Below are 72,089 nucleotides of genomic sequence, written 5' to 3'. Positions count from 1 at the left end.
TGCTCATCTCCGAACGCTCATTGTACGAAAAGAAATAAATATTGCGCGATACATGCGCCGACTAGACAATGAGATTTAAGTAGACATATTGACGCACCTCTACACTTTTAATCTTATTATACCTTTGATTCTCTTTTTATCCTAACTCTCTCTGATGTGTATTTGTTAGGGTTGTGAGCATGTGAAGTTGATAAAGCTTTGTGAGAAAGAGAAGCAAGAAAGAAGGGAGAATCGATTACTGCCTGTATTCCAACATAAAAAGAATGCAGATCACATACAATGTTGCAGAGCTGAGTTTGCCAGTTGTATCAGGCTCAGTTTTGCTAGATGTAGCAGTGCTATGACACTTCTATGACACTTTACATGTACCTCAGGTAAGGCCTATTGTGTAGAGCATGGACAACCGAATATCATGTGCCTTGCCATCCATTGCGTCTTCTTGGTTAAAGGGTAAGTGGTCCATCTTAACAATCAATAGCATCTCTTCATCCCCTCAAGTTATGCCCCCTGAAGAAAATTCTCTGTGAGCACAGCACTGTGCAAAGCTTTGTGGATGAGGTTAATGTGCATGTGGCAAGAGTGAACAACCAATTGAATGTATGGAGTAAAGGAGAAGTCGGAGTCCAGCTCAACCCCAAAACAAGGGACCTGCTGTCTCAATGTTATGGTGATACCACTGATGGAAATGGAGAAGTCAGTGTTTGATCAGTTAGAAGACGGTGAAAAGACCGGAAGTTCCGTTTTAGAAAGATTAAAGGGGTATTGCCACGAAAATAACACATTCAATAATTCAATGTTATTAACAAAAATACAGCATTTTACAGATAGTCCAACCGGTCTCTATCAGTCCTGCTATACACAATTTTGGTTGCCCCTGGATCTTATGAGTTTAGGGTCGGTAGACATCTTGTTTTTTTCTGTCTGACGCTGTGATGAGCTTTGCATTCCAGGATGAGCTCACACTGACTTACGGCCGTCAAACAGCACATCATGAGGAGAGTAAAGCTTCAAGCTACAGACAGATAAGATCTTTATAACAAGGGAAGGTATATAGCAGAACTGTGTGTGTTATAGGTCAGTTAGCCCAGCTGAGAGTGTCATTGTGTGTTTTATCCATCTCATGGATCTCAACTCTAATCCGTATCACCTCTCTTTCAATGTGTCAGATACAAGTACAATGTCTAGAAGCTAAATGAAAGTGTAGATAAACCTATACTCTGATAATCTTACCACATTGTCAGCTCACAGAACTAGAGGAATCATGAAGTGTCTACACTGACCATTACTGTGTTATAGGAGCTAAAACAGCAATAAAACTAAGTAAAATTGTAAAGTAAGGGGTTAAAAATTAATTATCTTTATTGTGTAAATATCACTAGTGAATTGAAATTTGAGAATTTTCTTTCATGGACAAACCTCTTTAAACTTCAGATAGAAAGAAGACAGGATGATGAGATAGCAGAGAGCCAGTTACTGATGTTCAGCAGTAAGCTAATGATGATGTTACAAGCAAAATATATAATTTGGTATCAGCTGTGTACTACGTAAAGGATAAAGGCATAGGATGTAGAACTGTGCCCTAAGGAACTCCGACAGTAAGGCCACGAGTGTGTACCTAAAATGGCTGCATAAATGTGCATAATATAAATCAATGGTGGCCATGTTTGTTCACGAGCACCAATTAAGGTCATTTGCATGAGACTTAAAGGAAAAAGAATCACTGAAAGCAGATAGGAAGAAAACCAAGAGAACAGAGATGGAGAAGAGCTGGTGGTCTACAGTATCAAATACTGCAAAGATCCAAAATCATAAAAAAGAATAGACAAAAGTGATTAAAAAAACCATTGCTTCAGGCACTCTAATTTAAATCAAAATTTTTTGCTGTTTACTCTACAGCATAAATATTATAGTTTATTCTGAAGGTCATTATGATATGATATGATTATGATATTGATGATATATATATATATATATATATATATATATATATATTTATATATTTATGCTATTGCTATAAAATAAAACAAATTTGAAGTAAAGTATTAGCTCTTAATGGAATTAATAATAAATGAACAACATTTTTTTAGTTTGTTTGATATATTTTTTAATTGGACAATGGGGGGGGGGATTTTTGGTTTAATTTTTATATTAATTAACATTTAAATATCTTTAAAACTTTTTTGTCCAAGGATACAATGGCACCACAATGCATTGTGTTGCGTGAGTTGATGCCACTAATTTCACTTCCAGTAACCCCATACATACTGTGGTCAATATTGACGGTAGTTAAACTACCATGATTAATGTAAACACAGAGTGAGATCAACGTGGCTACACATCAAGTTCACCTGAACCTTGAACTATAGCAAATGGCCCAGATATATAAGGCCCAAAGCTAGATGTCTGATTTACACTAAAAAGAACGTCTTTGGAGATTGCACATGTATTTATTGCGACTCGACACAATTGTGTTGCACACTGTATAATGTAAGTGCGCCAAAAAGAGAAAGGGGCATCTGCGTCGGCGCCGAATGCGCCAGATAGTCCAACACCGTACGCCACTAATGGATTAACTGGTGCAAACTGCACAGGAGCGAGGCAAACTACACAAAGACAGTTTGGACTACTTTTGATATACTGTATCTGGGCCTATGTGTTTTTTGGCCTATGAATTGAAAAACATCCTGCCTATCTTATTGTAGTGAATGTTAGATTCCGTGAACACTGTTATTTTTTCAAGAATCACTGTCAGCCATATAAGTTTACAAATAAGAACAGACTCCCGTATTTTGCAGAGAAGTTCATTTTGACAGACACAGCATCGCGAGCCGTTCAACAGCATGTTGATTGCTTATACTCGATTTCATTTCTACCAAAAAGCAAATATATCTCTGCACCTAAGTAGAAGAACTGAATTTTTCATCAGCAGTTAACAAATGTTCATGCAAAAATAGGCAGGCACTCTGCCAAGTTGTTCCAGATTGTCTAATAGAGCTAATTTTTGTAGACTATTAATTTGTCTTCTTAACTCAATCTGCATTCCTAACGCATAAAACTGCATTTTACGCCGACTATAATTGAAACACTATATATGTGTAATCCAAAGTAACGACAGAAATACATGGGAATCCATCTCCACAGAAGCGCCATCTCCTCCGCTAACAACTACAGTGAATGCAAACCCATAGGTGGATGTTTATTGCACTTCCAGGCGACTATTTTTGAAGTGTTACTTTGAATTATCTGCTAGAAGTATAGCATTGTCTGTGCAGAAGAGGATTTTATTTTCCTGTGCTCACAAACAGTTCTAAGCCTATAAGCCAATTATAGTCAATCGCCTTGTGAAAAAAACACCTCCTCTATAATTTACCTACAAGCTTTAAACCTCTCACAATATTGTTTGTGTTAGTGCAATTATTAGCTAGGAAGGAGTCTTGTTATCCAGCTTATTTAAAAAAAATATGTTATTAAAAAATGCCATTAGAATTTTTCGGATTATTCATTTTGACTTTTTTTTATTTTTGTCTTCTTATTGCTTATATATTCCATATTTTGAATGACAAAAATGATAACGAATTCATATTGCTATTATTATTGCCATTATGGTTTTGATTATCAGTGATAGTAATATCATAATATTAGGTCTATAAAAATTGCAGCATACTTTATCAATGAACAACTGTGACCTATACGATACCAAAAGTGAAATATATGGGTGCTGTATTTTAAAGAAAAATAATACATACAGATTAAGAATTTCTAGAAAATTAAAAAAAAAGAATTTTGAAAAATATTTTGCTCTTTGAGTTCTAGCTAAATTAATGTTTTAATGTTTTCTATTTTAGGTACCGGAGCTTTCTAAAATTGCTTAATCCTTTTTTGTGACTTTATTTCCATGATTTTCTTAATACTTTCATTATCACTTAAAATATTATCATGAAAAAAAACACATCAATGTATTTCAATGAACTTATGATATATTCAAGTTGTTTTTTTTCTCCCAAAGTTCAATATAAATCTATCTCTATGCCAGGAGTTCTTCAAATCTTGTCTACAGCACTTAGTATTTCCTAATGTTGCAGTGGTTTATAATAACGCAACATAATAAAGTAAAAAAAAAAAAATTCACAAAAAATGTTTCTATCTATAACTTCTGCCAAAAGAGGCCACAAAGATGCAGGTTCACAGAGAAAATAAAGATGCACGAAGAAGAGATTCTGTTTGGTGATTATTATGACTGTGTCTTATTCTATGAAATAAATGCTCAGCAGACAATGCAACTGCATAAGAAAAATGAACATATTAAAAGAAATGATATTTATTTTAATTCCTTATATACAGTCAGGCAGCTTATTGAGCATTTTTACAATACAGTGATTGAGCATAAGCAAAGGACAAGACAGTAATTTACGTCTAATTTATTGCAAAATGTTCACCTAAAAATATTTACACAACAATTTACTCGTCACATTTTGATAAAAATCTATATAGTTAAATAATAATAATAATAATATTTTTTTTTTTCAATGTTTTCCCCTAAGTATTTTGAAAACCAAGATTCCTTTACGTGTGTGTGCCTCATAGTGAAAAAATGAAAAGCATGAGGTTTATGCATAATGCATTGCTTTAAGATATCTAGATGTCAAGGCTGAATGCAAGGACTGGTCAATGAGCCCTGTTACGTAACATGCTTTCTCTTACCTCCAGCTGAGGCTTCGGGCGATGTGGGAAGGCCTCCGGACTCTGGAAATGACAAATAAAACAGCGCCATATAGGAAAGTTTTAATGAAAAGGTTTGTCTGCAAGGTAAGGCTTTGAAAAGGATTTCTCTACTCATCTGAAACAAGCTTCCTTCTGTCAAGCCAGTCAAAGACATCATTGGCAGATACAACGGAACAAGAGAATCAGTGCATCTTGGCTGTCATAGAAAAAGCAGCGATTTTAAATAATAATTGAGAGTGAAGTGGCATAAATTAAACAAAGATATGATTAGATGCGGAAACAGCAGGGAGATAGAAAACATAATATCTATACAGTACACAGTCATGTTATGGTGCTGGATCTTCACTTACAGAAAACATGCAGAAAACGCCCAATCATGCAGAAAACATGTATATACAATCTATCTGTTATCTATCTATTTACTATCTATCTATCTATCTATCTATCTATCTTCTATCTATCTATTTACTATCTATCTATCTATCTATCTATTTACTATCTATCTATCTATCTATCTATCTATCTATCTGTTTGTCTATCCATCATCTATCTGTCATCTATCTTTTTCATATCTATCTATCTATCTATCTATCTATCTATCTATCTATCTATCTATCATCTTTCTATCTATCATCTCTCTATCTCATGTATTTCTATCTATCTATCTATCTATCTGTCTGTCTGTCTGTCTGTCTATCTATCTATCTATCTATCTATCTATCTATCTATCTATCTATCCATCTATCTACTGTAGTATCTGAATCAGCTGAACCGTTGTGGTGTGGTATGAATAAGTCCACTTGATTTTTCACTTTTGAACCTGAAGTGCTGCCTTTTTCTTGGATATATCTATCTATTGGGCTATCTGTCTGTCTGTCTATCTATCTATCTCTTACATCCATTTTACTTATTTAAGGCATCTGTTTATCTAGGTCCCATCTATTATCTATTTTTCTATCCATGTATTTTTTTAATCTCATTTTGTAGCAAGGTTCTGTCTTTGTCAAGTCAATAACGAGAATCTATCTTTCAATGTATTCATCTGTGTATCTATACATCTAACTACTTGTCTGTTGATCTATCCATCTGTCTTTCTGTCTGTCTGTCTATCTATCTATCTATCTATCTATCTATCTATCTATCTATCTACTGTAGTATCTGAATCAGCTGAACCGTTGTGGTGTGGTATGAATAAGTCCACTTGATTTTTCACTTTTGAACCTGAAGTGCTGCCTTTTTCTTGGATATATCTATCTATCTATCTATCTGTCTGTCTGTCTGTCTGTCTATCTATCTATCTATCTATCTATCTATCTATCTATCTATCTATCTATCTATCTGTTTATGTGCCATCTATCACAACACTCAGTGAATGCATATTATATATGCAGGAAATAACTTGCTCATTCACAGGAAAGTCTTCACACCTCTGCCTTACCATAACTGCATGTTTTACTCACATCTTTACCTATTCATATAAATTACAAAACAATAAATGCCCCCTGTGAATGCCAAACTCATATAAAGCAAGACTAGAGATGGAAAATGTTAATTGGGAAATAAATTACAGAATTATATTTTTTACAGGATGTACTGCATGCACAGAAACTACAGGTTCAGGCTGACAATATGACATTTTATTAGAGCACAATCATGTACTGTACTAAAGAACAGCTTCAGAAATTCAGTATATTAAACACCTTCAAAAAAAACTTGCAAAAAATGAATTCAATTATTCATTTTTCCCAATGGCAGTTAGGTTAAGAATATTGTAATAAAAGTTATAATTTTACAGTGCAATTTCTTTAATCCATAATTTAGAAAATCTGATAATCCAGCACCAGTTGTCAACACAAGATGTATAAGGAATTTGATAACACTAAAAACACAACACCGAGGAATAAGAATTAATTCTGAAATGTGTGACTTAAAATTAGAATTGTATCAGCATTTTTTCCCCTAGGTTCTATACAATTCTTCAGCCATAAAAATTAACGGATAATATAATGGTGTAATATTTGTCATCAAAATTATTTCCCAGATGCTCTTCATATTTTTCTTACTATATCAACAATGGATGACAGTAGCAGGTATACAGAAAGCAGGTATGTCGGATGTCTGCAGGGATAGGATTGGTGTTTTGAGTGTTTACAGTTTACTACCTTCGTTCCTAACAGCTACATATCTTGTTATTTTGTACCTAGCGAGGTTATAACAGCACTAGGATTAATGTCCTGATGCTTTGTCTATGGATCTAGAAACACCAGATGCCAAAAGCAGATCCCATTTTTTATATCTCACCAGTATAAGCCAGTTACACGAAAAAAATTCCTAAGTAAACGCAAAATGTTTTATTATGATCATCAGTTTACTTGAAAGAAAAATCAGGTGAATGAGAAGTAGAATTGGGCAACAATAAAAAATTCTATCAATATTTTTAAAACTGTGAATATTCTGGAATTCCTGTTACCAGGCAGATAATGGATTCTCAGATCACAGGACAGATCAGGTTCACGTATTCATTAAAGTCGGACATAAAAATAATAAATCTGTATTTCTATAGTGCCATCATATTCTGCAACACTTTACAGATTATGTAATAAAATGAGACATTACAGAGTTATGATTAAGTCACATGAAATAAAAGGAGTGAAGGCCCTGCTTACAAGAGCTTACAATCTATGAGGAAGAAGAAGGGGAGAGGGCACAGGAGGTATAACTGCTTGTATAATAATCCAGCCATATCTTCTTCTTGGAGTCCAGGAGATCTTTTCACTGTTGCCAAATTTTTGATTTCACCCACACTGAACACAATGGGGCACATTTACTTACCCGTCCAGTTGACACCGCCAATCTGAAAGGTCCGACGAGGATTCGGAGCTGCCGCAATTCACTAAGATCGTGCGTCCAATTTCCTGCATGTGTCGCTTCCCCCGCTGAGGTCTGCCGGAGTTCACCCTCTTCTAACGGGTGCATGTGAGTGCTGATCTTGAGACACAATTTGGTTTTTAAATCCCGCGGTTTGTCCGAATCAGTCGGGTTGTCCAACGTCCACGCCCCCCTGAGTTGTGTCGCTTGCAAAACAGTAAAAAGTCGGGAAACCCAACGAAAATGCGGTGTTCAGACCCTTAGTAAATGTGCCCCACTATTACAATAGACATTAGGACAATTTTTGTATTTATTACAGCACCCAGACTCAATGACATTAAGATTTCAGGCTAAACATAGTAGTACTATACTTGAAAGTACTGTCTATACCTTGGATGATAGACCCAAATGTTGGATCTTGTTGCCTCAATGTATAGTAATGGACAGATCTAAGTTTTATGTCTTGGACATCCCCATTAGTAACATTAGTTACCTGGTTACTAGTGACCTGGGAGAACTGTTGAAATATACAAGCAGCCTCCTCATTGCTTTGCTATACCATCTAAATGTTGTATGATCTAAGTAAGAATGCTATATTCTCCCGATTTAAACTATGATCTCAAGGTCTTATGTAACTGAACAACATTGTAGAAAAAAAAAGTGACTCTTTCAGAGTCTTTGTGGTGAATGGGTTAGATTCTGGTGACTAAGTCTATAAGAAAGCAACACATTTAGATAACTACAATGGCACTGTCCTAAAATCTACAAGTTGAGGTGCCTCCTCAGGTCAGGGGACAACACAAGAAGTGATATTGGAAGGAAGCCACTCATTGGATCAAGGCAATCCTGTGACCCCCACAGAACTTCAGGTTTGTCACAGACCCAAAACCTGTAAGACAGTAAGAATTTACATTTTTCTTACCCCAATCATGGCCCCAATGGGATTTTCCATAAATATGCCCTTCAACTTTAGAGCCATAGTGAAATCTAAACCCATGAACGAGTCATGTTTGCACATAGATTATTTCTTGGCCAGCACATAGGTTGGTTAGATTATGGTGGATGGGAGTCAATTAAGGTGGTCATTAGCCTTTTTGTGCCAATGAGGAAGCTGAATGTTAAATACATAATTCTCCTAAAATAAACTGGCAAAATAAATTGGCAATTTTGACCCATATGATCATTCTTGTGGATCTGCAGTTTTTGTGGAACTAAAATATGTTGGCAGTTGTTTTCTCACAACCATACTATAACTGCAGCAGTACATACTATTTCACATACAACTGTGAAAATAATAGGCCACAAGATACAAATGGGGTAAAGATGTGAAGGCTAAAGAAACTTTCTAAGCTGCTGCATCGAGTTTAATCTCATGAACCATCTGAATCGTTGCCTTCTTTAGTTATCTATTGTCTGTGGTATAAGACACCAGCAGTAGCAGCAGTCTGACATAGGTGGGTGTAAAATGAGTAGGCGACTAAATGTAATGCACATGTCTAAGTTCTAATGCTTCATCACCTTTACACATCTTTTGTTATGAGCCGTAACTTAACCCCCAAGATGCAGTCAATAACATTTTCTTAACAGACCAGCAGAAAGCCTCAAAACTTATAATAGCTATGTAGAATTTACTTTAAGTTCAATATTGACATAAGTTTGTGTTTTTTACCCCAAAGTTCTATGATGATTAATTGTTTTTCCTAAATCTATACATGGAAAGGTATCAGAAAAACAAAGTAAAATAGTTACATAATAAAAATAGTTAAAAAGATCATTGTGGTTATAACAAGTATCCGCTAGATACTAGATGAACCGTTGAGATAAAAGGGGGTCTAGGCACTGATGACCAGAATGGGGAGAGGGCCACACCCTGGCCCTCTGATGACATCGACCAAGGAGCTAGGAGCCGGCTTGTGACGTCCGAGGACTGGGGCATGGAGAAAGCGGGGTGTCTTATCCCTCCTACCCCCTTGGCCGAGTAGCAGGATGTAGGATTATGGGGAGTGCGGTGGTTGGGCGTGCATAAATTAAAGCCCAGCAATGCCTAGAGGTGCTCAGTCTGGGTCAGTCTTTGTGACTCTGGCACATATACATATTTATAAAAAATCATTTTCGTGACAAATATGCCCTTTCTTTATGGACCAAAAACAGTTTCAATTAGTGCATAAAGAAACGCGCCTCTAATGCTGGACATCTACCATCAGTCCTTTAAATGGCAGGTTCTCTTTAACTATAATGTCATTGAGGGACATTCATGCAAGGGGTGTGTGACCTTGAGTATTTGGAAAGACAGATAACAACCACTGTTGACATAAAGCCCTAGAACAGCTGCAATAGGCTTGAACACAGAAAGAATATGAACACATATGTACATCAGCTATTATATTCAATCAGTTACATTTCACAGAAATCTTTGATTTGAAGTTGCAGTATAAATGTATCTGTGTTTTATGTACACAAGGCAGTGCATGTAACCTCTATTATGTTGGTCTATTATGTCTGGTGAAGGGTTCACAGCAGATGGATAGAGATTCTGTAGTAATGGTCTCTACTTGACCATCACTGATGTCCTGCGGTGAGCACTATGTCCATGGCATTCTTCGATAGCACCACTTAAGAATTGATTCAGAGAAATCCTGGGCAATTCAAACCAAGGAATGAATGATGTGTTGCCATTAACATGTCAGATGTCAGAACATGAAAGCAAATGGTCGCTTATTCAGTGACAGCAAAATGCAGTCTTGGTGTTAGTAAAGCTGAAAGAATTTATTGATTTCATATTTAGTGTTTTCAATGTCATAATTTAACTATATACGTTATTTTACTATTATTCAACATACATGATGTATTTTTTGTATTATCAGACACATTTAGTACTATTATTTTATTTTTTATCTTAAATTTGTTTATTATGTATGTTAGATGTGTTATTATTTATTTATATAAAGTTTTGTGCTTTGCATAATTTTGACATAATTTTATGTGTTCATTTATATTGCTATCATCTATCTATCTATCTATCTATCTAAATATTTCAATTTTCTTTCTTAAATCTTACTTAAAAATGACTTATTTTTAATGTTTCCACTTCATAAAGTGCATTGACCTCCATTTTTTCACAAACAAATTGGCCTATAGTGATTATCCACTTTACAAAAAATGTTTCCCTTTGCTTTTGAGCTTGTATTAATCATTTTATGTCAAGTGCTAGCTCTCTTGGGCCATGTCTACAGCACATAGTGATGTCAACCTTTATTAACGTACGGTACATGAGAGTGTTCTATGTAACGTGGCCTTGAGCAGATAGTACAAAACCTTTGTAGTAAAATATGTTTTGCATAGTAAGCTTTTAATAAACATGTAACATTTGTCGATCAGTGGGGCTAGTAGATGCCTTTTCCAGCAAATTTTGGGTAAGTATACAGCAGAGGAAGCCTAAAAGTGCCTGGATCCCATAGATTTCTAGTATCAGATTCTTTCATTGAAATGTACTGTGTTGAATAAATAGACACCAATAGGAAATATGTGAAGGTGTTTTACATATTTAGATCACAAGTAAGATATAAAGGTGAAATGTGCCAATTTTCAGTTTTACTCTTGCTTTATGCTGCAATAAAGGTGAATTTTACTAGAAACGCAAGTATTTCTACATGTCTGTTTTGACTATGCACCGACCATGTTTCCCACACACACCCCGTCCAAGCAATGAGCAGGTTTCTGGACATTGTTATTAAGTAACATTTAGTAAGAGCCAAATTTTAGGATCTTGGTGGACCTGTCATACTTTGGGAAGTATTCTAATAAGGAGATTAATTCAGGTTAGGGTATAGTAATTTACATCGGATGGAAGGGTGCACTCATTAGTTTCCATGGCTTTGGGTGCTATTTGGCATTGGTATTTGCTCGTGTTCCAAACAAAGTAATGAGTGCAATAAATAGTGGCCCACAGTTATCAAAACTAGTGCAGAGTGTGCAAGACTAAGAACCGTCTTCATGAATCTGGCAATTTGCAATGCTCATGTGTGAAGTGTGAACCATTTTTTTTTGGTGCACTTTGTTCATGTTATAGAATTGTGGCACACATCAGTAATACGAGGACGGCTCAATAAGTACCCATGTTAGAAATGAAGACACCATTTTTTCAAAAAATGTTTTTTTATTTTTCAACATTTAGAAATTTTTCCCCTTTTAGAAAGATACACTTTTCCCAACTTTCCTGACATTTTTTAAACCTCTCCAAAATATTCCCCTGTCTAGGTTTCATTAACGGTGACAACTCGACGCAAAAACTCCTTTGGATCTCGCTTAAATTGCTCCAAACACTGCTTCGAAGTTAAAGGGGTATTCTCGTCTAAGCATTCACATTCAGTTTCATTCATCTGCCATATATAAACATTTCTTCAATTAGATGTTATTAAAAAAAATGTTCCTGTGTGAAGATAATAGAAACAAGACTGTGTCCCTGGATACGGCCACCTCTGCAGGAGTGATTGCACAAAGAAAGAAAAAGTTTTTGTATATGAAATGTCCTTGAGTTACTGTAGGTCCTGCAACTATCCTGTGGTACTGAACGCTGAAGCCAGGTGGTCAGGCAGGACTCAATAATGTATGTCTGGCCATTGCGGCCAGAGTGTGAGGTGGTCGTAACCGAGAAAGCCATCTAGTTTCTAAGGGACCATATGACTACATTTATGAGAAATTATCTTCACACAGGAACATTTTTTTTAATAACATCCAATTGAAGAAATGTTTATATATGGCAGATTAATGAAACTGAATGTGAATGCCCAGATGAGAATACCCCTTTAACAGCCGATACCGCTTGTTGTCCCCCATGAGCAACCGCAGCACCCATCGGGCCGACAATTTTTTCATCGCCAACTTATCAAGTAAAATATTAATTGCCATTCCGGTCGACACACCTAAGGCCTCCGCTATTTCATGCACTTTCGTTCGTCGTTCAGCAAGTATCACGTCTGCCGGGGGTCCTGGTCGTTCCTAATCAAAAACGGATGTTCGCCAACGTTTACATTTATTGAACCAATATCTAACAGTGGTCATAGATGGTGAAGTGTCCCCATAAACAGTATCCAATTTTGCTTTTATTTCCTCACATTTTTTCCCATCCAAAAACAAAAAGTGAATCCAAACTAATCTATCAATCAGTCTGCAATTTGTTTTTCTGTCGTTTGATAGATGGCAGCACACGATGATAACACCAACTTCCCTCAGGAACGCCTTCTGTTGTCATACGCGGGTACTTATTGAACCACCCTAGTAAATGTGGTGCAAACTTCTACTAAGCACTAACATGTCCCTATAGGTGCACATTTTTTCTGTCTTCTCAGACACGGTGCAGCCACAACACAAAACTGGCGCAGATACTTTATAAATACACATGCAACTAATTTGCACGTTCTTTTTAGTGCAAAGTCAGACAGAAAACTGGCACAAACACTTTGATAAATGTGGGCCATGTGTCGGGAGGGGTGACGGCAAATTAGGAGGTTTGACCGTTACTTGTGCCTTGAATCAAAGGTGACCATGCACCTTAAAAAGCTGTCAAATGAACACTTGTTTCTCAGTAACTTCTACCTACTCTCTCAAACAGAAATACACTTGGCTTGCCTGTGAATTGCTTTGGATTGTTCATAAGGAACACTGATCGAATATTATAACCTGAGTGTGAGCACTTATGATCACCAAACAGGAGTTTGAGATCCTTCAGAAAAGCTTCATAAAAGTCAACAGATTAACAGGAGTAAAAAAAAAATAGAGAAGAGAAAGAAATTACTTCCAAAATGGCACTACTTTTTTTTTCCATCTAAGCGAGGGCATTTCCAGTGCTAAAACAGAATGTTAATTGAAATCAAACTGTGCCAACAGGAACATTGGAAAGAGACCAGTCAGGATTAGACTAATTAAGATATCCATAAAGAAGAAATAATTAAACAGGTTGAATTGCCTTAAAGAGGAATTCACAAATAAACTGAAACAAAATAAATGATTGAGCTGCTGCGACGGAGCCTCAGTGGGCCTGATCCCCAGAACTTCTCTCTGAAGGACAGCAAAGAAGAAGAAGACTTTCAAAGACATCCAGAAGTGTTTGGATTATCCTCATTCAGCCGGAATTGGAACCAGAATGCAATATATCTGAACATGCCACAGTAAACAATCCATCATGTGACCTCCCAAATGAATTCCCCGCTATATGGTTTACCTTGAACCTATATGACTAATAACAACTATCACTGGATTTACAGCTTAAATATGTTATGGGCCTACCTATGATAGTGTTGTTGTTCTATTCCTTAAAGAGGTTTGGAAAAAGGGTGAGTTAATGTTTTCTGAAAAAAAATATTACTTTTCTCTATGGCTATTACTGGTATTGCAGCTAGGTTTTACTGATTTGAAGCCCTGTGTACCGAATATATAAAGATTACGGAACCATAACTGATTTAATGAGCCATTCGCAGTTTCACCGTAAACAAAGACCAGGAATTGTTACTACTTTCCCACAAATGTCACCTCTGCCCCAAGTGGGCATGGAGGGATGTGCCAGATTATGGGGTATTTGTGCCGGGTGCTTGCACAATAGCAGTAACCTATGCCCATTCCTGGTGCAGTTTATATCACAATTATATACCAAGCAGGACCTGGTGTAGAATTCCCTGGCCTCACAATCACGTGCCAGATATATCAAGAGGCTTGAGCCTCTTGATATATCTGGGGTGGTGCAACAATGTTTGATAAATCCCCTTTTGTCCTCTCAGAGTCAAGTGCATGGGGTGTCTGCGAATGACCACAGAGTCCCTATGGTCATGTACCTCCTAGCTTTAGGAAATCTGTCACTTTATTGTGCCTCTATACACCATGGAACTGTAGATGTATTCTTCCCTTAGAGCAATCTTACATGATATAGTATCTCATGCACTATATTGTTATCAATTCTTTTCTTATATTCCACAAAAAATTGGAACAACATTTTATTTTGCAATGTATAAAGCGTGTACCTCCATATACAACGTAATGCATATAACATGGCAACACTATGGTCAAACAGACCTCTATAGATCCTCTATTATAGCCATGTGCCCATTTGAAATAATATAAACCCCTGGGGAGATGAAAGGGACTCAATTGCCCTTTGTCACCTATTTATTGAAAACTACTGTATATGATAAAAAAAAATCAGTAATTATCTAGAAATGAGATTTTCAGTCCCACTTATTGAATTAAAGTCTTTGACGATTCTGAATTAACCTGTATTATATGTGCAAGTAAAATAAATGATTAAATCAATACATATTGCCCAATAACACTTTAATCAATTGGTGTAATAAAAGTAATTAGCATACGAAGTGCAGTGCATTCTCCGTAAATTAAAAATATATATTTTTGAAAAGTAATTAACCATCAGGTTAAATTGCAATGTGACGTTCCATACACAAGATACACTTCAAGGATGATTATTATGAAGCTGGAAGACGGTTAACCATTGCCGTGGTGTATATTGAATAAAGAAAAGTATTAAACACTGCATTGTTCACTCCCACACTCGCTTTAAACAAAACTAGACATTTCTATTCTAAGTAATTACAACCTTTCCTTTATAATTGTGCCGCCATGAAGAGATGAGCCATTATAATAAATAATTAGCACATGTCATTCACAATATCGGAGGGATTTCATGCAACATTGAGCAAGAACTACACAAGGCCATGTGACCAAAATTTCTTGGAAATTATGCTTCAAGAAAATTATGAGTTGGCATCAGGTGTGTCATTAATGGCGGAAATATAACGTTTTACCAATCGGGATGTAAACGTTGAGGGAAACAAAGAGCGGACATTTGTTTAGATCTTGTCAATGGTCCAGTCATTTTATAATGGAAGATTAGCTATTTTAAGAAAATGTATATTGAGGGCTCAATGTAATGCATTAAAATACTCTTTAAAGGAAATCTGCCATCAAAATCAAGCATGACACCAGGAACACCTACTCATAGACCCAAGCACTGTGTCTGTGGTAATCTACTTATGTTTGTTATCCATGGCCTCCTTCCTTCTAAAATCGACTTTTATAATTATGCTAATGAGCCTGAGGGCCTGACCCTAGTCCATCTGTGATCTGGCTTTACAGGCTGTTACACTGCATCACCCTCCTCCCTGCTTCTGTCAGCACTTGTACAGTGAGAACATCCTGCACACTGCCCAATCACATGCAGTCCTGTCACTTTATTGCTGGAGGTCCCTACTTACTTACTCATACTTGTCTATAGCAATGTCCTTATATTGTACTACTGCTCCTGTCCTCAGTAATATATTCACTTGTGTGGACAAGTTACTTGCCTCCTACAAGTTCAGCACACACCTCTCCCGCTGCTATCACCCTGATTCCTATAATCACAGTAGCTTATTCCACTTGCCTTATTTGCTACAAAATTCGTAATGACTACCCTGTTAATTGCATTTATTAATTAATGTAAACTTAGCACTGGCAAGTAGTCTGCCATTCCTTTAAGTGGAGTTCTCCTTTAAGCATTACTGTAGAGATTATTTATAACAGAAATAAAATATTGTAGCATATAATTTTATGTAGGAATATGCTACGTGCAATATATGGACAAGAGTAGAAGATGGGAACAACATGGTTACATAGTTGAGTCATGTTCAACTCAAGAGATAATAGTGGAATACGGGAAGCTTGTTGTAACCTGTACCTGAAACCACTAGCAGACTAAAGGACCTTAGGTACATTGACAGTGAGGTCCTATACAGAGGAAAAACTTGAGGGTGTGCAGTGAGTCATCTTCTCAAGTGGAGAAGTCTTAATAGGGGACTCATAAGGGGTCTGTTGTTCATGACTAGACCAGTACTATAGATAGATAATTATAATTGGATGACCTGGTACAGATTTTTTTATTGGTCCCAACGCTTCATCTTATGCCTCTGGTCCTAGGAGTACAATTAGATAAGACTATGCTTCTCAGATTTACAACATGTAAATAGTGATGAGTGATCTGTTAAAATTAGGGTTTGGTTTGGTACCAAAGCCCTTAACACCCATAATCGGTCCTGGCACTACCGTGGCTCCACATGGGTTGGCAGTAACATGCGGCTAGCACCACAGGCAGGTCATTGCCAGCACGTGACCACACCCTTTTTTCAGTGGCATTTAAAGAGCTCAATGCCTGTGATCAGTGCAAGTGATAGGATTCATTTGTATTTGGGATGGGATTCATTTCTATTTTACTCGACCATTTCCCAAAAATTATGCAGTTTGAAGCTAAGGCCGCTCCGCGACATTTGACCCTAACAGTGGAGGGGGGATACTTTCTTTTGATAACTTTCATGATAATGTCCATTGACAGAATTGTCCTTCTAATGAGCGACACTGACTCTCACAGTTTTGTAATTTTGCAATTTTAATGAGAAACTTGGTTAAGTCTTGTAATTATGAGATCATGTAATTAAGAAGAATCATCTCATTAAGAATTTGTAGCAAGAAAATTACATTTATTTATTTCCATGTAGAATTTTTTCGATTAACTTTCTATATTTCTATTTATTTAACGCCTTCCATATTAGAATTTAACCCTTACCTATTAAAGTCTATACACTGAAGTAGGCATGTGAATAAGCAGTTCATCTGAGGATTATCTATCATGCTTTGAAGATCTTGTATTGATCTTCAGTTATAGCCTGTATGATAGCCTAAAGCTGCATGTACAGTTCTTTTGATTGTTATTGGAAACAGTCTCTGAGCTTGTAGTCAGACATACCTCCACACAAATTGTTAAACTACATGCTAAAGTAAATTTATTTTTCAGATTTCTCCACTCTGGAGTATAATACCGGATTTAACTCAGGATCAGTACAGGATAAACAGTGTAATGCATGTACAAAGTGACTTCACCGACAGAACAGTGAGTGCAGCTCTGGAATTTTATATAAGAAGTAACTCAGAATCAGTACAGGATAAGTGATTTCATGTAGGCACAAAGTTGACTCCACTATCAGAGTGAGTGTAGATCTCGAGTATAATACAGGATGTAACTCAGAATCAATCGGGGATACATGATGTCAAGTAGGTACAAAATTGATTCCACCAGTAGAATAGTGAGTGCAGCTCTAGAGTATAATACAGGATGTAATTTAGGATCAATTCAGGATAAGTAATGTAATTTAATGAATATTTACACTGACTGCACTAGCAGAAACATAACTGGAGTATTGGAGTACACTATAGAATGCAAGTCAAGATATGTATGCCAAACCTCTTCTAAAGTGAAGAAAACTATACATAAAATATAAAATAAAATTGCATTTGATGACTCTGGTGCAGCAAACACTTTGTCTACCACCTTTCCTTTTTTTGATGACAGACTTCGGGAGTTAAGAACTTTCCCCGATCGCATGTAAAATGTACATGCTTTTTAAAGGCTTAAACATATAAACACTACATTGCATGGCCGTATTTCAGAACACAGAAAAGACTATAAAATATAACTTTGTAAATCTGTTCAATGTATTTATTTTCCTCAAATTTTTTCAAGATTACAAAATATTTTTCAGAGAACTGGACACAAATGAACAAGCGGTAGAATTCGCTTTTGTTGTATAATTTGAGTAATAGCCAAGAGCCCAGACTTTCCTGAAGTTCGTTTACAGATATTATTCCATAATTTTTAAGACAAATAATCACTTGCCAGATTAAATGGAGTCGTCGTGTTATTTCACATTTTTCTGTCAGGTTGTTTAAACTACACTGAAGGTCTTAATGCGTTGTGTGACTTGGAATATGTCAAAACACTCATTGGCTGTTCTAAGCAAATTGTTTTGAAAACTCAGTCACAACAAACTCATATGAATTTCAGAAGTTAAGTGATTAAAGATGGGAAAAAGGCCGGGATAAGACACGACAATGATGACGGCGAGGGAGGCTGCATCACAACGGGCTGAAGAACTCGCCAAGAAGAGTCAAAAACATCCTGTCTTACAATAGCCACAAAATCCCATCAAAGCTGATCAATCAACTGTGAAAGTGTTGAAATGATTGAAGAAATCCAACTTTTCCTGTCAAGAAATTTCCCCTGAATTGAGCAGTAAGAGCCTCATCTACACAACGCGCTTCAGATTTTCTTACCACCATATGGTATGTGTTTTTCTTTTACCATCTTTGCTTACATTAAGAATGAGAGAGAACAAGCCAATCTGCACGCTTTTCAGATGTCACTCAAAAAGCCAGTTAAAAGCAAAACATGTTGGGCAAAAAAAAAGAAAGAGATGGGTGATCATGTGCGGAGCCATGCTTGATTTGCAATTTCAAGATGTGCTATGGGTCAGAGCATTCCAAAATAGAAAAAAAGATACATTTAAGGCAGCTTTTCCAGGCTAGAAACAAAAATAGATACAAGATGAAAGATTCTAGTATTTAATTTTGTTTTGCATTTATTTAAATGTACAGTCCGTATATGATACACACATTATAGTGCCAATTTGCTTGTTCGTCATATCCATAGGCAGAAAGATGTGGACCTCTAGGGCTCTTTAGAAACTACCAGGTGGTCCCAGTTGACATCTAGTAGTAGTAAGCAATACAATTCTACAGGATGGGACATTGGTTTTATGGTCCCATGAAGTCATTCAACAAAAAATCTATTTAAAATGATGCTTCTCGGGAGGGCCAACAAGGGTGGCAATAGCTCCTTGGGACATAACACGATCAAGACAGCATGAAAGGATTCATATTGCTTGACTGTGCAGTTCCATGTGAATATGATCAAAGGCATAAATAAGAATCTAGTCTTCAATGCAAAATCTGTAAGATCCTCCCAGATGCCATGTGGCATTTATAATACTAATATCTTCTTATATGGTCTTGGGGCCCCAGGCCACCATTGACACTGGAGTCTGGATGTAACTGTTATCTCTGCACCTGTGGAGAGGCGGTAAACATATTTTATGTGAAGGCTTGTAATAAAGTTTTTGCCTTAGCCAAGAGGTTTTTAAAGGGAACATGTCAGCAGAAATTGACCTAGGAAACCACTATTGGTAACTATCAAACAACTTTGAAGTAAGATGTAATTAGTTGTATAAAGACACGGATGCAGAGAATTTTGCACAAAAGTCAAGTTCTCCCTGCTTCATGATGTCCCTCTGCCTGAATTTAGTTCTCTACATACAGGAACATCAGTAAACTCTAAAGTCTGGTGAGTGATGTCATTCACAGCCATGGGGGTGTTCTGAGCTTGACTTTCCTTCTCCGAACCTGTCGGATCGGCCGACGGCCCACCCCCGTTTTGTGTCCTGTGAAAACCGACGCCAATGCGCCAAAATCCGATCGCGTGCACCAAAAACCCTGTTAAATGCAGCACATCGGAAATCAACGGGAAACGAAAATGTGGTCCGAAGACCCTTAGTAAATGAGCCTCAGTGTGTTAACCATAAAGAATATGTTTTTGGTCCTTTGCGGTATGTCTCTTGCTTTAACCTACTGGCAAGTATTGTGTCTGGCTCTATTCTGTGCTGAATCCCATTATAATGGCAGGTCATAGCCGAGATGTAGCTTTTAGTACTATGACTAGTGGCTACTGCATCTCACATGCAAGAGTCCTAGTTTAATATCATTTTGGGATTCTGATTATAGTGGAACCCTAGACAAATCATTGATTTTTGTATTTTAGTTAAAATATATGAATGGTCAGTAGCTATTCAACACACTTTGCATAGTAATAAGTAACAGTAAAAGTCAACACAATAAAATGTTTATATATCTTATCGGGGGCTTCAATTAAACTCCGAACATCCTGGCTTTCTTCCTAATATGTTTTTCACTATGAAATATGAAGCTTTTGTTTTTCTGAAAAGTTTGGTTAAAGATTTGGCACAATTTAAAGGTGAGTACATACAATGAGGCTCTTTCCACATGCACTTGAACTTTGTGGACTTTTTATTACATTATGATTATTATGAGCTATTCACTTAGATGTTACTATGTGTCTATGCATTTCCCATATTTACCAACAAAGGCTTATTTTTTATCCAAGCTTAAAGAAGACCTGTCAGGTTGATTTGGGACGCTAAACCAACTGCAGGTCTTTATGGACCTGTGATTTATGGTCCCAGATTGACCTGTATGATATCTGTTTGTGGGCACAATAGAAAAAAAAACATTTATACTTACCTAGATGTGAGTGGGATGAGGCATTGGACTCACATCTGAAGACCTGGAACCAACGGCGCTTTCGCAGTGAAGCCTGAGTATACTACACTAGATCCACATAATACAATGCACAAGTGCCGAGAGTTCCTGACCAAGAGGAGTATTTTTTTTTGTAATGCACCCATGAAGTGACCTGTAGGGGGTTTAGTGTCCCAAATCACCCTGACAGATCCCATTTAAGTAGCTGAAATGATTTAAACCTAATTAACTGATCCAGAATGTGGTGTATTTGGATTTAGCTAATAGACAGGTAGTTGGAAAATTGTAATATAACACGTCAGCCATTGAGGTGTTATCCCAAGTGCAGATCAAGCCTACTAAAATGAGAGCCATTGGCAGAAAGTGGGTTTATGATTCACAGCTTGCTGATACAGTTAATAGCTTTGACAGTCCTCCTGCAATGGCATTGGAACAAAAATGTACTTTTGGGGCAAATGGCAAATCTATCCCCCTGACTCATAGAAGGGCATTTCCCAAATTACTCAGTAAGTTCAGGCCAGTGTGTGTCAATACTCAAACCATACATTAAAGAATAATGATAAAACACCCCATTTATAAAATTAATATTTTGTATTTACCCTTTATATGAATCCTTTTCTTTTTCTATAAAAATAAGTAAGGAAACATTAAAAAAAGCTCAAACGTCAAGTATTACCAGTATGCGATTTCCTATTACAGTTGACAAGCTAATTACATTTTATTTATAACCCATATAGGTGGCTCTCATTTGAGATCACGACTTTGCTTGGTAATGTAATAACCACAGGTTGCAAGAGGCTAAACTGAAGCCCATAAAGAAGAATTAGACACTCAGCTAGTAGGGAATCCTTATAAAAGCACTGAGTGGAACAGACAAGTTAAAATGTTGCGGAATAAATATGTAGGCTTGCCTCCGATACTCTGCTTCTTCCCTTAACTGAATGATACCAGATTTCAAGTGTTTTACAGTACATCCATATCTGGCATGACAAAAACTAAATATTATTAATCCCTTCCCGCCAATGCTTTTTTTTTTTTTTTTTTGCATATCAGTATTTTGTTTACCTTTTTTAACTTTTTTAATTTTACCTTCAATGTACAGAGCTGTGTAAGGTTTCATTTTTTTATAGAGTGAGCTGATGTTTTCATTAATACCATTTTGGTCACACTGTACATCCTTTTGATTACTTTTTATAAAAATTTTTATGTGTTGCAAAGTGGAGAAAAAGTTTATGTTTTTTTGCCTTAATGGGGATTTAATTTTCATATTTTAATACAGGCAGTCCCTGGGTTAGGTTTGTTCTTAAGTTAAATTTGTAGGTAAGTCGGAACATGTATATTGTATAATTGTAACTACAGGCAATTTTTTTTGTCCCTATGACAATTGGATCTTCAACATTTTTTGCTGTAATGGGAACAAGGATTATGAATAAATTTGTAATCCAGAACTTAGCAGATCATTACAGCCTGGGACTATAGTAAAGCATTCCGGGGAAGTTTACTAGAGGTCACATTGGGCAGAGAGGTCCGTCTGTAACTAGGGGTTATCTGTAAGTCATGTGTCCTTAAGTCGGGGACCTCCTGTAGAGTGGACATTTTTGGATGCAGGGATGTGAAGCTCAGTTCCATTAAGTGAATGGGGCTAAGCTGTAATGGAAAGCACAACCACAACACTATAGGGTGATTTTTAACCGCATTGTCTTGTTTAATTTATGTATCATTGTATTTCTGCTGCCTCTTGTTGTCTGCTGTCGGAACACTTGAGTGTTCTTATGTATCTCAGTCTGAAATATATCAGAACATGTGGGGTTTTTTTGGTGGTGGGATTATGCAAATTGTTTTATGTTTATGAGACTTTAAGGCGTGTTTTTAAACATGTATGCTTCCATACATGTTTAAAAATATGTAAGTATGGGTCAGTTGTACCTCTATTTGCACCTAAAAGTTTCTAATTTGCTCAAAAGTAGGAGGTGAAGAACGCACAAATCAAAAGAAACACCTGCCTTGCAAAGATACATTAGGAACACTGCAACACTGCAACAAATAAATGGCATAACCAATATTGTACATCAATATGATAAAAAATTGTATTAGGTATTATGTGTATCATGTTTTCTCAATGGTTTTCATTTTACCTAAAATCTCATATAAATGTATTATCCAAGAATCTGTTATAATAATTACAAATTAATAATTATTTAACATGGCATGTTTTACTTTGGCCTTATTCACATGACTGTGTGCTCGCCCAGACCAGATTCTGGTAGTGAGGGGTAGTGAATCCTTCTCACCACTCCCCTCTTGAAAGCCAAGTGACCGTGCCGCAGGACTGCCAGAATATAGTCATAAAATTTATTGCATTGATGGTGGAATAAAGACTTCGTTATCACTATTTCTGGAGTGCTGCTTCATCCTCTTTCATCGTGTGTACCAGTTGAGTCATGTCGGACCCTTTGTGAAGACCTGCACCCAATTTCTACGCGGTGCCGTTCCAAAACTCCATCTCTCTTCTCGTCATAAATTTTATAGTGCGGCCTCCTGTCTTGGTCATGGCCATAGACCTGAAAAATTGTGCAGCCAGGTCAAAGCCCCCAATATGATTATGTGAACGAGGCCTCAACATGACAATTATCTTTAATTGGCTCTTTTTCCTGGGACAACAACATTCTGGCTTTGTACACCCAAAATGGACATTTTTGCATGTCCTCCTCTGTTTATGGATGTGTTTTCCATGGATTTTCTATTTTTTAGCCACACAGGTGCGTTACTAGACATGTATTTTCCCACCTGAAGACTCATTGGATTATCATATTGATGTACAAAGGTGGATACCCCTCTGTTTCCAGCTCTGGAATCCCAATTGCTGTATGATAAAGCCCACTAGCCCCAGATGCTGAGTACATCATAATGGCACTAATGTGATCAACTAGAGTTCTACACCATGGACAGCTGAGACCTCAATTATAACTATTTTCTTCTATATAATTGCAATAATGCAATTCAAGGAAGGAAAATAATGCTTAATATTTTTCTATACAATTATATTTACAATGATTCCAAATGGGGATTTGCCAGTAATGACCCTACGTGAAAGGCAAAACAATTAGTTCTGCCACACATGAAACAAGATGGAAAGTGCTATATGAAGAACCTTTCCGCTAGCTTTTCAGCACCAGTTGGAGAAGTTGTGTTTGTTTTCAATTATTCCCCTTAACATCGCTGTTAAGAGAATACCGTGGTTCTTAAAAAAATCCCTAGAATTGCTAATGGTAAATTGTCAGTACATATAAAAAGAAGGTTCTATGGCCCATTGACTTCATTTAGATTGAAATGCTAAGCAGGGCTAAGTAGAAGCATCAGTAGGGAATTAGGGGGGAACACTCAGCAGTTTTATGTTCGTTTTCCCATTTACTGCTTACCCCTTACAGGGCTAGAGAACCAAAAACATAGAAAAAAAAACAAATAAACAGTTTTCCTTTGTGTTCCAAGTGAATATGAAGGTTATTCACTTGTGATAGAATTACAGGGCAGGGTAACTTTTTGTTGAATTGTGCATACTTATAAGTCTAGCTACCTATCAATTTTGACATGGATTCCTTTTTGTTTTCAGCAATTGTCACTAGTAATTAAAAATGAACTATGACTCTGCCTTGTAGACCCTTGCTGGTATGTAACAGAAACATTAGAAAGGTTCTTCAAAATGTGTTCATCTATTATTTTTTAAGCTTATATAACATGCTAACAAAAGCTTACCAGGGGCTAACAATGGACGTGATGCTGCACGTTCTGAGGCCTTATCTTGATGTTCAAACCACATGATGTGTTCCAATTTCTCTGCAGTGCACACAGATTTAAGCTCCTTGCATTCAAACGTATGCTACGACCGGGCTGGAAGCTGGGTGTAGCATACCGCCACCTGGAGAAAGGGAGGGGTGAGCAATCCTCACCCCTCCCCTCTCCATAGGGAGCAATAAGCCAGACCATACGAATGGCAAAAGATAGAGCATGCTCTGTCTTTTTTTCCATCAATGGTACAGTTGGTAATAAGGTCATTAGAATGGATGGCCTTATTGCCCAATAAAGTGAATAAAAGTGTGCTAAACATACTGAAACGGTTTGGTATAGGTAGCATACGGCCGTAGTAAAACGTTTATCATGAGGCTTAAGACATAACACAAACCCTATTGAATTTAGTTCACTTATTTAGAATGGGAAAAGAAGAAATATTCCTCCACTGCCTAAATAACACCACTCCTTCAATATTAATATGGAACTGTTATAGCTTAGTTGGCAAAGAGGATACATGTATTTCACTCATTCTCCTTATGAAGATTATCTTTGCAGGACACTTTTTCTGGCTATGGTGTCTTAAAGGCCATTCAAGGAGCCTAGTCGTAGGAAGTGGGATAAAAGCAATGTACTAATGTGATAAATAAGATAGGAAGGGGGGATAGGGCCAAAGTGTGAATGTGTAATTAAAACATAGCAGGGCAGATTTATCATTATCTTTAATCTTTCTCTTTTTACACAATTCTGTTATAATGTGCACCAAAAAATGGTCTGCACCACATTTACTAAGGATTTTAGACACTTTTTCAGGTACTTTTACAACTAGTACGACCAAAGTGGCATGGCTTAAAAAAAGAGGTGTGGCTTTGCAGGAAAAATGTCCATAAGCAAAAAATAATGCTAATACACCATCATTTTGGAAAATCTTTCTCTGGTAATCTAAATTCAACTAATAGAACTTGCAAAAGTATGACTAAACAGTCTCAAAATATTCCAAATTTATTATCCAACAGAAGACACTTTGATAAATACAGTATGGCACAGCATAAGACTCTCTAGTCTAACTCTGCACTCTTTTACTTTATGATGCTTTTGATAAACATTTCTTGGGTATTATTAAAAGCAAAAAAGGGGATATTTTAATGTTAGGTGCTGTGTGCACAAATTCAAGGTGCTATTAGCACCACTATCATATAAAATGCTATGATAATCACATTGGTGCTAATAGCACCTTGAATTTGTGCACATAGCACCTACCTTTTTTGCTTTTAACATATACCCAATAATTGTTATGTTTTCTTATACACACTCACACTTTGATCTTCTACCCCCTTTCCAATCTTAATTATTGTAGAGCTGGAGAACACCAGAGGAAATCTACGTACAATCTACATGGCCCAAAAACCTGTGTCATTTTTACTTGCCATAAGTCTTTGTCAAACACAGGGCACATCATTCTCTTACAGAATGGAAGTGCTCACTCCTGCCATGCTCCCTTCACTGCTCTTATCCCAGTGGCTGCTGTGACCTCTGAACCTGACAACTGTTTTGCAGACTGTAAATGAAGACTGCATTAATGTGGTTAGCTCCTACAATGAGGTACATGTCATAAATAAATACATATTTGGACCCTTATCTCATCATGGCTATCAGAAAGTCCTGTATCAGAAAAGCCCAGTTACCTCCTTCCTTTTTTATATGATTCAACTTTCTAGACAAGTCTGAATTTGCTTCTTCTTTCTGAATACCCCATAGCAGCCTCCTTGGTTGCCTCTATTGTACATAGTCTTTTAAGTACTCTTCAAAATGAGCCCAGAGTGTTAAAATGTAACTTCCCAGAAATATGGATGCAGTTGTTTATAATGATCCTAACCCTTATCCTGAACTGGACTGGTCATTATTACACCGGCGCCGTCTTCTGCCACATTCATTATTTCTTAACGAACATATGGAATGAAAGAAAACATAAGAATTCTTTCTATCTCCTCAGCTCGTGGTCTATGTGACGCACTATTCATAAACATATTAATCGCCGTATTCCTCATTTCTTTATCCTTTGACAGCGTACATGTCGTTTGATCCTGGATTTTGATAATGTTAGTAAAGCAACAATTTCGTTGCTTGTATTAAAGTATTTTTTTCTCCAGTCTGTCTTTCATGCATTACATTATACAAAATATTCATCATCCTCTTTTTTTTTTTGTTTGTACTTAGGAAAAAAAAGAAGATTAATAAGCAAAGCTGTATAATGAAATATCCGAAGAACAGATAACCCCTCAGAACAAAAAAGTCGAATGAAAATAGCAATTTCTGTAGTCAAACTGAACATCAAAGCTTGCAACTTTTTCAAAGTTTCAAACATTAAACAATTAAGATGAAAAAACAATTAGGACTCAGAACGCGTCGGCATTGTAGAGGCTGGACACTCAGTGTGTCATGTGGCTTTTAAAACAAGTCAAATAAATGATGATGCCATTAAAACTGAACTAATTAAAGAAAGCTTCTTTTAAGAACTCATTAACTGCAACCTCATTTGCATAATGATGCATATTAATTAAGTTTTAATGAATCTGAATTTGCACCAAGCCTATTCATGTTGGCTTTGAAACAAATTGAACAAATTAGTTAAAAGCTTTCTGGCTTCTAATTTTCGTACCAAACAGGATAAGAATACATTGTGTATCTCTACATAAAAATTGTTTTTTCTCCTCTTTTAATTTAATTTCAAAGGTGTGTAAACCCATCTATTAATTATTCTTAAACACAATATTTTTTACTTACAGTCGTTGTAAACCTTATTATCCTTTGGGTTAAGAAATTGTAATGCAAAGTGGTAGATTTTAACTAAATAATTAAGGACTATTTAAAAGCAATAGAATCAGTGTTTTTCTTGGGGCTAGTCATTTTTTTACTTTTTTCAATTTTTTTTTAATATGTCCACCATTTCTACATTTTATTATGGCTTCTTCTACTAGTATTATACACTGATATAATAATTTTAACATTGTAGCTTCTGTTGGACAATCAGCCAAAGTTCAGGTTCCCTGCAGCACCACCATAAATGAGATGAAACGCTACTTAGTGTCATTTAAGACCATTGGGATCTCCATGAAATGCCAGGATGAGATGGCTCCATTCTTGAGTGACCCTCATTGTAGGTCGTTACAGATATGGGGGGGGGGGGCATTTCATTCCTTTTTCTCATCTCAAACAACCTTTCACTCCTCACAATAAAGTTTCATCAACCACTATGGCTGAAATATAGTTTTTTTTTTTTTTTTGACTCCTCACGGTGATTCTGATGGGCTTCCCTCTATTATATTTTACCTTTGTAGATGTATGACTGTGAGACAATGGGGGAATTTTTCCAAAGCCGGCATATGTGCTTCATTTTAGCCCGACCCCTTTGCTCACATCAGAAAAATGTAGAGGCACTGGCCTGCTTGGTGTAGAATTGTAAGTCTCACTAGATAACAAGCATTAGACCAAGGAGGCAAAAGTATGGAGTAAACATGTACAAATATAGAAGAACTTCAATGCAATGAAACTTTTCAAAAATATTTCAAGTTTTTTTACACACAAACATAATATATTTTGTTGTATGCATATTTTAATCGTCAGTAAATACAATATGTCTACTATTGGCCTCCTAATAGTTTTGAAGGTCAATTCAAGACTTTGAAAGTGAGCAGCATGGCGGTGAACAGGTTAACAGAAGATGAGCTGTCCGGAGCAGAGCAGGATTTGTACATGTGCTCTAATTTAATTGTGATCTGTAAAGCAGAATCAGTTCCTCTCTCTTTGAGCCAAGTACCCTGCTGACTTTATCTACTGCCTGGCTACACTGTTTGCTTACGTTAAAGCTATCTGAAATAATTACCCAGTGCTAAAATTCTACCGTTTTTCTAGTCCTTTCAGTGGAAAAAGGTCAGACTAAAAACCCGTTATCCACCTCTAACTTTTGTTACAGAAATATGATACCCCAGAGATCATTTAAAGGTGAGAAAGATAAAATAGAAACATATTTAAAAAATGCTTTTAATAGGATCAATACATAGATTCAAGATTATAGGTGGTCCCTGACTTACAGACATCTCCTAGTTACAGACGGACCTCTCTGCCTACTATGACCCCTGTTGAATATCTCTAAACATTCGCCCCAGGCTGCAATGACCAACTATAAGGTGTCCACAATCCGACTTGCATAGAAATCCAGCTTAAGAACAAACCTATAGAACCTATCTTGTACGTAACTTGGGGACTGCCTTTATATGAAAAAGACATTGGGGGTCATTTACTAAGGGCCCGAATCGTGTTTTTCCGACGTGTTTCCCTAATATTACTGTTTTTCCCTGAATTGCCCCAGGTTTTTGGCACACACGATCGGATTGTGGCACATCGGCGCTGGCATGCACACAACGGAAATTGGGGGGCATGGCCATCAGAAAACCTGACAGATTCGGAAAAATCACTGTATTTTTTTTTAAAAAATGTGTCACCTGGTGGACAGCAGGCGCACTACCTTAGTGAATCGCCTGAAGACACGAATCAACGTTGGAGAACCCGCCGCTGGATCGCGAATGGACTGGGTAAGTAAATCTGCCCCATTGTCTTAACATGATGGATTCTGCTTATATTACATGATCAATAAGGGATGTCCTCTCTTTGTTCTAGTAAAGCTACTGCTTTGGAGAGCTCAAAGAGGTTGAAGCAATTTGTGGCGCACATAATACATTTTTCAGAGAGAGGGTATGGAACAAGGTAGGCCAGGACAGGGGTGCCTTAGCCCGCCAACTTGATGCAGGTTATACCATTTGGTTCAAACACGACAACCTTCTTAATAATAAAAGTGAGGGTGTAGAGTTTCTCTAAAAAAAAATATTCTAGAAGGGGGTCTATTTTAGGTATCTGAACATCATAGGGGAGCTTCTTACACTCTTATCTCTTAAATAGTGACTCTTGCTCTGGCGCACCTGACATGCCCATGATTTAGATGGCTTTAAATAACTGAAATATAATGCACATGCGATAAGAACTGAAGGTTAAAGAAACCAGACCTGTAAAGATTGCTATCCAGCGTCTATTGAAAAATGTTTTTTTTTTTTAACGACTACCTTATATATAACAAAGAATTGTGTAGAAGTTTTCACACTCATTTTACATAATTATATTTATATGTATATAAAAATGTTCTAATCCAAATATTGTTTCCAAACTTTTTATATCCAAATCTCCGTGATCTGGCTCTCCAACAGCGTTATACAGATGTTTTTGGAAATTTGAAACGTGCTGAAATATTTCACTCATCTGTTGTAACAGGCAGTGTAATACACTGAGCTACAGAGATGTGGGGGCAGTCACATTCAATTTTAACTGCAAATGAAACACCACTAAACTGCTTCCAAGAACCCCATGTTTATTCACCAGCATATTATATGTATCAGTGGAAACTAAATACTGGGAAACTATATACAGTAGACATTTCTAATGCATCTTTTATATTTCCCCCTAATAATCCTCATAAAAAAGGGCATTTATTCTGTAGATAAAGAAAAGAAATCAGATATTTCTTATGAGATCAGTCATTTATAAACAAAACAATACTATATAAAGAAAGTCATATCTTGGGGGTTACAATGTAAAATAATTCAGGGCTGCATTCACAATTCTGCTTCTGTAATTCTCCTGCTATGTATTTGTAGGACTGTATTCTTCCATAGAGAAGACAGCTGCAGGGGATAGATCAGGCTCACAGTACAGAATCATAGTAACCATTCAGATTTTAGTTGTCATATTTAGAGACCATAAAAAACTAAGAACAGCAACCGTATTGGTTGCTTGAGGTCGGTGTTCTACTTTTCCTCTGCACACGATTTGATGTTAAATATTGAGTAGGGGGTTCATTCTAAGGGAAAAATATTACTTTTAATCAGGGATTATCCAGATATTGATAGTACATAAAATCTGTTTTCATTGTATATGCTCATTACAGAAGTCTTCTGGTAGTTGTAAATCAATCCCTGCCTCTGAATAGGAAGTGATTAATATATTGGATGGAGTATTAAGTAACCAATGAGTAAATTAAACAGTAAAATTTAAGGGGAGTTAATATATAATACTTTTACAATACAATAATATTGAATATTATTTGTGCTACTCCTTTTGTTTACTGTTTTGCTCACACACATCGGTACGGTGATGTCTACTCCTCTCAGGGAAGGGGGTGGTGGTAGGGGAGGGGGACCTTTGCATTGCACCCTTTATAATACACAAATAATCCAAAGACCAAGCTCCCTTATTATTCAAATGCAGCGTCTCACCGGAGGTGTTTGTCTCACTGCAATGATTGATGATAGTAGTGGTCAGATACGGAAAATTTTAATGACTTTTCTTCCCTGCTGCTGTTGTAATGAAACACCAGTATATGTTTTTGAGCTTGTTTGCGCGGCTTATTTTTTACTGGCACGGGGAAAGTCAAAGGTTTGCCAACATGCTTTGTCTGAACGTGTGGCTGCTGGTCCCGGGAAGTGAAAGTTGCTTTACAGCTTCAAATCTTGTCCTTCCTTCTGTAGGAATGCAAAGTCAATACGTGATGCCTCGTCTACTATCTGTGTCTTTCTGCTTTCCCAGAAGACTTTGATAGTACGGCAAAAATTCAGGGAACATTCTTGCGGTCCAATAGATCAGGTGTATGGAGAATACACAGTGCAAGCTGCAGAGGGAAGACGTATACATTATCATACAAGGATAGAAAACGACTGCAACAATGTGTGTGTGTGTGTGTGTGTGTGGGAAGGGGGGGGTGTTATAAACCCTCATACAAAGTTATAACTAGTAACAACCGAAATTGGGCAACTGATTTCAAACACATCTTACTACTATATTGTACTGCTGCTGATTCCCTTTGTACCCAGGTGGCAATTCTTGAAATACACAACTGTGTTTAGTCCGTCAAGGAAGGAAAGAATTTTGGTAACATTTTGTTGTTTATGTAAAAATGGCACAGGGAACTTCTCTATATTTCCATTTTGAAAGGACACTGCATGAAAATGAAATCTCTTCAAAGACCAAGGAGTTTTACCAGTGGACCCTGGTGTTAGGTGGGCACCCATAACTATATAATTGTGCTTCCTTACTGTATTTCTGAGCTATATTCAAAATATATATTATCTAAACCGTCCTATGTATTCATATGATAAAATATAGATAAATTATGTAAAACGGACTAGTTTATTTCTATCTAATGTTGAGGCACCGGATGAATGAGATGCAGTTTGCAGATTTCAACCTGATAATTTCAACATTTCTCTGTCCTGGTGGTTACAATTTGGATGTGCCTGGATCTGACCGTAAATCTTCTGACTATGGTTGGATTCTTCTCATGAATAGCTTTTCTTGTCTGCATACTGCAGTACTCTCTGCCTCCTGCCCTCCCACATGCATTACAAGACCAGCTCAGGCATAGGCACTTCTTGCTGGCAAGCAACAGTATGCAGAGGCTAACTACAAACTAAGGTCTTTATCCTAGGGGAGGATGAAGCATGGCAGAGCTGACTGTATGTGTTATAAGTGAGATAGCAGAGCTGAGTGTTTCATTGTATCTTATATCCATCTTATGACTCTGATCAGTCTCATCTCTCTTTTTCTATTTGTCAGATACCAGTAAATGTTCATAAGGTAAAAAAAAGTGTAGATAAACTTTGTACCCTGATAATCTAAGCAAATTGTTAGCACACAGCATCTCATAGCACAGAATGCCTGCTCAGAGAGTCCCCACCCAAACACTAGAATTTTACACTGATTCTCACTGAGTGATAGGACAAAAACAGTGAGCTGCAAATCTTAAAACTTGTATATTTTATATTTGTGCAAACTCTTTAATTTGAATAAGGCTTACTACATACAAGACATGAAGTTATATGGACCGCAAACAAAGGCCCCATAGACTGTTGTTTGCATCCCGTATGTCATCGGTGAGTGAGCGACGCTCATGAGCTAATGTCAATTGAAAATGACTGCCTGGACACAGACACAAGCAGAAATGGGACCTGCTCTATCTTTTCTCGGACAGTTGGTTCATTTTTAGGGCCATGGAAACCACAGCCTTGTGCATGAACCCACAGAAGTGAGTAGCTTTAAAAATATATCAACCTTAAGTTTGTATTTCATGGTCATGTGTATGAGCCCTAATACTGAGCTGAAATAGCTGGCACAAGGAGGTGCAACGCTCTTATTTCCAAATCAGTGGAAGGAGAACAGTTAAACATTTCTTTGACGGCTTTACCCTACGAACAGCAAATTTTTAGATCTCATCTTTTCAAAGATGTTTTTTGTAAAAAAGGACAAAAACGAATTTGCAAAAAAAAAAAAAGTTTTCATTGTGCTGATAATAAACCGCAAATCACAGCATAAACATTATTGATTTCCTTTTAAACTGTTATGCCTTCATCAAGAGTGAAGAGATTTATGTAATTACCTCTCTGCATTTTCCTTGCAACAAATGTATTTTTTTCCAAGTCAGCAGATACAAAAGATGGAACCATCTTATTGTTGAGATTAAAAGATCGTTTTTCCTTTAGTAAACTGTTTCTCCTATGAAGGATTCTTTCAAGAGCTTGACAATTAGCAAGTTTGAGTGAAATGAAAATGCATGCTCCTATATTTCAGTTTTTTTTTGCCCTTTTATCTTGGACCACATCCTCTTTCCCATCTCAAGACTTTGATGCCCAATATGGCAGGTAATATCCAAGATCTCATTAATATTCATTTCCTGTTGAAAAAACAGGACATGGCTGTTCTGACTTTAATCAGCCAATTAGACAGTCAGTAAATTATCTCCTAATGAGTTTTTTTTTTTACTTGCATTTTATTTAATTTTACTTTAAACTGATTTTGTAGAACTCAAAATCTGAAAATTTTATAGGAAGAATTGATTGATTTACACAAAATAAAAAAGGATTATCAAATTGAGATTTGTTTTACTAGTAATGTTATGATTATGATTAAGGTCACAGTGTTTTTGTAGGCGTTTTTGCGCCATTTTTGCGACCTTTAACTCTGTTCTTTTTCAATTACGCCTTCTCTCCACCTTTGTGTAGTGTGCCTCTGTTGAGGGGTGAATGGTGAACTGTTTGTCTGTCTGTGTGTTTGTACCTTTTCTTCTTTTTCTCCTCCTGCTGGCCAGCAAACCTTTGTCTCTGTCCACTATTGTTTCAACAGACAAACCAGTTCAGCAGTCACCACTCAGCATTACCTGATCTTACCTGTGTGTGCAAAACCTGAGCAGAGGGTGAGCTGGGGTTATATAGCTGCACCTGATTACTGCCAGGTGATGCTGAGCTGAAGCCATGCGGTTTATGTTTGTATTTCTTACTTTGGTTACTGTGTGTATATTGTAAACTCCCCTTTATTTTTATATTGTGTATTATACTGTATTGTGGTGTTATGTATATTAAGTAAGAAATGTATCTTTGTGTGATGTTTGTTAAAGGTGCAACCCAGGGGTGTATCCATTTAAGACTCAAGGGAAATAGTTGGGTATTTAACCCCTTAAGGACGGAGGGTTTTTCGGCTAATTTCTCGCTCTCCAACTTCAAAAATCCATAACTTTTTCATTTTTACGTATACAGACCTGTGTGAGGGCTTATTTTGTGCGTAACAAATTTTACTTTCCCGTAATGTTATTTATTTTAACATGCCATGTACTGCGAAGCTGAAAAAAAATTCCAAATGTGGAAAAATTGAAAAAAAACCGCACGTGCGTCACGTTCTTGTGGGCTCAGTTTTTACGACTTTCACTCTTCGCTCCAAATAACACGCGGGCGGCGTTTAGAGGGTTAATAGCCGCGATCGGTGCTAGCACCGACCGCGGTTATTAGCGGTGGGGGTTTTGTGCAAAATGCAAAAACCCCCACCTCTGTATGAAGAGGACTCAGCCCGTGAGCCCTCTTCATACATCCCTTATACCTCTGCGCCGTAGAGCTACGGCGCAGAGCGTTAAGGGGTTAATGACACCTGTGTGTACATGGATTGTCTCAAGGTCAAAGTGTCTGATCTGACCACAGGGGTAGCTACTTGTTCCAAGGTAGCTGCAACCTGATCCCTGAATTATCTGCATTTTTGTTCTGTACATTTTATTTTTGTGCAAATAAATGCAAGCCTTTTCTTTGGACCTGAAGCCTGAGTAAAGATTTCTTTTTTTTAGTGGCCCAATAGACCCCACATCTCAACAGCCTCATGTATCACTGATTTCCAGATGTTTTGTGTGACTTTTGCTGTTTTTGTGCCATTTTGCGCCATTTTTGGCGCACTTTTGCACCTGGTCCAGCGCAGGTGCAAAGGAAGGGTTTTTTTTTCATGGACCTGATTTTAACATGTAAATTGGAATTATTTCCCATGCTTTAACTATTTAACATTTTGCACAGTAACCTCTTTTGTCAAAACTTTAAAATATTTGAATATTTTTTTTTAATTGGGTGAGGTCACACGTAGCTTTTTAATTGCATTTTTAATGCATTTTGAAACTAATTACAACAGCTAAGGAGAGGTGATTTGCCTTATTTCATTACTGTTAACATTTGCATTTACAAAACACAATATAAACGCTACGTTAACGCAAGTGTTAACATTGCATTTACTATGCGTTTTGTACATTCAAGTATTGACTGTAATGTAATTAGAAAAATCAACTCTCCTCAGCTGTTGCAATAGGTTTCAAAATGCATTAAAAATGCAACATGTTAAATCCCAAATTAACAGTAGTGTCCACGTCCACTCCTGTATATAACCCCCTCACATGGCTTGTGTCCATGTGGATTTGAGACATTTGCAACAAAAAGTCTCAAAAATAAGCCAAAACTTGCGCCTGCCAGGATAGGAAAAACTGAACATGTATCACAAGTAAAAAGCCAGGATCATACATAAGGCGCAAAAACTAGCCGCCAAAAGTCTCTAAAATGCACCTCAGAGAGACCAAACTATGATATATGTGCCCCATGTCTCATAATGATATATGGTGAATGGAGTCCCTTCTAAAATTTTCTCTTGCATGTGGAACCCAAGTATTTACTATAAGATGTCACATTAGCATTTATTCCACATTTCCTTGTACTACTTTTTTTTTAACTAGAAAATGGAATGGTAGTGTTTAATGCTTTATGAACCCAAGTCTATGTCATTGATATTAAAGTTGTATTGTTAAAAAATAAAATATTAGAGATAGTTTAATTTAAATGGGTTTTCTAACCACTTTTACTACTAATGACATAAAACAGGTCATCAGTAGTTGATTGGTGGTTTTGTAACCCGTGACATCCCCCCCAAACAAGGACTGCTATACTAATACACCATGGACAAGGCTCTCTGCACAACCACACCCAATGGATAGATCATTACTGGTAAACGTTCCCGGCAAAAAAATTTAAATATATTTTTATTGCTTAAATATTAACAATAAAATATTACAATCCAGTGTCACCATGTTTAGATAAGGGCAATGGGATTCTGCAACTTTCTGTATAAAGCTGATTCATAATCTATTTCTTCCAACTTTAGAAATATGTAAATGAGGGTGAAGTGCTTTGGGTGTGAGTCACCAGAAGACTTCCAGACTTCCTAATACACGCCCCCAGGAGCACGTCCTCCCTCCACCAGACCTCCCTTGAAAGCCATTGACGTAACATGGCTTACTCCAAAACCCGTGCTCCGAGCTGCAATGAAGCTACATATCTCTATTCGCTTCTGGGTAACAACCAGTTGCGCAAAGATCTGACCACATATGCGCCGATTTGGTGAGAGCTGGGTGACATCACTGGCTGCCAAAGGAGGTCTAGAGGAGAAACGAGGTGGTTATAAGGTTCTTTAAAGGCGTATATAAGTCAGTGCATCCAGAGCCCGGAGGGACACCCCTGAGCACTTCTGCCTCATTTACATAGTTTAAAACATTTTTTTGGGAAGAAACAGAGCATGAATGAGCTATATTCAGACAGTTCCAGAATCTTGGTGCCCTGTTCTACAAAATTATGGTGCAGGTTTATCTTTAATTGTCATGATATATTTCCAATAATGTTACTTTTCAAATTCATTATCATTTTTGTTATTTTCACTTGTTATTGCATCATGTGTTATTGTTACTATGAGGTCCGACACGCTGTGTACTATGAATGCACTTTCTTTTTCATTTACCCCAAGTTCTTAACATTTTTGTATAACCCAGTCTCAGAACATTCCCTCCTCTGATCATTATTCAGCAAACACATTTGTGGAAAATGTAATCTTCCTGTTTGAGACACATCTCATCTTCTCTCTTGAAACATTTTCTTAAGAATAGTTAGAGAAAGTTTGCAAAAGTCGTCAATATAATGGAATCGTAGCAAGCTGAACTCCGAGGCTCTACTTCTTCAGGGAGGAGAGTTGACAGAAAGTGTCTTCCTCGGGGAAGGTCAAAAGTCATTGGTATTAAACTAGACAAGCTGGTATTGTAGTGTTAATGAAAATGCAAAGCAGATGTTTAGTAATTAGGGGAGATGTGAATGACAAGACATGAGAGGTACAGTACATGAGCTGGCTGGCACAAAGCAGCTGTTGTAACCAATTCCGCTGTCAGAAATATACACAAGTCAGGCTATCCCTTGTGAGTTTGTCATAGCTGTGACAATTAGAAAAAAATTGCAGTTGATTAAAATCAGTTATCTATCACACAAAGCAATTTTTGTAATATTCAGTTACAAATGGCATAGGTTAGATGCTACAACAATGACTGGGAGAACATTACCACTGTAACAAAGACAGATATTAAAATTGCTATTTAGTATTTATGCTGAGCACGTCGGTGATGTATGTGTCGAACTTTAGCAAGACTTTTAATTGAAAATGCAATTACCTCTCGTATTCATTCTCTAACCAGTCTCTATGAATAGAAGCGAGATTGTTTTCAACACCTTTGGTTGTGTAAGATCTAAATTTACATCTGTCAGAAGAGCAGAGCTCAGCAATGTGTCCACAGTGGAAGTGGTGCATCTCACAAAGATGGTGATGCATTGAAAGTGGACTTGGTGTACAAACTTTACATGGATTACTAGATTGGTGGGAAGGTCTTCTGCAAAAATTTAAAGGGATATTCCCATTTGGGCATTCCCATTTAGTTTAACCTGTGCTGTGGGGAAGGGGATGGATAGAGCTCATGGTTTGAGCTCTCTTCATACACAGCAGGTATCAGCTGTATAAGACAGCTGACACCAGGGCCACATCTGCCATGAGGCAAGATTAAAATCTCGCCTCAGGCGGCAGTTGCCTGGGCCCTGAGTAAAACGGCAAAATTTGGGGCATTAATGTGGGCGAATCGGGTGGCCACCGCTGCCCGAATCGCCCACATGAATAAAAAACATTACACCTGTCTCTTTTATAGACAGACGTAAATGATGTCCTGTTTTACACTGGTGCCCAAAACTGTACACAATATTCCATGTGTGGAATAACTGCTGGCTGTTTTATATTCAAAACCTATTTGTTTCTTTGTGCAATTTCCCCAGCAGATGTGGTTGTATCTAAGGACAACAATCCCATCTCTAAGTGACAACATAACTACATTTATGTGATATTGTCTTCACACATACACCCTTTAGCTAAACCCAATATTCAGTTTATTTTAGTATGTGAGTCAAACACCTGTATCTGTTTGACCACCCAAAGTAATCTATGTATAATTTATTTATGTAGAGGTCCTATTGTTCCATAAAATATTCCATAAACCTAAATTGGAAATAGAGTATTAGATATAACAAATGGTTGGAAATAAGTCCAGATATTAACCAGATATTAACCACTAATAAAATATGTAACTAAGCTCCTAATGGCGATCAAGAATGATAGAGTCCATTAAAAGGCACATCTGGCCTAGGGGCCACCAGCCAGTTGGACATCAGTATTTTATATAGTGAGATATGATTAATTCAATATAAAAGGTCACTTTTAATGAGCCACTGCTGGGCTTCACACTAGGATTAACCTAAAAAATGTTCTCCTGATGAGCGTCACTGAATAATTTGTTATTGATCTTTTTCATTTTATTCCCAGCACAGTGGGTTTGATTTTTGAAAATCTGTAAAAAAAAACTGGAGTAGTTGCCCATGGCAACTGAATTCTTGTGTTTTCGTGCAGATTAATAATAGAAATTAGAAATTTGAAATCTTACTGGATGCCAAAGGCTATGAGTGACTGATGTTACTGTATGGTATGTTATTTTACATATTGCACTTTGTATTAATTGAGAACCATGATATACTTTTGGTGAAATAAATTCTGGCTTTGGTGTTTTTTTACTTGGCTTTGAGATCTTCATTCACAGTTAACAGAACTTGAAGGCTAATTTTTGACAGAGGATCTCTATTCAGTGGGGCACATGCATCATAATTCTGGCTTTGTCCATCTGTTTTTATGACTTTTCTTAGCTTTTCTGCTGGATAGATGTATCTTAGAAGTTTTTCCTTACAGAAACTTGTGGGGGATGGGCACATGTATCAAACTTTTGGCTTGTCTTTTTCTCTAATTTTTGAGACTTTTCATAATGCTTGTGCTCATTTGAGACTTTGGGAGAGAAAAAGAACTGGACCGCACATCCACACACCACACAATGGTCTACTGCTTCTAGGCTACATTATATAACGAACTCAAGGTTCTTAGTTACATTTTGATCAAATTGCATAAGCCCTCTAACCACTACATGGTGACCTTGTTGTAGTGGGTCTCTACGCTATTGTGTGCGGCATCACATGGCATCCAACGCCGCTGCAGCCAAGCACCGGCAGGGACCAAGACCCAGTTGCCCCACAGCACCCATACTGGCAGGCATAGCCCCCATGGCTCTGGGCCCCGGGACCCCACCAGCACCGCATGACAGAAGCAGTGGATGCCATGCAATAACACACCATGTTCATTTGGGACTTTTTTTGCGCCTAAAGCAGTCTCTTTTCAAAGATCGCCAATGTCTAGTTTTCTGCAGGGATCACCTGAGTTATCACCTGAATTCAGATGTGAAATTTGCGACTTTTCAAAAATTTGGGCTCTAAAAAGTGGCTTACTCACTAAAAGGCAAATGCTAATCTGTGGGCACTATATAAATAAAGAATTATTATTATTCATTATGCTACATGTATCAATAAGGAAAAACCACTCAGATCTTGGCGACAGAGCCTCAGTGGGCCCTTTTGCAGTGAACTCGTGTGGTGGCATTAAAAATTCAGAAACTAAAAAAGTCTCCTGTTCCCTAACATATTTCCTAGTTTATCATACCAAATAGCCCCCGTATAGTTATTTTATATACAGCCCCCTCACCCTCTATGGATTCATTAGATACAGCCTTGTGTGGGCCCCTCGAGAGATCTGGGCCCAGGCACTTGCCCAGGTATTCCAAGTGAGGGCACCAGCCATGGAGAGAGCCATTGTCTGTGTGTGACTCATTGAAGAAAAAACAGCTCCCCATTTCCCTTTCCTTCAGGAATGACATGAAGGTGGAACTAACCTGGAGGGACATGACTATGCCAGATTCAGCTCTGAGGAAAGATGAAGATTGGGCTCACATGGAGTCATTTGCATAGACGGCCAGTCAACCTTATGAACAGACTGTGGAACTTTACAGGCATGGAGAGGGATGTCCGGAAGAATCACAATCACAAGTCCGGCCATGATTAAAGATGATGGGAATGGGGGCTTTAACATCGTTGTGCTGCACCATTTATTCTATGGTACTGTACATTTGAAAAGGATTTGCATATGTTACATAAAAACAAGCACAAATTGTGAGTTCACAAAATAATGCTGCAAGGAGAAAGACGATGAGGGAATGGACTAGCAATTTTTTCTGTCTTGCGGTAGGATCAGAAGCAAGAGATTTTTTGCAATGGAGGATGAAGGATATAGTGAGGTCTTGGATGTGAGGCTTAAGTGATAGGGCAAGAGTCAAAGGTAACTCCAAGGCTGTGGACTTTTGGACCAGGAGAGGTTTGGTAGGATGGATGTGTTTGGTCTGGTGGGAAGAATGTGTTATATGGTTAAAAGTAATAAAAGTAGTAAAAAGTAATAAATCTAACCTAGTACCGTATTTTAAATCCAACAGAGATGCTATAACATACAAGAAACCACCGAAGCCTTATCAGTGAATGGTATCTCCCACAGTGTTAAAATGACTCTGTGGGTGAATGAATTAGATCAGCTTGATTTATTTTGGTCCATCGTGAGATGCAAACAAGAATTATTATATTTCAAATAGAAGATGTAAAATAGAGAATAAAGCGCAGCGCTTCAAGTAACTTCTATTGCCTCTTTGTGATGCTGCATTGTTATTTGAATGCCACACGAATTAAACTCTGATATTTTAAAATGCATGCAAATTCTTGCAGAATATATATGAAAAAGTCAGTGTCGTGGAGGTGCTTTCAGTCTCTTGATAAATGGGAATCCAGCGGTACTTTATTGAGTCTCTGATTTTTAATAATCTGAATCCTGCAAGATTTAATTCTGCATAATTCTGGCTGAAATCAGCTTCTGATTGAGTTGTAATGGCTGTGTTATTGTAAATATCCCTGCATACTAATGTTATGCCGGAATTCAATAATATTTAGATGAAATTCTTGGCCTCGAGCAGAATGAAAGTTACGTTTCCAAAAGTCGAAAAGTTTTATTGCAGGGATATATTGATTTCCTTGCGTTCTTTTGGCATAAAATATAATAAAACCCTATTTGAATGTATGGAGAAGTGGAGCTCATATAGCAGGGAGTCGACTTTTTACCATAATTGGATATTCATAGCTCTCCCTGTGAAGTCATGTATAAACACATTGATAAACATATATGAACTAGACATACATCAAAAATTTGCAATATTCTTTCGAGTGAGAAATTGGTATCTGTGTGACAGCCATGATGGTAGATATTATGGGTTTGTTCAGATAAATTGCCTGTTATATTCAAAATAATTGTTGGCGGTTTATTGCTTCTTTACCGGATTCAAGCTGCAGCTCCTCAGGTGTATGTCCAACACTTGTTAAAAGCAAGTGATACATTGGCCCAAATTTATTACAGTATTTGCACCAGTTTTCTGTCTGACTTTGCACTGAAAAGAATGTAAAACTGCTTTCATATGTGTTTATAAAGTGTCTGCGCCAGTTTTGTGTCATGGCTGCACTGTGTCCGACACACCAAAAAGTCTGCGCCTATACAGGAGTTCCTGTGCCAATTCAGAACCTGCCCCACATTTATTACTGCAACTCGACTGATTTGTGTTGCTCGCTCTACGTTAAAGGTGCACCAAAAAAAGATGCAGAGAGCAGTGCAGGGAGCGCCAGGTTAATGAAGACTGTGCGTCCGTATTCAATAATCTGTGAGGCACCTTAGTAAGGTAAACTGCGCATATTGATAAATCTGGACCAATGTGTGCAAAGTCAAAAATGCAGCCTTATAAATAACAGGAGGGTAGTTTACCATTGGTTTTGCTGGGCTTTATTGGAGAAACTGCTAAAAAGTCTTACAGAACTATATACACCTCTTCATTTATCTGGTGTAAACATAGAACTACTGCTAGGGCATTACCATGCAAAGTCCCATAAAAGTGCCATAGTTACTTCAGTTCCATGTTGGTGCATGTTCTGGGACTTGTTATGCATTTTGAGATTTTTGTGGGACTTTGTAAATAAAAATTGCAGTTATGCTGAGTTTGTTGCACCACAAAATTCTGCATTCGCTGCAGAGTCAGACCGCGTGCCGCATTTATAACAGCAACTCTACAGAAATGCCTCGCACGGTCTATGTTGAAAGTGCACTAAAAAAAGTTGGTGTACACTTCCCAAGCAGTGCAGACTGTGCCAGATTCATGAAGACAGCGCACCAGTATTCAATAATCTGGCGCAGTTTGCATCACTACTGATAAATCTGGGCCAATGTCTCTGATTTATGATATGGTTCTTCTTTACATTGTCTAATCTGATTAGTTAGATAACTTTTTAGTTAGATAACTTTGGGCCAGAATTTTAAGATAGAGTTTTGGCATTATTTAGTACATGTAAGTCATGTTCTAAATTAAATTTGCCGAAATTGTGCCACATAATATAAGATTTTGGAGCATTTTACACTGAATGTAAGTTGCAACCACAATAGTAAGTCTGCCACAATGTTTTAATTACATTACTGAAGATCCAATGGTCCACCAGTGATCCTAAGATGCCAAAATACTCAACATGACCTGTTGTGTCTATTACGCAATGGCTAAAGGTTTCACCTTTTACTTTCTCAATAACTATCGTGGTGGAATATAGGCAAGGATAGACCAGCAACTCATCCTACAAGGAGTTTTACTGGTATATCTCCTTCTTCTACTTAATTAATGGATCTCCTCACCCTAGAGAGTTGAGTATTTAACAGGCTTAGCAGATTGGTTAGGGAGCAGCAGTCATCGGGGACAGTCTGCTGATGTGTGTGGTGAATATGTGTATGTATGTATGAATCTGTATGTGGTGACTGTGTATAGGTTATCAATGGCTAGTACATTTAGAAATGGGAGGTCTTAAAGTAGCAGTTAGATGGAATGTAGAAAGTAGTAGGATTCAGGTTGACTAGAGGGGTTACACTGTACAGGATTCCTGAGGTCACAAGCGAATGTGGGTGATGCTGAATCTTACTCCCACCAGTGTAGAGGATAATTGGGTACATGGCTATGTGGTATCTAGATACAAGTAATAATATGGAATCTTACAGAATAAAGCTGTAGCATATAGTGATGCTATCCAGTGATTGTATTGTAGTGGGACTATGATGACAGATGGTATGTCAAGGTATTGCATTTTCATGCTGTCTGGTGGTAATATACACTAAGTGCATGGGTGTTATTTCTACCACAATTTTTCATTAACATCAAAGAAACATGTCATTTGCGCATGTGTGATCTCCTCCTAACATTCTCTTTGGCCTAATGCAAGAGTGCAATGCCTTGAATACTTGTGACTTGCATTAAGCCCACTTAAGAACAAATTCACTAGTCAGTGGTGTAACTTGAAGCTGATGGGCCCCAGTGCAAAGTCTGTCCCATGCCCCCAACTATAATGTATGGTTTATAGTACTAGTCTTCACATACGGGAAAGTTACACCTTATAGGCCCCCAAAGCCTCTTGGGCCCAGTTGCGACCGCACTCTCTGCACCCCCTCAAGTTACGCCCCTGTCACTAGTGCTAACAATGTGCTGGGCCTTTCTTACAACCTGGAACCCCTTTAACAGCGGTTTGAAAGGCCAATATTGTCCTACATTTTGGATCGAATGTGTTTTCACTTTAATACAAAAAAAAAAAAAACCTTCACAACCTGCGGCTTTATCCCTCACCACTCTTTAGCTAGAAGGGTTAACAGTGCTGGTGGGTAGGAAAACCCATCTGAGGGAGCATCATCTTCAATCTCAGGGCCATGGGTGTTTTGCCAGATGGATTATGGTAACAATAATAATTTAACACCATCATTCGTGGAAATGGAAGTAACTCTTTACTGTCTGCTATTCATCACGTGAATACCTTTGGATACCTGCCCTTTAAGTGTTAACATTATGTTAGCTCCTTATTGTTTTGTGAGTGGTACTGATGCCATGTTCATTGAGGAGCCAGATTGCCTTGCATCGCTTTCCTACACATTGTGGATCTCGGAAGCCAACAAAGCTGATTACCTAAAAAAGAATGTCTACAAAACACATCTACAAAGCTGACAAGTCTAAGTACATAAGACAAGTAATAAAGAATACCGGTAAAAATTTCAGCCAAAAAAACATCTCCTCACAAAAGGAATGTTTCAGTTTGCATCTAAATGTACGGACCAAAGTGTCTAAAACACCATCTGCTTCTACATTGGATTTTAATGTCACAAGAAAGGCTGTCCCTTGGATACATCATGCATTGTATGTCGTTAAATTCCACCCATATGTTTCTAAAAGGAAATGGATTTCTTCGTTGACTCTTCCTGTTCCGTCTTGACATATCCTTCTATTTATTCAGTAACCAGTATAAGGTTTATGTGTCTGAGCTGCTCTCAGTTTGTTCAAGCCTGTGTGTGTTCCCTGTGAAAACAAATCATTCATTTCATTCCTTTAATTTTAAACCACTTTCAAAATATATTAAATAGAAGATTACACAGAAAGTGTCTACAGTCATATTGATGCTTTTATCGATAAGCATTATATGATGAAGACCACGATAATTAGATGGTTAGAAGGTGTGGCAGGGGAATGGCAGCAATGATAGTACTTACTATATTACATCAGTGTTAATGCTAAGCAGAAAATTATAGAATCACCTTATTCAATAGCTAAATTGCAGGTGAGTGCCATTACTGCCACTTACCACCATTCTATGTCCCTGTTTTACAGGATTCTTATTTGCATCCTATATACCACTTAATATCAATAGGCACACACCTTGCCAACCGTCCAGTTATGCCATCTTCTACACTCTTCAGGTCATGTTCTTGTTAGTCCAATATGTCACAGAGATTGGATGGAGGTTTGTAGGAGGGTTCATATGCACTGGTTGAACGGTTGTTACAGGGGTGAACCTGAACTCTCTACTGCCTGAGACGAGCTATAAAATGGTCCCCTCTCTGCCCCATGCAATAGTAACGTATCAGGGTATTTTTTTAGTTAGCGGGTCTCCATGCACTGTCTCACACCCATGCTGATGCCAGGTGTGAAGAGACACTATTTTTAAGTGATAAGTTCTGCTTTGTAGTAGTTAACTGTGCCCTTGATGCTTCCCCCAATCTTGCTGCAGGTGGTGCTGCATGAGGCAAGAGGCTCATCTTACCTCATGGCTATTGCACCCTTGGGTTGTTGATAGGTATGGGATATCGAATCTGATGAGACATTTTTTTATAATCAAAGACAATGTCACGGCGGGCGTACCCGCGATCCTCGAAACAAAAAATAGAAAAAACCTTTCCGCTCACCCAATCACATGAAGTCTCCTCTTAAATAGCAGTTGCGTGTGCGTGGTGCACGCTCCTTGGGATCCTCGACTGCCGGATCAAAATAGTTGCAAAAACTGTAGGGGCTGGCAGCACTTCAAATGTCTCCACACGTCAACTTGATTAAAAAATTCTTCTTTATTAATTCAAACAATCGCACACATGAACAATGGACAAAGAACAATGATCTACGCCTACAGTTTTTGCAACTACCCGCGATCCTCGGTACGGATCGCGGGTACACCCGCGCCCTTCCCTATGGCGCGGTTACTCCCCAGACCGGACTTACCTCTCCTGGCTCCTGATGCTGCCTCCGTCCCGTCCTGATGCTGGCTTCCCTGACTAGGACGTGTGCTCCTGCTGCTAAGGCGCGCGCATGCCGGCTCGTACTGCCTTAAAGGGCCAGCGTCCTCCTGTGTCTTCAGTCTGCCTCTGTGCCTCCTGCTGTACCTTCCAGGATTACAGTCCAGCGGTTTCAACAGCGTTCCTACACTCCTCTGGTGTCTCCAGCATCCCTACGCTACTGTGTCCTGCTCCCTACCTTGGCTGCCATCGCGGGACTAGTTGCACCCGTGGAAGGACCTGGTGGCACCCGGCAACCCGGGATTGGAGTCTAAATGGCAGAGCCCACTGCAAAGTGGGATGTTCTTGCTGCGGCGGGCTATGGCGAAGACCAGGTGCCACTTAGACTGCAGTCCCGGATTGTTAGACTGCTAGTACCGTCATCATCTCCTGCGGTGGTCCAGAGGGTCCACACACTCTTCCCAAAGAGACTTTTCCCTTACACACTTGTCCCCTACAAGTGTGTTCTGTGACAGTAAGATCCGGCCATGGATCCCGTCAAGGTCATGGACTGTTCCAAGGTCTTATACCAGTTGCTGGCAGATGTTCTCGCCCAGCAGTCTAACAGCTGTTAGACTCCTGGCAACCACAGGCTTCATTCCTGAAGTTTCCCAGTGCTGTTCCGGCTTTCCAAGAGCCACACCAGCCTCTGCAGCGTCCCAGAGCTGTTCCAGCTACCCAAGAGCCGCTCCAGCCTCAGCAGATTCCCAGTACTGCTCCGGCTTTCCAAGGGCCACTTCAGCCTCCGGCCATAATGCTTGCAGAGGAGTCTATGCAAGTTAGCATAGCACGTCTCTCAGCCAAATGACACTCTAGACGTCTTGAGGATATCCGCCGCTTGTTCCCTGCAAAGTCCAAGCACCTCATCGGGGTTTGTCCTGTTTCTGCTTTCCTCTTCAAGTGTCCTATCACTAAGATGAATTGGAGGAGGCAGAAGAAGAGGAAGAAGTGGCCCTAGAGGGGGGAATACTGTCACGTCCGTACTCACGATCCTTCCCTGTGGCGGGTTACCCCCTGGCCCGGACTTACCTCTTCTGGATCCTGATGCTGCCTTGGTCCCGTGCAGGCCGTACGCCAGCTTTCCCGACTATAACGTGCTCTACCACTGCTAGGTTGCGCGCTCTGGCTCGTCCTGGGCCAGCATCCTCCTCATTAGCGCTGGCTAATCCGCCTCAGCCCTTATAATCTGGCACCTCCCTTCACTCCCATATGCTCCTGTGTCTTCAGTCTGCCTCCGTGCCTCCTGCTGTACCTTTCAGGATTACAGTCCAGCAGTTTCTCCAGCGTTCCTATGCTCCTCTGGTGTCTCCAGCATCCCTACACTACTGTGTCCTGCTCCTTATCTGCTCCCTACCTGTGGAACGACCTCGTGGAACCCTGCCGCAGCAAGACCATCTTGCTTTGCGGCGGGCTTTGGCGAAGACCAGGTGCCACTTAGACTCCAGTCCCAGGTTGCGGCTAATACCATCATCATCTCCCACGGTGGTCCAGAGGCTCCACAGACTCTTCCCAAAGAGACTTTTCCCTTACAAGTGCGCTCTGTGACAACAAATCCTTCCTAAAAGTAACTGTATGGAAATCTGATATCTATTTATCTAGAAACATAGCCATAGAAAAAGAAAGTCTAATGCAGCACAATAGAGACCCCTGAGAAGGGGGGGGGGGGTAGGTAGTAGAAGAAACACACGTTCTAGCCAGGGCCTATGGCTAGTAGAGGTAGAAAGGCAGGTAGCGCTCCAGGTCCAAAATCAGAATTTAGGCCAAGTGGCAAAGTTTTGTTGTGTACACAGTAGAGATGAGCGAACATGCTCGTCCGAGCTTGATGCTCGGTCGAGCATTAGCGTACTCGAAACTGCTCGTTGCTCGGACGAATACTTCGCCCGCTCGAGAAAATGGCAGCTCCCGCCGTTTTGCTTTTTGGCGGCCAGAAACAGAGCCAATCACAAGCCAGGAGACTCTGCACTCCACCTAGCATGACGTGGTACCCTTACACGTCGATAGCAGTGGTTGGCTGGCCAGATCAGGTGACCCTGGGATAGACTAGCCGCTGCCCACGCTGCTCGGATCATTCTGTGTCTGGATGCCGCTAGGGAGAGAGCTACTGCTGGTCAGGGAAAGCGTTAGGGTGTTCTATTAGCTTACTGTTAGGCAGGAGTGATTCTCCAAGAACCCAACAGCCCTTCTTAGGGCTACAATAACGTTCTACTTTTTTTTGTTTATTTGCATCTAGTACCATATTGTGAGGAATTTGCAGGGGGACTTGCTACCGTTGTGTTTAGCTCTTAGTGACACACATATCCACCTCAAACACCAAAGTGGGAAAATTTATTAGGGGTTTGATTTCAATTAGGCACAGTCTGCCATTTACTTTTTATTTTACGTTTATTTTTTAATAACTCAGTGTCATCTCATCTGGCATAGTAGTGTGTTTTCATACTTGGCTAGAAAATAGCCATAGGAGAATCCAAACAGCTTACTTACGCCTACAGTAGCGTTATATATATTTGATTTCTGGTTGATCTGCTGGTGGCTGTACTTGCTGCAGTGCATCTACTAGCAAATTGTGAGCAATTTGTAGTGAGACTTGCGACCGCTGTGTTTTGCGCTTAGTGACGCACATATCCATTGCAAAGACCGAAGTGGGAAAATTTAGTAGGGGTTGGATTTCAATTAGGCACAGTCTGCCATTTTTCCTTTTTTATTTTACGTTTATTTTGTTTCATAACTCTGCGTCATCTCATCTGGCATAGTAGTGTGCTTTCATACTTGGCTAGAAAATAGCCATAGGAGAATCTAAACGGCTTACTTACGCCTACAGTAGCGTTATATATATTTGATTTCTGGTTGATCTGCTGGTGGCTGTACTTGCTGCAGTGCATCTACTAGCAAATTGTGAGCAATTTGTAGTGAGACTTGCGACCGCTGTGTTTTGCGCTTAGTGACGCACATATCCATTGCAAAGACCGAAGTGGGAAAATTTAGTAGGGGTTGGATTTCAATTAGGCACAGTCTGCCATTTTTCCTTTTTTATTTTACGTTTATTTTGTTTCATAACTCTGCGTCATTTCATCTGGCATAGTAGTGTGCTTTCATACTTGGCTAGAAAATAGCCATAGGAGAATCTAAGCGGCTTACTTACGCCTACAGTAGCGTTATATATATTTGATTTCTGGTTGATCTGCTGGTGGCTGTACTTGCTGCAGTGCATCTACTAGCCAATTGTGAGCAATTTGTAGTGAGACTTGCGACCGCTGTGTTTTGCGCTTAGTGACGCACATATCCATTGCAAAGACCGAAGTGGGAAAATTTAGTAGGGGTTGGATTTCAATTAGGCACAGTCTGCCATTTTTCCTTTTTTATTTTACGTTTATTTTGTTTCATAACTCTGCGTCATCTCATCTGGCATAGTAGTGTGCTTTCATACTTGGCTAGAAAATAGCCATAGGAGAATCTAAACGGCTTACTTACGCCTACAGTAGCGTTATATATATTTGATTTCTGGTTGATCTGCTGGTGGCTGTACTTGCTGCAGTGCATCTACTAGCCAATTGTGAGCAATTTGTAGTGAGACTTGCGACCGCTGTGTTTTGCGCTTAGTGACGCACATATCCATTGCAAAGATCGAAGTGGGAAAATTTAGTAGGGGTTGGATTTCAATTAGGCACAGTCTGCCATTTTTCCTTTTTTATTTTACGTTTATTTTGTTTCATAACTCTGCGTCATCTCATCTGGCATAGTAGTGTGCTTTCATACTTGGCTAGAAAATAGCCATAGGAGAATCTAAACGGATTACTTACGCCTACAGTAGCGTTATATATATTTGATTTCTGGTTGATCTGCTGGTGGCTGTACTTGCTGCAGTGCATCTACTAGCCAATTGTGAGCAATTTGTAGTGAGACTTGCGACCGCTGTGTTTTGCGCTTAGTGACGCACATATCCATTGCAAAGACCGAAGTGGGAAAATTTAGTAGGGGTTGGATTTCAATTAGGCACAGTCTGCCATTTTTCCTTTTTTATTTTACGCTTATTTTGTTTCATAACTCTGCGTCATCTCATCTGGCATAGTAGTGTGCTTTCATACTTGGCTAGAAAATAGCCATAGCAATAGGATAGCATCGTTTGGTTTTAAAAACTCAAAAACACAAAAAAAAACAAAAAACACAAAAAAAAGTTAAAAAAAAATTAAAGTTATAACTCTCATTTTAAAAATGTTTTACCCGAGGGCTAGGGGTAGAGGACGAGGGCGGGGACGTGGGCGTCCAACTACTGCAGGGGTCAGAGGCCGTGGTCCTGGGCGGGGTGAGACACCACCTGCTTATGAGGGAGCAGGGGAACGCCGCAGAGCTACACTCCCTAGGTTCATGTCTGAAGTTACTGGGACTCGTGGTAGAGCACTGTTGAGGCCAGAACAGTGCGAACAGGTGATGTCGTGGATTGCCGACAATGCTTCGAGCAATTTGTCCACCAGTCAGTCTTCCACGCAGTCCACCCATGTCACCGAAATCGGCACTCCTCCAGCTCCTGCACCTCAGCCTCCTCCCCCCCAGTCTGCCCCCTCCCAGGAAAATTTGCCATTTGAACCGGCATACTCTGAGGAACTGTTTTCTGGACCCTTCCCACAGTCACAAACCACTTGTCCGGTTGCTGCTGAGCAATTTTCCGATGCCCAGGTTTTCCACCAGTCACAGTCTGTGGGTGATGATGACCTTCTTGACGTAGTGGAAGTGTGTAAAGAGGTGTCCGACGATGAGGAGACACGGTTGTCAGACAGTGGGGAAGTTGTTGTCAGGGCAGGAAGTCCGAGGGGGGAGCAGACTGAGGGATTGGAGGATGATGAGGTGACAGACCCAAGCTGGGTTGATAGGCCGGGTGAACACAGTGCTTCTGAGACGGAGGAGAGTCCTCGACCAGAACAGGTTGGAAGAGGCAGTGGTGGGGCCAGACGGAGAGGCAGGGCCAGAGCTGGTGCATCAGCGCCAAATGTGTCAACTAGTGAAGCTCCCGTGGCGAGGGCTCTTGCGGTGAGGGCTAGATTTTCAGAAGTCTGGAGGTTCTTTAAGGAAACACCGGATGACCGACGGACTGTGGTGTGCAACATTTGCCAAACCAGGATCAGCAGGGGTTCCACCACTACTAGCTTAACTACCACCAGTATGCGCAGGCATATGAATGCTAAACACCCCACTCAGTGGCAACAAGCCCGTTCACCTCCGGCCGTGCACACCACTGCTCCTTCCCCTGTGTCAGCTGATAGTCAGCCCCCTGCCCAGGACCCTGCCACAAAAACCCCATCGTCGCCTCCACGATCCTCCACAGCATCCACCAGCGTTCAGCTCTCCATACCCCAGACGCTGGAGCGGAAACGCAAATATAGTGCAACCCACCCGCACGCCCAAGCCCTTAATGTCCACATCTCCAGATTGCTTAGCCTGGAGATGCTGCCCTATAGGCTAGTAGAGACTGAAGCCTTTCGCAACCTCATGGCGGCGGCCGCCCCTCGGTATTCGGTCCCCAGCCGCCACTACTTTTCCCGGTGTGCCGTCCCAGCCCTGCACCAGCACGTGTCAGACAACATCACCCGTGCCCTGACCAACGCCGTTTCTGACAAGGTCCACCTGACCACGGACACGTGGACGAGTGCTGCCGGGCAGGGCCACTATATATCGCTGACGGCACATTGGGTTAACTTGGTGGAGGCTGGGACCGAGTCTGACCCTGGGGCTGGTCATATACTGCCGACGCCGAGGATTGCGGGGCCTACCTCGGTCCTGGTGTTTCAGGCCTACTATGCCTCCTCCTCCTCCCACCCCTCCTCCACCTCCTCCTCCGAACTACCATCCGTGGGCACGGCGCCATCAGTCGGTAGCTCTAGGCACAGCAGCAGTGCCGTCGCTAAGCGACAGCAGGCGGTGCTCAAACTGCTGAGCCTAGGCGATAAAAGGCACACCGCCCAAGAGCTATTACAGGGCATCACGGCGCAGACTGATCTGTGGCTGGCACCGCTGAACCTGAAGCCAGGCATGGTTGTGTGTGACAACGGCCGTAACCTGGTGGCGGCTCTGCAACTCGGCAGACTGACACATGTGCCATGCCTGGCCCATGTGTTAAATCTGATAGTTCAGCGTTTCCTCAAGACATACCCCAATCTGTCAGATTTGCTCACGAAGGTGCGCCGCATCTGTGCGCATTTCAGGAAGTCCAGCACAGATGCTGCCACTCTCAGGGCAGCGCAGCGCCGCCTCCAACTGCCCGCTCACCGACTGTTGTGCGACGTGCCCACGAGGTGGAATTCAACACTGACCATGTTATCCAGAGTTTACTAGCAGCGCCGAGCCATTGTAGACTGCCAGATGTCAACTTCCACCAGAACTGGTAGTCAGGTCAGTCAGCTTCCTCAAGTCTACAATGAGGAGTGGACGTGGATGTCTGATATCTGTCAGGTGCTGAGTAACTTTGAGGAGTCAACACAGATGGTCAGTGGCGATGCCGCCATCATCAGCCTCACCATCCCGCTGCTTGGCCTGTTGAAAAACTCTCTGATCAGCATGAAGTCGGAAGCTTTGCGCTCGTCACAAGAGACGGGGGAAGAAGATTCCCTTGTTGATAGCCAAAGCACCCTTAGGTCTGTTTCTCAGCGCATATCGGAGGAGGTGGAGGTGGAGGAGGATGAGGAGGAAGAGGAGGAGAATGTTGGCGAGACACAAGAGGGGACCATTGTTGAGTCCTTCACTGTTCAGCGTGTATGGGCAGAAGAAGAGGAGTTGGAGGAGTTGGAGGAGGAGGAAATGGACAGTCAGGCCAGTGAGGGGAGTGAATTCTTACGCGTTGGTACTCTGGCGCATATGGCAGATTTCATGCTAGGCTGCCTATCCCGTGACCCTCGCGTTCAAAGAATTTATTCCAGCACCGATTACTGGGTGTTCACTCTCCTGGACCCACTGTACAAGCAAAATCTTTCCACTCTCATCCCTGCAGAGGAAAGGAGTGTGAGAATGCATGAATACCAGCAGGCCCTGGTGCACAAGCTGAAACAGTATTTCCCTTCTGACAGCGCTAGCGGCAGAGTGCGTAGTTCTGCGGGACGAGTAGCGAGGGAGAGTAGGCGAGCAGGCAGCGTGTCCAGCACTGGCAAGGGTACGCTTTACAAGGCTTTTGCCAGCTTTATGTCACCCCAGCAAGACACTGTCACCTGTCCCCAGTCTCGGCAGAGTAGGGCTGATCTTTACAGAAAGATGGTGAGGGAGTACGTAGCTGACCATACCATCGTCCTAAATGATCACACAGCTCCCTACAACTACTGGGTTTCAAAGCTGGACATGTGGCACGAACTGGCGCTGTACGCCTTGGAGGTTCTTGCCTGCCCTGCCGCTAGCGTCTTGTCCGAGCGGGTTTTCAGTGCAGCTGGTGGCATCATCACCGATAAGCGTACACGCCTGTCGACTGACAGCGCTGACAGGCTGACGCTTATTAAGATGAATAAAGCCTGGATTTCTCATAATTTCCAATCTCCACCAGGTGAAGGAAGCTCAACCTGAATAATTGATCCACTCCTCCTCCTCCTCATTTTCCTCCTTCTCCTCCTCTTTGTACAGTAAAGCAGAGGAAACTGGCTATTTTTTGACAGGGCCCACTGGCTCTAGCTATAGTACTTTATGCATTTAATTTTTCTGGAGGGCCACCGACCCGTTCCTCTGTTTTAAACAATTTTTGGGAGTGCCACATACAGGCACTCAATCTATTCAATTTTTCTGGAGGGCCACCTACCTGCTCCTCTGGTTTGAAAACTTTTTGGGACTGCCACATACAGGCACTCAATCTATTCAATTTTTCTGGAGGGCCACCTACCTGCTCCTCTGGTTTGAAAACTTTTTGGGACTGCCACATACAGGCACTCAATCGATTCCATTTTTCTGGAGGGCCACCTACCTGCTCCTCTGGTTTGAAATCTTTTTGGGACTGCCACATACAGGCACTCAATCTATTCTATTTTTCTGGAGGGCCACCTACCTGCTCCTCTGGTTTGAAAACTTTTTGGGACTGCCACATACAGGCACTCAATCTATTCTATTTTTCTGGAGGGCCACCTACCTGCTCCTCTGGTTTGAAAAATTTTTGGGACTGCCACATACAGGCACTATCCAAATTAAATTGTCTCCATAGCAGCCTCCACACGTTGTCTCCATTGCTACCTCCAAAAGTCGTCCATATAGCTGCCTCCATACATCGTCCCTTTATTAAACGAGGTGTGTCAGGCAGAAATTTGGGTTGTTTTCATGGATTCCACATCAAAGTTGTTAACTTTGTCGCCACCCAGCTGTGTTATCCACAAAATATACTAATAAACTTTTATCATTTACCAATATTATTTCAGCGCTTCTTGCGCATCTGTTTACATTCCCCTCACCCGCCATATCCCAAACTTATAAGAACGCTACTACACTTGATCTTATACAAAAGGTTCTTAGAAGTGCTGTTTGGGGAGTAGCCTAGAGACAGGGGCTTGGATTGGCGAAAGCTCGCCTGGCTGCAGAGCGCCAGCTCCATCCCAAGATCCAACTAACATAGTTTTAACTGCAGCACCGTTAATCTACTACTAGTTCAGTGCCTCCATAATAATAATAATAATCTTTATTTATATAGCGCCATCATATTCCGTAGCGCTTTACAAATCATAGGAAACAAATACAAATGTAATGTAACAGAGCACAACATTTGTATGGAACAACAGGAGTGAGGTCCCTGCTCGCCAGAGCTTACGGTTTATGAAGATGATGGGGTAACACGAGGTAAAAGAATATTTAATGGTCAAGCCATTCTTCTTAGGGAATAGAACAAAATATAATAAATGGAATTGCTGTCGCTTGAACCACTCAGCCGTCATTTTATATACCAGGTCCAGGGTGAATGGGACTGTAGAGAAGTCTGGTGCCTGTTGGTTGCTGGATAACAGATGGGAGGACGACACAGGACGGGTTAGTAGAAGAGTTAAAACTTCATGCAGTTAATGAGTGTTATAGGCTTGCCTAAAGAAATGGGTTTTAAGAGCACGTTTGAAACTTTGGAGGTTAGGTATTAGTCTGATAGTCCAGGGCAGAGCATTCCATAGAATTGGTGCAGCTCTAGAGAAGTCTTGGAGACGCGAGTGGGAGGTCCGCACTAGGGTAGAGGTTAATCTAAGATCACTGGTGGATCTAAGAGCACGGGTTGGGCGATAGACTGAGATAAGAGGGGAGAGGTAGGGGGGTGCAGCATTATACAGAGCTTTATGGATGAGGGTTATTATTTTAAACTATTCGAAAGGAGACTGGCAGCCAGTGCAGCGACTGGCATGAACTGTAAGCATACATGGTCCCCTTATCAAACAAGCTGTGTCAGGCAGAATTTTGGGTTGTTTTCATGGCTTCCACAACAAACTTGTTAACTTTGTCGCCACCCTGCTGTGTAATCCACAAAAAATACTGGCAAACTTTTATCATTTACCGATATTATTTCAGCGCTTCTTGCGCATCTGTTTACATTCCCCTCACCCGCCATATCCTAAACTTATAAGAACGCTACTACACTTGATCTTATACAAAAGGTTCTTAGAAGTGCTGTTTGGGGAGTAGCCTAGAGACAGGGGCTTGGATTGGCGAAAGCTCGCCTGGCAGCGGAGCGCCAGCTCCATGCCAAGATCCAACTAACATAGTTTTAACTGCAGCACCTTTAATCTACTACTAGTTCACTGCCTCCATACATGGTCCCCTTATCAAATGAGCTGTGTCAGGCAGAATTTTGGGTTGTTTTCATGGCTTCCATGTTAACTTTGTCGCCACCCTGCTGTGTAATCCACAAAATATACTGGCAAACTTTTATCATGTACCGATATTATTTGAGCGCTTCTTGCTCACCTCCTTTGGTTCCTCTCTGCCACCCATTGGTTTGAAGCCTGAGTCCATTTAGGGTATGTCGCCATGACACTCTCTAGCCTGCTGCCGCTGCCTCTGCATGCCGTCCCCTATAGTGTCAGGGTCAATTATTGGATGTTTTAGATGCTATCTAGCTTCATTCTGTCACTCTGTCATGGCCATGCTGTTGCCCATAATTTTGGCATAATGGTGCGATTAAGCAGCCTCAGAGGCATCCATGCATGCTGCCCCTGCTGTTTCCTGTCCATTTCTGTGGTGTTTCCATCCTTTTCTGAGGTTCCCAGGTGTTTGGCCAAGCTTCCCTGTGCAGAGCCTTGGTCCCCTTGAAAAATGCTCGAGTCTCCCATTGACTTCAATGGGGCTCGTTATTCGAGACGAGCACTCGAGCATCGGGAAAAGTTCGTCTCGAATAACGAGTACCCGAGCATTTTAGTGCTCGCTCATCTCTAGTACACAGCTTTGTCAAGTGCATTGCTACAGGCCTTGCACTCCCTTCTTAGGTGGTGCTTTGGACTTTCATTTTATAGATATATAGACACGAAATAGACAGATGGGTATATAACTTCATACAAAAATCAAAAATACATCAGTTGAGAGGTTGATTATTATAGAGATATGGGTACGGAAAGTATTTAGACCCCTTTAAATTATTATTACTTCATTGCCACCAATTGATAATATAAAAAAATGTCTTTTTTGCTCACTAATGTACACTTTGCCCCTCATCTTGACAGAAAACACTGAAATGGAGATATTTTTGATAATTTATTATACAGGAAAAACTGAAATATCATATGCTCATAAGTATTTAGCGCCTTTGCTAAGTATTGAGTAGAAGCAGCTTTTGATCTAGTACAGCCATGAGTCTTCTTGGGAATGATGCAGCAAGTTTTTCACACCTTGATTTGGGGACCCTCTGCCATTCTCCCTTGCAGATCCTCTCCAGTTCTCCCAGGTTGAATGGTAAACATTGGTGGATACATATTTTTAAGTCTCTTCACAGATGCTCAATTGGGTTTAGGTCAGGGCACTGACTGGGTCCGTCAAGAATTGTCACAGAGTTGTCCTGAAGCCACTATTTTGTTATTTTAGCTGGGTGCTTAGGGCCATTGTCTTGTTGGAAGATGAACTTTTGGCCCAGTCTATGGTCCAGAGCACTCTGGAAGAGGTTTTCATCCAGGATATCTCAATGTTTGCATTAATTTTTTCTATCATTTTAAAAATTGTTGTCCTGTCCCTGCCGCTGAAAAACACCCCCATAGCATGATGCTGCCACCATCATATTTCACTGTTGGAATTGTATTTGGCAGGTGTTAAAGGAAACCTACCACTTGAAGTGGCAGGTTTCAGATGGAAATACCGGGCGCCAGCTCAGGGTGAGCTGGTTCCGGAGCTTATTTTTGTTAGTGTTTTAAACCACGGTATCGCGGTTTAAAACACTTTTTAAACTTTATAGCCGGCGCAGGGAGGTACGCGCTCGTTGCTTACCATGTGCGCGACCGTGCCCGCGGCTACATAGGAAATGAAGGAGAGCCGCGCGCATGGTAAGCGCCGAGCGCGTACCTCCCTGTGCTGGCTATAAAGTTTAAAAAGTGTTTTACCGCGGTTTAAAACACTAACAAAAATAAGCTCCGGCACCAGCTCACCCTGAGCTGGTGCCCGGTATTTCCATCAGAAAACTGCCACTTCAAGTGGTAGGTTTCCTTTAAGCGGTGCCTAGTTTTCCTCACACAAAATGCTTAGACTTAACACCAAAAAGTTCAATCTTCATCTCATCAGACCAGTGAATCTTATTTCTCATAGTCTGGGAGTCCTTCATGTGTTTTTTCTCGCAAACTGTTTGCAGCTTTCATATGTCTTGCACTGAGGAGATGCTTCCATCGGCACAATCTGCCATAAAGCCCTGACTTGTGAAGGGCTGCAGTGATAGATAGATTTTGTGGGACATTCTCCAATCTCTCTACTGCATCTCTGGAGCTCAGCCACAGTGATCTTGGGGTTCTTCTTTACCTCTCTCACTAAGGATCTTCTCCCAAATTGTTTGCTTTGGCTGGACGGCCAATTAAGGATTATGGAGGCCACTATGCTCTTAGGAACCTTTGGTGTTGCAGAAATTCTTTTGTAATCTTGGCCAGAACTGTGCCTGGCCACAATTCTGTCTCTGAGCTCCTTGAGCAGTGCCTTAGACCTCATGATTCTCATGTGCTTTGACATGCACTGTGAGGTTTTATGTAGAAAGGTGGTTGCCTTTCCTAATCAAATCCAATCAGTTTAATTAACACAGCTGGACTCCATTGAAGGAGTAGAGCCATCTCAAGGAAGATTAAAAGTAAATGTACAGAACGTGAGTTAAATGTGAGTTTCTCAACAGAGGGTCTGAATTAGAGATGAGCGAACATACTCGTCCGAGCTTGATGCTCGTTCGAACATTAGCGTACTCGCAACTGTTCGCTGGTCGGACAAATATTTCGCCAGCTCGAGAAAATGGCATCTCCCGTCATTTTGATTTTTGGCCACCAGAAACAGAGCCAATTAGAAGCCAGGAGACTCTGCAGTACACCCAGCATCACGTGCTACACTTACATGTCGATATCAGTGGTTGGCTGGCCTGATCAGGTGACCCTGGAATATACTAGCCACTGCCCACGGTGCTCGGATCATTCTCTGCCTGGATGCCGTTAAGGATAGAGCTGCTGTTGGTCAGGGACAAGAACCCAACATCCCTTGTTAGGGCTTCAATTTGCTTGTGGCTGGGCTTGCTGGCACTAGTAGTGCAGCTACTACTATATTGTGACGAATTTGCAGGGAGATTTGCAAACGTTATTTTTGGCTCTTAGTGCAACACATATCCATTTCAAACAGCTAAGTGGGACAATTTATTGGGGGTTTGATTGAATTAGGCACAGTATGCCGATTTTTTTTTTTTTTCAAAAGTGAAAGTGAAAGGCACAGCACAAAATGCTTTTGTGTGCTGTGTCAGTGGTGCAAATGCAATTTCATCTAGCTTAGTCTGCCTGCTACTATTTAGCAAGCTAGTCTCCATAAATCCCAATCTTCAGCGTGTTTCGTTCATAAAGAAATAGAAGAAAACAAAAGAGAAGTTATAAAAACAAAAAAAATGTATCTTTAAATTTTTTTGGGGGGTGGGAAATCTCCGTTATAGCAATCAAATTTTGTCTACTGTAGTTGAACGGTTGTGCCTGCTACTGTTTCATTTTTGTTCTGTTTCATTTTTGGGAGTGCCACATACAGGTACTCTATCTATTTAATTTTTCTGGAGGGCCACCTACCCGGTTCACTGTTTTGAAAACTTTTTTGGACTGCCACACTATCAAAATTTAATTGTCTCCATAGCAGCCTCCATACGTCGTCTGTATAGCAGCCTCCACACGTCGTCTTTATAGCTGCCTCCACACGTCGTCTCCATAGCTGCCTCCACACATTGTCCCCTTAGCAAATGAGCTGTGTCAGGCAATATTTTCTGGTGTTTTACCGGCTGTGATTTTCTGGTGTTTTATATGGGTCACTTATTTTGACAATGGATGCAAAGCTGTATGACTGAGTGTGTGCCCCCCCCCCCTCCCACATGTCTCCACACGTCTTTCCCTAGCAGCCTCCACACATTGTCTCGATAGCTGCCTCCACATGTCGTTTCCATAGCAGCCTCCAGATTCCGTCTCCATAGCAGCCTCCACACACCGTCTCTATAGCTGCCTCCACACGTTGTCTCCATAGCAGCCTCCACATGTTGTCTCCATAGCTGCCTCCACACATTGTCTTCATAGCTGCCTCCACACGTTGTCTCCATAGCTGCTACCACATGTGGTCTCCATAGCAGCCTCCACATGTCGTCTCCATACCTGCCTCCAAAAGTCATCTCCATAGCTGCCTCCACATGTCGTCCCCTTAGCAAACGAGCTGTGTCAGGCTCATTTTTCGGGTGCTTCACCAGATGTTGCCATGCCACTCTCTAGCCTGCCACTGCCTCCACCTGCCGTCCCCTATAGTGTCAGGGTCAATTATTGTATGTTTTAGATGCTATCTCGCCTCACTCGGTCACTCTGTTATCGCCATGCTGTTGCCCATAATTTTGGCATAATGGAGCCATTATGCAGCCTCAGAGGCATCCATGCATGCTGCCCCTGCTGTTTCCTGTCCATTTCCGTGGTGTTTCCATCATTTTCTGAGGTTACCAGGGTTTTGGCCAAGCTTCCCTGTGCAGAGCCTTGGTCCCCTTGAAAAATGCTTGAGTCTCCCATTGACTTCCATAGGGTTCGTTATTCGAAACGACCACTCGAGCATCGGAAAAAGTATGACTTGAATAAACAGCACTCGGGCATTTTAGTGCTTGCTCATCTCTAGTCTGAATACTTATGACCATGTGATAATCCAGTTTTTCTTGTTTTTCTTGTTTAATAAATTAGCAAAAATATCTACATTTCAGTTTTTCTGAGTTTTTCAAAAAAGAGCAGAGTGAACTTTTTTGATCTTACCAATTGGCTACATTGAAACAAAGAGTGAAAGATTTAAAGGGGTTTGAATACTTTTCATACCCTCTGTATGCTAATGCTTATGTTTCTGATATATAATACATTATACATATAATAGATAGATAGAGCTCAGCAGTATGTGGAAGTGTTATCAGACAGTGGGGAAGTCTCTTTCCCACCTTGCACCACACAGAGTGTAGATTGCATTCTGTTAATATCTGACCCTGGGCTCCTTCTTTAAATCACAGCTTATGAGAGTCCTTGCTGAGACGCGTTCATCCATGACGCAGTGAATACAGCACAGCATAGTACCTCTATTAGCCTCAGGCATGCCTTCCAGAGAGGTAACATTTGTTATTATGTTAAAACAACGCTAGCGCTTCCCATTTTACACGGTATACATATTTGGAGTACACCTCTTTCTATTTGAGCACTTCTTCTATAGAAAACCTAAATTCTGAAGTATTTTAAAGATCAGAGAAAATTGGAGTGATCACTTGTTTTACTACCCTGTAGGAGTAGGAGTTATATAAGTTGTCAGAGATGTATTTCCTATGGAAACAAACATGGCCTTCTTCAAGGGTCTTTATCCAAAATCTACAGTCTTATCACACATTGGGATATAGCCTAAGGAGGACAATGGGAACACTCCTTACAGTGCAATGCTCCCCACTACAGTCTTTATCTTATGGAGTGATCATTAATAGACTTGTATATTGGAAGTCCAATGGATTAGTTAAAATGTCCAATAATTTCAATGGACTTTTGACAGTTCCCATTGTTGGCCATTTGCATCATGTCTGTTAGGCTTCTGTCATCAATTTACTGAAAACTTTTATGGTCATTGTGTAGTCCTATGTGAATATATCCTAACATAGTAAAATAGAAGTATTTTAATCTTATTTCATAATTTGTGTATCTTCTAAACCACAGAATACAAATGTAAATGAGATAATTTAAAAAGAACACTTATCATTAGACTCTTTCAAGGTATTGGTATTAATCAGGCACCGGGTGCTAATTTGCATAATTATATGACAAACCCTATTTAAAGGAAATCTACCATCAAAATCCTGATAAACCAAGGACATTTATTCATAGATCCAGATACAATTACTGTGGTAATCTTCTTATATGTGTTTTCCATGTCCTCCTTCTTAAAGCAACTATTAAAATTATGGTATTGAGCCTGAAATATTCTGGTGGGTGTTTCCAGAGCCCCTCACTGCAGTATCATCACAATGAGCAGAACATGTCTCACCCTCCTGCTCTCACCTCCTTCCTCTATCTGTGTAATCTAACAGCAGCAGAGAAGGGGAGGCCTGCTCTGCTTATTGTAATAGCCTATGAAGATACAGCACTGAGTGGCCATGGAAACACCCACTAGTGCATTTTAGGCTCATTAGCATAATTTTACAATTTTATTTTAGAAGAAAGGAGGCCATAGATAACAAATATAAGTGTGTTAGTACAGTCTCAGTGGCTGGGTCTATGAGTAGGTGCCCCTGGTTTATCATGCTTGATTTTGATGGTAGATTTTCTTTAACTGCCTAACTTTCCAGTTTTCAGTGACTGAAAAAAATGTGTACTGTGCCAATGTGTACTGTGCCAAAGTGGTTGTCCAGAGGGCCAAAGCAGGGACCCTATCAGCCATAGCATGAGGAGTTAGTCATTCCAAGGTTGTGGTTTCTAGAATATTGCATCTTTACAACATCACAAACCCTTTCAAGTCCCCCAATAAGTCCCCCAAGAAAGACAAATTCAAGAGAGTACAGCAGATAGTATCTGTGGGTAATGGTTTCAACACTGCAGCTGGAATTGCTGGACAGTTTAGCACTGAACCATGTAATGATGTGTCTCCTTATACAGTGTCTTAATGTTTAAGAGCATTTGGAGTGAAAGCCCACTCTCTGGTGACCAAACCTCTCATCAGCAGAAGGAATCAAAAGGCTCGTCTTGTCTGCCCCCTGCTTCCACCCTGTATGGCCCTGTGACTGCAGATGAGCTGAAGTCATTCAAAGCAAAGACCTGTACACTGATTGGTCACTGCTGTAACCTTCAAAAAATGTGTTTATAATCTTTCTCTGTGCTGCAGTCATTGTTCTCTAATTATGATCATCAAATTTTTGTAAAATAAAGGTTTTATGTTGATATACTTTGGTAATTTTGCAAAGCACTGATCTAGTGGCATGGTGTACCCCTTACAAAAATATCCTATAAATGTTAATCCATGGAGAAACGCAAGGAGATCCGAGGGATATGGGAGGAGGAGAGGACACCAGGGGTGGGTGCCGGAGGTAAGTTTTAAAGGGAACCTACCACCACATATCTACCTATAAAGGTAGATCGGCTACCTATAAAGGGCTATCCTCACGTCCCAATGATCCACCTACCACCCGATCTACCTTTATAGGTAGATTTGTGGTGGTAGGTTCCCTTTAAGTTTATTATTTTTAAGGGCTCAATACTGAGCATTTTATTACTGAGTGGGGACCATGCTGGATATTTTATTACTGTATGAGGGCAGTGCTGGACATTTTATTACTGAATAGGGGTCACGCTGGGCATTTTATTACTGAGCGGGGGCTTGCTGGGCATTTTATCTCTTAGTGGGGGCTCGCTGGACATTTTATTACTGAGTGGGGACTCTATTGGGCATTTAATTGATGAGAGGGCTCTGCTGGACATTTTTACAAATTGTAGCAACTGCATTTCTCACCCTAAGCTTATACTCGAATCAATAAGTTTTTCAAGTTTTTTTGTGGGGAAAGTAGGGTCCTCGACTTATACTCAGGCCAGCTTATGCTTGAGTAAATACATTATCTTAATCATGTTAGATAACTCCTAATATGCTTTTAAATCCTATGGCCTCAACAATGCAAGCAAAAGTAGTTTTCCAACAAGAAAATCATATGTTGGTGACCACTTCTCTTTGATGAAACTGGAAACTTCCAACAAATCCAGTCAGATCTTCTTCTTCATAAGGAGACAATTAAATTGCATTTGATTTAGATTTTATCTATGAGGCTTTAGTTGTTCTTTCACTTGTTTTATGAAAGCAGCAAAAATGGGAAAGTGAGAAAAGTATTTTATATGTGAAGCGCGAGCAAACAACCATCCTCAGATTTACATTACTCTTGATTTGTGACTGTTCAACATAAATCATTTTAATATTAAAAAATTGTGCACAGTTCCCTCCATTTTAAGCAGTGAAATAAATAAATAAATCCCTAGATAAACTACTGCAGGAATATTTTACCAGAACAAATATAATAAAATGATATTACTCATTACTGATATTACTCTGTTCTTTAGAACAGTGCTCCGATCTGCTTTATCCAGACACACAAATCCTTTCTGTATTACCCATAGACTCGGATGTTAGGGAGCCAAGATGAATTGTGTTGTAATATATCCATATACAAGATGCAGGAACATTACAGACTGCTCTTCACTGATATTAAAAGTTCATTCAGTGAAAAAGATATCATTTCCCTTAGTACCGTCGTAAACTTTCTCACTTGTATCTGAAGGGCTGAGCTGTGGCCACTATAATGTTATTTCAAGACACCATTAAGAGGTCAAATGTCAAATGAACAGTAGGGCACTGTCCCTTCATGCCAAACAATCATCTTCTTTTAGTGAAGAATACACCTTTATCTACACCAAACCTTGGGAGATTTCTTTATATTATATTAGTTACATACCCGCCATCTTGGTCATCTTTGTGGATAGGACCACATCCTTAAAAAATTGGGTGTACTCTGGAAGAGACTGTTGCAGGAAGCAGTCGTGTGATTCTTAATGAATTGTAGATCTGACTGTAGTTCCTCTACATTTTAGACCAGTGCTCCGTCGGATCAACCAATAAACTTGCAGCTCAATAGAATGGAGGTATAGAGATCTTTCAAGCACCATAATGCAGGAGTGTTGCCCTGCTTCCAGGGTAAAATATTTCCATATCAATTTAATTCATAATTGAAAGTTAATTCAGAATATTAATATAACTTTGTTCATGAGATGGCAAATCTTGCCTTTTGCCCTTGTGATTGAGTTATAATTTGTGTTGAGTGGACCTGAACCGCAAAGTATAACTTTATTAGAAGTAGGGGTCTGGGTCTAGGTGCTACGCAACCTCCCCCACTGTAAACACCCATGATTGGTGCTAGCACTGATTGCAGGCATTAACTCTTTAAATTTCACTGTTAAAGTTGGCTATGGCATTTAAATGGCTGGGCACATGCTGGCCCTAGAGCACCACCATATTGGGGAGGATTGTAACGCTCTGATGATGTCATGTACCAGCTCTAAAGAGCGGCCCTAGTAATTTTAATGCTACTGGAGCCTTTACCAGTGGCATTTGAAACCGTTAACACCCAAAATGGGTGTTACTGTGAGGTTCAGGTCCAGGTCCAGTCCGGTACCTGGACACTAACAGATTTTTAAAATTGCTGAACCTCAATTTTAATGGGTTTGCTCATCATCACTACTTATTATTATTATTATTATTATTATCAAAAAAGTGCCAGTAATTTACCTACTGAATGATGATCCAGACCCTCCACTACAGGTGAGGATGACATTTGATGGAGCTTCTGAATCCTTTTCAAAGTGTTTGCCAGAAATACCTTCATAGCAGCTGAAGTGCTTTTTATTAGGGCACACTGCATGTACTGCATCATACTGGTATAGTGGTGCATTACACTGTGTAATGCAATAATCAGTAATAATGGGGTCAATAATGGGGCATTATACTTTTGTGGGGTCACTAAATGAGCAATAAAATGTGTGCTGTGCATTATAATGTGGGTGGAGCATAGTTAGAAGAGAATTTGGGGATCCAGAGATGGTTTGAAGACTGAATAAAATGGCCCATAATGCTTTGCAACCCCAAGTTAAGATATAATTTTCTGCTATGTGATGGTTGATGCAAATCTAATAACTATGGCTCATCTCTATGAAGTGACATTGGCTTGACCTTAAACAAATGCAGACTGACTTTTTATAACAAAGTTTCTCAAGTGAATCAAACACAGTGTGAAGTTTTTCCATAAAACTTGGCATGTAACTTTAGCAGTAATGTTGACTGAATTTACATTTATGTACATATATAAACACCCAAAGTGAAATATTTTCACCTTTTTAATTTAGTGAAATGTACCCTCTTCTGAATAACTTTTGAGTTAGTTGCTTCAATAGAAGTCTCAAAGGATAAGGCTGAACTCCCCCCACTCCCCCCATTTCTACAGCATTTTTAGATAATCAAGAACAACATAGAAATTATAGTAGGACTTGAGTGAGTTGTAAGGGGCCCAAAGTGAGTTAGGGTTAACTTGGTTATCATTAATCTCACTGAAAAGCCTAATTCTCTAACACCTTCTGGAAAACCAAAAACATTTAAGGGGTCTCTGCTTTAAACAACCGCTTTTTATAAGGGTCCCCTGAACTAAAACAAACCTTAAAATATCAATAGTGATCTATTGAGATAAAAACACAGCAAATGTGCCATTAAGGGATAAGTAATAAACTGTGCTTATTGAGTTTAATAGGCTATCCGCGTAATCCAGGTGCTTTTTGGGTTCTCTTACAAGTGCAATATGGTATGTTCTTTGTAGTAACCCTAAGCTCTGGTGACCCATAATAAGGGCAACCCTGCACAATGCACTGCCCTCCGTAGTCTCTTCACACACACATAATTGGCTAAATATTTTCTTTTTTAATAATATTTTTAGTTTTTTTGCAAACTGGAACAGAATTCTCAGTTTATTGGTTATTTTATCAGTGAATGTCTATATAAGATACCCCTAAAATGCACAGGTAATAAAAATAATTTTAGCTCTTCTGCCACTCCATGGTTTGTAATGGAGAGGCTAAACAATCCTTCCTGGAAAGAAACTAAGGTGTACTAAAAGGGTGATACCCTTTTAGTACACCCTAGTTTCTTTCCAGGAAGGATTGTTTAGTCTCTCCATTACAAACCATGGAGTGGCAGAAACCAGTGATCCAAATGTAATAACCCCTTCATAAATCCCTACTATATTTGAGGTAATCCCCCCTATAAAGGAGAATTTCTATCTGTCCTATGGGGAGTTTCACCTTTTTTTTGGATCAACATGGTGGATTCATATGTATTTTATAAAATTTTAATCTAATTAACTATATTAGTCTATAGACTCTTTCTTTGTCCTTAGTTTGCTATTGCTTGCAGTTGACATAAAGCTAAGCTTACTCTGCTGAAGTGTCTATACAGTTAATAAGGAAAGGAAATGTGTGTCTCCAAAATTAACAATAAGGTATTAAAAACATTATTTTTTTTCTTCTGTAGACTAATATCTAAAAAGTAGCAACAACAGTTAATGGATGAGTATGGCCCCTCCAGCAGTACTGGAAAGCCACCCTAACTACACAAACTGTCTACAATAACAAATCTATGGCATCCTTAATGAAATACTACACTACCCTCAATAAATGCCAACACTTCCTGCAGCTCCAAGGTGCTGTGTACCTTTAAGTTTGGAAGCCTGCCTGTCTGTCCCTGACCGGCTCAACTGGTGTACCTTGAACACAACAGTAGTGTGCACAGTGCCATGTGGGTGATTTGTGAGTGCACGCCAGAGCAAATTCATCTAGCTATCCCTTACATATTAGGGGTGCATCCCCAGACCAGGTTTCAGTAGGCCCCTGGGCAACGGAGCCTCAGTGGGCCCCATTGCAGTGAACTCACATGGCTGCATTAAAAATACAGAAACTAAAACATTTTCCTGTTCCCTAAAATATTCCCTAGTTTATCATACCAAACAGCCCCCTTCATGGTTATTTTACTTAAAGCCATCATTACCTCTTATGGATTCATTAAATACAGCCCCCCTCATCCCCATGGATTCCTTATGTAGAGCTTTATGTGGCCCCCCAGCAGCTCTGGGCCATGGCACTTGCCCGGGTATGCCCATTTCTTGCGCCATCCCTGCACAGTGGAGCAGGACAAGAGAGGGTGCAGGCCGATCCCAAAATTAATTAAAAAAAATAATTACCATGCCTTGGAGCTGGGGACAATGTGGAGGGGTGGGTTTATAAGGATGATTGGAGGTGGGGAAGCTTGACTTCATCCAAGAGCTCTCCCCCCTCCTTGACTGGGTCTTTGAAAGATGAGAGGCAGAACAAAAGTTATTTTTTGAAGACTGGAACAAGGCCCGGGTCCTGCAGGAGAAGCATCTAGATATATTTGCAGATTTGTATAAGGTACTCTACAGGGTTTATTGAGTTGGATTTTAGATGACAGGCTACCTTTAATGTCTAAAAAAGGAAATACATTTTAGTTCATGATATATCCCTTTAAAAGGTTATGTGATTAATTATGCCTAAAATCTACAGGGTTAAAAATTACAGAGCTTTTAAAACACAATTCCTGGGAATAAAGATGTAAGTACTGAGAGCTGTAGCAGCTATTAATATTCAATACCAAGGACCCTTGTGTTAGGTCATAAAAGAAGTAACCCCACAGGAAGCAGTTTTTGTAAAGACAAATTGGTTGGGTTTTTTCATTTGGAAGGGGAAAAAAAAAGAAAACATGATTTTTATACTTGCAATTGAGATTTAATTTGTAGCGGTTTGTTAAAGACATGTTGTACATTAACCCAGTAGTTTTATATCCATTAAATCAAATCGCTTTTAAAGTAGATTCCACCACATTTGGAGATCGAAATCTGTTCTAATAATAGGAATTATTTAAATGGAACAAATGCATTTGGACATTAGGAAAAAAAAAAGTGCTATTAGTAGGGGGAGCAATTCAACGTCTCTCACACCATGAAATTGTTCCAGTTACCTGCTCTTTTTCCCTATATGTTCAATGTCTGAATTCTACCTCAGATCTGATGAAAAAAATTTATATAAATTACATTTGTTTTAGCTGAATGAAATTCTTTCCGGACACTTATAATTCCGACATGAGTGACACGTCGCTTCCAATTTGTGCGTGAGATTGCAACTAATCTACAGTAACACAAGCGTTCAGAAGGATGGCGTAGCATAGCCTGCGAAAATAATAACTTAATCAACTGAAATTTTTCAATTACTGGGGCACATTTCAGGTTACACAAACAGTTTTATTGGGGTGACATGTTAGGAATAAATCATTGTTTTTGAAAGTGATGGAAAAAGTTGTACTATTGAATAAATGACGCAAAGAATATTTTATTAGCTCACTCCCTGCCCATTTTGAACCCCATGAAGAGGGCTTTATCCACTGTTGGGGGTTGAATATTATTCACTTAGCCTTAGGACTAACAACACTTTCTATTACAGAAATGATCAACTAATACAAGATTTGGATCATAGAAGCTTCATTGAATATTATAAAAGATTTGATTTGGGTCTGAATCAAATCAGTCGAATTTTTACAATTTTATTTTCAGTGTTCTCATTTTGTTGTAGTTATAGACAGCCAGATTGTGCTTAATATTATGAAATGAGTGACTGAATACTATTAGGGGAGATTTATCAGAAATGTCTGAGGTAAAACTGTTCTAGTTGCTCATGGAAACCAATCAGAGATCAGCATTAATTTTGTGAACAGCTGTGGGAAAAGCAAAGCTGGGCTCTGATTGGTTGCCATAGGCAACTAGAACAGGTTTTCTCTCGCACACTTCTGATATATCTCCCCCTATGGGTCTGACTTTGGGAACCATGAGAACAGGAACATCATTGAAGTTGTCTCATAAAGGTAAATGGAGTGGAAGTTTACCTGATCAGACCTGGTCTTACCCCCACCAATTAGAAACTTATTAACTATCGTGTGTGTAGTCTGTGTAAGATTGGGGTACCCAACACCACTAGTAAAATTTATTCTAATATTGGCCAAGTTGTCAATCGTGGCTCTGAACACTGTTGAGGGATTCATCCAGGGGTGTAACAATCGTGGTCGCAGAGGGTGCAATCGCGACTGGGCCCATCAGAAGACAGAGGCTCGCGGCTGTCAGCATTAAACATTTGCTCCGAGCTTCCTGATGCAATACACATGCCAGGTGCAGGAGCAATGTGCTCCGGGTTTGTGCGCTGCAAAGTCCTTTTCCCGCAGCTGGGACCAGTGTTAGGGGGATGCTAAACTCACAGTAAGTTGTGCACAAAGCAGTGTGTGTGACCACATCCTTAGGGTGCTGTCACAAAGTACGTTCTTGGACATGCATTTTTTGTATGTTTACAATGCATTTGGCTGGTTTGATCCTGTTTTATTTTAATTTCTAGAAGTGTAGAAAGCAGCTGTGAAACGGATTCAAACCAGCCAAACACATGGTAAACATACAAAAAAGCAAAACACATGTGTTTTCAGTCTAAAAACGATCCAAAATGGTCCAAGAATGACAGAACCCTTAGGAGAAGAATTTCACCCCTGGGGCCCCATTGACTCTAGTTACCCCACTGGATTCATCTACTTCCTGTTGGGTGGTATGAGCCTATGGCACAATCACTTTAAAAGAGCCTTGTAAAGGATTTTAAGCATTAATAGAGAACTAGAAAAGAGTGTGATAGAAAAAACTAAAATTACTGAAGTCAACACAGTAGAAGAAAGGAACTGTTGCAGAATACAAGCCATTGAGATAGGTCATGGCACTAGATCTGAAGCCAGCAATCTAGGGCAGGTTAACCATTGAGTTTAACAGAAATTAGTTACTCTGTAACAGAGTTTATAAACGTTTCCATAGTCTAGACATTCAAAAGGGAGACATGGAGGTCATTGCCTTGAAAAGTGCAGCACATTCAGGGCCTAAACCAGTATTTTTTGCATTTACCATTTAATGTACAGTGTCAAGGATTATTCTTTTCGAGGTCATGAATTCCTGAGGACTCTAGTGGAGCCCACCAACCTCCCGAGCTATACAGGATCCTATGAGATGCCTCCTTTCTACCTTTCTCACTAGATCTTTTCAGACCAGAAAGAGTAAAACTCAACATAATTAAAATTTGTTAGCAAGACTTGTAGTATTGTTTACTTAAACATTTAGGATATGTTTATACTATACTTAAGCTATTCTTATAAATTATCTCCTGCGGAGCCGGAGCACGGATAATATTTGGAGGCATTAGCCGTTTACATCTGGGAGTTCCTTTCTTCTTAGCTTAAAATGTTTAATTAAGCAGGTTCACATTTAAAGAGACTTGGGGCAGAATTCATCAGACTTTTCCTACAGTTTAACAGGCAAGATAATCAATTAGGACTGTCGCAAAGTTGAGCAAGGTTTACAGCTATCAGTAAATCTCTAAAATATGCTGAACCACTTGTGATTAACTCTATAGATACCAGAATGCGTAATAATTAAACAGTTCTTTTTATACATGCTATAAATCCTCCATTCAAAATGAAAGTGGTAATACTATGAGGGATCAGTCAGTCAATAGATCCCAGTAAAATCCAATGGACTCTCTTAGCTTGGGATGGAGACAGTTAGGGATCTGTTTCGTAGTTTCATAGTTTATACGGTTGAAAAAAGACACTTGTCCATCAAGTTCAACCAAGGAAGGGGAGGGAGTGTGTGTATTATTGAGTGTGTGTATTATGGAATGAAACTTCTGGTGGGCAGTTGTTGCAACCTACTGATCTGGGGCCTTGTGTTGCTATCTGTGGACTGTGTGTAGGACCCTGTGTTACTATCTTCTAGTCCCAGTCAGTGCACCAGGCCCACATGCCACTGGCTCTCTGAGAGTTCCCTTTCCTTCTCTCACAGATCTCTCAGCAGGAGGTGTGAATTCTGGCTGAGTTATATGTAAGGAAGTAAACCTAACCCTGATTGTACTAGGACTTGGCTGGCAACCAGTTTTAGGTAATGGGGGGGGGGGTATCTGTCACTCTACATGAAGTGCAGCTCTTGCGGGCTGTGCAGGCATACCCTTACTGACGAAGATACGAGTTGAATCCCAGACATTGCTGGTGGGGGCCCCCTTCTAAGTAAAGTGGTGGGGGTCCAGGAGGGCGCAAGATTCCATTTTATGGACCAACAGATTTTCTCAGTAAAGGTTATTAGTTTCTGTAAGCCAAATGTTATGCAGTCTAAATATATTGGCTATCTGACAACATGGCTGAAGTACAGGGATCAATTAGGGTTTGAGATCTGAAAGTAGACGGGTAAAAGGCAGTATGAGTGGCCAGAAAATTATATGTTTCTGCCTTGACTGCATCCCGATAATTTCAACTGAGTTTCTGTATTCTTGCATCTCTCTTTAAGATGACTTCCATGCATTACGCACTCTGGCATTGGGCTTGAGCACCACTAGAAAAGGAAATTATCCATCTGAAAGCTCCAACCTTTTGTGTAAGCAGGCGGCACGTAACAACGTCTCAGCTTTGCTACATTATTGTAGGAAAATCTCATAATATTATATACCCTGAGCCGTTGGTCATGAAGTCACTTATTATTAAAATATAATATAAGGCTCATCTAGTGTGATTATTTTAATTCAGTGCTTGTTTGATATATAAAGCTGCCTGCTCTCTGCCACGGCCTCCCCCTCCCTCTCACCTCCTTCCTTCTACATTACATTTATTTATATCCAGATGATAAAAATTTGATTTATTTTACAACAGATCAGTAATTGTGCTCTACAAATAAGTCCGTAATGATAATCAACAGCATTTTCAACATAATTTAATTTGTCTTTTCCCAGGAGGTCGTTAAATGCATTGATGATAATAGTAACGCTATGGACATGGCTGCAGTTAATCACGCGCCGGCTATGTAGACAGCCCCAATATTGTATTGACAGAAATTAAATTAACCATCAGCT

Source organism: Engystomops pustulosus, chromosome 7 (genome assembly GCF_040894005.1).
Source record: "Engystomops pustulosus chromosome 7, aEngPut4.maternal, whole genome shotgun sequence".
NCBI classification, from domain to species: Eukaryota; Metazoa; Chordata; class Amphibia; order Anura; family Leptodactylidae; genus Engystomops; species Engystomops pustulosus.
The sequence above is the reverse complement of the archived record's forward strand: the minus strand, read 5'-3'. Positions refer to the sequence as shown.